We start from the raw sequence: 72,089 nt of genomic DNA, 5'->3' as shown, positions 1-72,089 counted from the left end.
GCAAGAATATCAAGGGGAAAAAAGCCTGTAACTATCTGAATGACGTTAATAGTGAGCAGTAATTAAGAAGTTACTATTTTCATGTCTGTGTCTTTGGGCGTCACAATGAGTTTTCATTTAGATAATGGTTCAAGGTATTAAAGTACTTCCGAAATAGACATACATGTATTTTATCACCATTTTACAGGTTAACTTCAGAGAGTATTTGCTCAAAATTGCATAGCTAGTAAGTATAAGAACCAGTCCTTGAAATCAGTTCTCAGACTTTAATTTTTTCCCCAGTATTATATAATCAGAGGCTCATAATATCATAGATTTAGAGCCGTAAGTAACTTTAAAGAGTATCCAGTTCAACTCCTCATTTTATTTTTAAATTTTAATTTTTAATGAATAAAAATATTTTTCTCTCTCTTATCCCACCCTACCTCCAACACTAGAGAGGATGGGATAAGAAACCCTTGTATCAAATATGCATAATTAAACAAAACAAATTCCTGCATTGCCCATGTCCAAAAAAATATATCTCATTCTGCTCCTGAGTCAGTCATCTCTGCCTGACTGTGCAACCTCCTCATTTTACATCTGCACTTGTGTGTAAGCAAACAAAAAGGCAAAAACAAGGGAGGATTTGCTTCTACAACAATGTGATTTTAAGTCAGGAGTTCGTAATCTTTGGTCCATCTACAAACCCAAGCTGGGGTCTGCGGACAGGTTTCAGTGGGTCCATGAAATTGTATGGGGGAACAATTATATCTTTATTCAAACCTCTAACTGAAATGTAGCATTTCCTTTACTTAAAAACATTCTGATAAAGGGTCCATAGATTTCACTGACTGCCAAAACAGTCCGTGATTTACAACATGTTTGTGAACCCTTGTTTGAAGTTGTCTGCAACCTCACTGTCTACATGTAATCTAGGGATGGCCACAATATTTCTAGCAGTAGAGTGGTGATCATAGATTATTCTGGTGAATAGGACATGAGTTGTGAAGCCAATGCATTTACAGACTGTAACTGGGGCATTCAGGGGAGGGGATTACTCAAATGATGTTTTCCTTACTAACTGGAAACCACTTGCAGAGGGATCTGTGGAGAAGCAATAACTGATACACCAGTGGCTTCACTAGGGTGGCCATGTTAGGACTATGCAAAATCACTTTGCAAGTCAGATGTTACACTTAACTCAAAATAGTATGTGGCCTAAATCCGAGGAAGCCCCAACTCCACATAGTGTTTCTCTCCTTTTGCCTCCCACCTTCTATCTCCTTACCACCTTGTTTGTTTGTTTTTTGCGGGGTCAGGGAAGGAAGGGGAGGTTGTGTGGATGGCAAAGCCAATGATAGTAATTCCAATGAGTCAAGTGAGGTCTCTTGGGAAGATTTTTTTTCTTAACAGCTGTAGAGTTCAACGTTGACCTTTTCTGTGCCAAATCATATTTTACTACCTTATGATCAATCTCACATGGGAAGAGTTCAAAACCAGAGTCAAGATAAGACATGTACATATATATGTATATGTATACACACATATTTATATATGTATATGTATACATACACACACACACACACACACACACACATATATATATATATATATAGCTTCTCCCTTTCAATAAACTAGATTCCTCCAAATCAGAAGAAAAAAAGATATTAGCTTGATCTATTTTTCTTAAATCATATTTATAATGAGGAATTTGAAGTAACATGTTTGGATACAAGTTTTTACTGCACTGTGTGTGTGTGTGGGAGGGGATTATCTCCATGTGAGGAAAGGGAAAAAAGATAACTTGGGCAGTTCAATTGCTGTAGCACTTTTACATTGCGAATATGGATAATAGTTACATTAACAATGAGATCAACTAGTCAGTAGCAAGATATGTTGTGAACCAGCATAGAGTTGTCCCAATTAACTGTAGTTTATAATCTTCCTTTCTTTTTCCTGGGAAGCTCCTGGACAGACTGCTGTCTTCTGAAGAGATAAAATGGGGGAGTGGGGCCAGTAGCATGGGATAAGTGTCTTATGAAGATGAAACTGAATAATGTATACTATTTGGAACCATAAAATGCTACTAGGGTTAACGCTGTCTGTAGGGGACAACCACCTTAGCAGAGAATTGAAAAGCCTTTTTCCTCCCCACGTTCTTATGGCATTACTCTCCCAGACTCCATATTTTCCATACAGCTTCCTAGAGATAAAAATCCTCTAGAATTCTCTTTATATTGATTGTTATCTCCTATGCATAAGAAAAGATGACAAAAGCTAAAGAGTTCTCCTTGTCTCGCTGAGATCACTGTACTCCTTTACTTAACCCCACTCCCTTACTTTTTTTCCTAATCTACCTGTGATCAAGACTTACTCCCTTCAGTTACCTTGGTAACTAGTTCTGATCTTCTCCCTGTCAGTGTGTCAGAAGCCAAGACTTCTGACAGGTGATTTACCTTTCTCTAAAATCAACAAAGGGGGAAGGGAACAAAACAGATCCCAGTTGTGATTGTGTTTCTCAGACCATTCCTAGTCAAAACTGTATAAACTCTACAAATGGGAGAGTACACATGAGTCAAAAGAAATAAAAGGACTCCCCCCAAAATCGAGGCCTCATGAAATTGGCCAATACAAAGTTAGATATATCTTTGTTATACCACATTTGATTATTCTGCTTGAAAATGCTTCTGGCTCTAAGTCCAGACTGCTTTCATAGAAGGGTTAAGATGTCTGAACTTTCCACCAAAAGAAAGTGTCATTTCAATGAAGCATTTTGGGGATTTAGTTTTGAAATTTTGAATGAATTAAGTTGTTTTCCATCTAGCATCCAGAGATTTTGTAAAGATAAGATGCTTTCTGGATAGAGAAAATAATCATGTCATATTTTTGTGGTGTCAGTAATCTGTCATTTCCAGTTAGTCAAGATTATTATTTGTATTGATATTCTAATTCTAATTCCAATGTCACAGTGTGCTCCCCGCTCAGGTTGGAATGTGAGAGAAAGCATTGTTCTTATTCTTAATGAGCTATATTCTTTGTTAAATGTCATAGGTTTCTTTGGCACACTCATTCTAATAATTATCAGCCAACAACTGGAGTCTTTTTCTTTTTTAAAAAAATTATTTTGTTTTCAGTTTTCTACAATCACTTCCATATATCTTAGATTTTTTTTCTCCCTCCCTTCCCCTCCTGAGTCTTTTTCTCTGATTTCCTTTTTTCCCCTCCCTTTTGTGAAAATGGGCATATACCTGGCTTTTCTAATGAGAGCTTCCTTTACTTTTTCTTCTCTTTTTTCCCTCTTCCCCTAAACATATTCTGAAAAATTCACCTTGTCTAAAGTTGTATAAGCATACTAGAAAATAGGATTTCCTGGAGTCATTAATTTTGCTGTCTTATTAAGGATAAGTAGAGCCAAAACTTACTGGCAGCCACTCTTTTGTGATCTTAACCACTCTTGCTCCCAATCCTACACTACTACATTCACTACCTCATTCTACTCCCTTAAGTTCTTATGACCATACTTTTCCTGAGACCGTTCCCTGAGTCATTTCTTCTTTCAGGGAGCCTACTCTAACAATTGCAACCCAAGGCCTGAGGTCCCCCCAGGGAATCTGGGCTCACAGAGACTAGAGCAGGACCGTGAAGGGAGGGTTTTGAATAATCAACTGCCTCCCTTACCAGACCTCTATCTATTCATTGATATTCTGCCAGAACTCATTCCTCAATGGTTAGTATACTCCTACCCTGTCACATTCTCCCCATCCCAATGATTCTGAACTCACAGCTATCATTGTATAAACCTTACTCCTCATCCCCTACTTCCTGCTTTCTCCTCAGTCCTATGTTCCCCAAATATCCCAATCTAAATCTGCTTGCCCCTTCCACTGTATTCTCTGGAATGCCTGGTTCACAGTTAACAAACTTTTTTCACCTTGAAACTTTTCTGTTCCTACTCTCTCCATTTTTCACTGAGACCTAACTTGCTCCTGGTGACATGACATTACTCACTACCCTTTCAAGTACTAGTAGTACTCTCACTCAAATCTCACAATTCATTGGTTATGGTGGAAAAGTCAGAATACTCTTGCTTCCCATTGGCACTTTCAAACTCTCCCTCTCCCATCATCTCTCAGTAATCTCTCTTCCATGTCTGGAAAGTTTTCTTCCCATCTCTATCTACTTCCTGGCTTCTCTGGCATCTTTCAAGACTCAGCTCAGATCCTATCTTAAGGCAAGGCAGGTCGCAGTCCCCCTGACTGTTAGAGCCTTCCCTCTGAAATTATCTCCAATTTTTTCTGTGTATATATTGTATTTCCCCTCTGTCCCCAGTTCTTCTCTTTTCCTAGCTTCCATATTAATACTGAGGACACTGCCATCCTTCTAGGGTGACCTTGGTGTAACCCTTGACTCTTGGTTTTCACTCACTCCTGTTCAAATTGTTGCCAGGTCTTGTTGTTTCTTCCGTTTTATAGATCCCATTCTTTCTACTCTAAGTTTTTGAGCCTGATAATAGGGAGAATGGTAGTATCATTACAAGAAGCAGGAAAAATCACAAGGATAAGTAAGGGGAGAAGAAGTTAGTGAATAAAGGTGAAAGGATGATCAGACAGGAGTATGTAAATTTTCTTGATAATTTTGTGTCAGAAAGCTTCATAACAATTTTAGACTTTGTCATAATAATATAGTACAGGTATACCTCATTTAATATAACAAATCTGTTCCTGAAAGGTTGCATGTAAAGAGGATTTTTGTGAGTTTAATCATTTAAATGCTTTAGAGGAGTTTGCTTCTAGGAAGAATAAGTAAATAAAGTTAATAAGTAAATGTTTTCATAATGACAAGAATCTTTTTTGTAATATAAATAACTGATTCCCCAATCTATTTGTTAAATTTGTATTTTTATGCCTCCAATTTTCCTGAAATGAGACCCTGAGGTTTCTGAGAACGCTGGCTCAACTTTGCTTCTTTCCCAGGTTTATCGTGAGCTGTTTTGAGTGATTAGTTTTCTAATTATATCCTGAGCTTTCACTAGTGCAACACTTTGTTCAAAGACCATACAAGAGCCAAAAATCCAACAGTAAAGCATTTAATTAAGATTTTAACATATAAGTTAATTGGAAGACATAATAGTGCAACAGGGTCAATATGAGCACTCTTGTTGCACAGCCAATAGGCAGGTCTTCCAGTAAGGGCAACTTAATATGCTCAAATTACATGGGTAGTAGCCTATGTAGGGATAGCCATCCACACGTTGTAACCTGTTTCAACAAACACATCATGTCAGGTTGCACAGCATTATAGGGATAAATTAATTTTATAGACAATGTTTATGCACATTCAGTAAGCCGTATGGTATCAATAAGCTTACTGATTCTGAGAGAAATTAATACCACTGGAGTTATAAATTAGCTGAGATTCTCACCAACTATTCTTTTACATCTTGGACAATCTGCTGAGGGACATTAAAGCAGGGTTTCATAATGTTTTGGTTGGATTTAATCATTATGATATTGAGACAGTATGAGATGGGGTGTGCTTATGAAGGATTATTTATCCTTTTGCTCTCAGGAGTGCAGGAGGCCTGTGCAATAATCTGCTGGTGAAAGATGGATGTGACATCACTGACACTACTGCCATTGATTGTTCCCCCATCACCACCACCTCTCTGTGAAGCCAGTGGTCCTTATATAAAGAAATATTGAACTGTGAAGGATTACTGTTTTTAGATACTTATGTTGCAAATTATCTTAAGGCTTACATTAAACTCCTTAGACAGGCATGTCATAAAAGTCTTCCTGTAGGAGTACTTTTGTAAATAAATTCCATATATCAAGAGTAGGTAACTGAGATTTCACTCAGAAATGGAAACTTAAAATGTTGGCATTGGAAGGGACCTTAGAAGTCATCTGGCCATTGAACCCAGATGGCACTGGAGAAGAAAGTGAGGCTAGTGACTTTGCACAGCCCTGCATTACTTCACTGCAAGTCATGGTATCATCTCACCAATGTCATAGTCCTCTGAGAAAGAAGGACACACAAGAAGTCATTTAGTCCAGCTTCTCACCAAGAATCCCCTCCATATGACTTGTAACAGTTACAAAAGCCAAATGGAAAAGTTGAAATGTAAAAGCATAAAGTAGGTGGTTTCAGGCTTTTTCTTAGAGTGAAAGCCTCACAGACAGTGATTTGACTAGCTTGGAGAGAGGTAGAGATAATTCTCTTGGGGAAAATGATTTCATCGGAGGACATTTGAGTCATTGGGGGCTTTTTCTTGGTATTGCAGTGAAAGAAAATTTTTAATTTTTTGTTCATAGAAATATTTACTATAGGGACATAAATTTTTTTCACATTTAGCAAGTCCAAATAATGACTTATATGCTAAATATTCTGAATCACTGCTCAAGCAATTACTTGTTAGTTTGGCCCTTAAATTTGAGCCTGTTAATACTCCTTTATTATCACATTAAGTCTTCCCATAGTACTACTAGAGACAGCTTGTGATCCATTTACATATTTAATAAATGGAAAGTATATTTACATGTATCTCCAGTTTCAGTTATTAGCATGATAAATTCAGACTACCAGAGTTATGCTAGCAAAGCTAAATATAGAATTAAAACAATTATTGAATAATTAACATCTTTGTTAATCTAAAATTTGTAACTAATTGGGACAAACTTTTTTGAATTATCCTAACAGGTGCCCTAATTTTCCCCTTTAGTTTACCAGTGCTGACCTGATCAAGGTTTTGGTATTATACCAATAGAGCAAGAGGATTACTGTAAGTAGGTATTAGAAGAGCTTTAATATCCAAGCTAATAGTATCTAGCATTGAAAGAATATTGGCTAAGGAAAGCTGAATTTCTTCTCTGTACTCTTCAGTTAGGACACTGCATTTCATTTTCAACAAAAAAGGAAGTATTGCTTCCCCAGTGACAATGAGCTGTTCATTTACAAATTCCTTCTGTAGCACTTGCTCTGTGCTTATTCTGTGTCATGGTGGAAGGTTACAGTTTCCCTTCAGAGTTCCAGGGTATCCCTTAGGAGTAGAGGGTGTTTTTCTGTAACACTGTAACACCTAGTCCTCATTCTAGTCTGCCAGCTACTAGATGCTAGTAGTTAATTAACCCTGTAGTTTCATGCAACCTATTAACAATAATTAGCTTTTATAAAGGAATATTTACTTTGAAGATATAACAAGAGCAGAAATTCAGAAAAAATTCACCCGAACATTTCACAAACATTTCACCCAACAGCTACTGGGGCCAGAGGACATTTTCCCCTATAACTCCTCAGTCCCAGGTAGGGAATGAGCTTTGACTTAACAAAGTTTCTATATAACTTGGTTCTACCAAGTCTGAACATATAGTTATGTTCAAATGTGGCATCAATATTGGCTTAACTCAGCTACCAATGCATGGATCTCCAGGCCCCTGTGAGTTTCAGTTTCTTACTTGTTCAATGAGGATAACCTCAGAGGTTGTAGTGAGGCTTAATTTATGTAAAACACTTTGCAAACCTTAATATGTATTATCATATAGTGATGATGGGTATGTTGTTTATGGTTTTATGGTCTGAAGAGCCAGACCTTTCTTAGGCACAATTAATAGAGAGATGTGAGAATGCTTTTCTGCCTAGCCATCCTTATTTTTTTTTAACTGCTTATTAATCCCAAATTTTAAAATAGCTCAGAATAGACATTTACTCACTGTGCTTCATTATGGTGTGAAGGTGATCTTGAGTCTTCAAAAGTTATGACAGCAGAACACAAACTGTGCAAGATTATGCTAGCATGGAGAGATTTTGAGTCCAGTTCTGGGGTAGACTCCGTTTGATTCCTGAGGACCACGTTACTAAATTCAGAGTGACTCACCTGGTGATGAATTCAACGGACATGGTGACCCATGAAAAAAAATTACAGAATAATGCTGTCTTCCATGACTTCTTCCTGTTGTTGCACTATCAGTGAAAGAATGGTAGAAAAAGGAGGCAGAGAGTACTAAAAATAATAGTTTTTAGAATTTCTTATTACCTTAATTATTGATACTCTGAAGGTGCGATTCCTGTCCATTGACTAACAAATGGACATACTCCTGGTGGAAGGAGTCACGCAAATATTGATAAATAAAGATGATATAAGGAACTTGTAGCTAAATGGTAGAGTGGTTTATAGATTCTCCTTAAAGACACAAATAAATGACTAAGGTGTATTAGTTTTATTGTCCGTTCAAAAGCCAAAGGTGACATCATTTTATGAGAGACTTGTTCATCTAATATTGCTGTGTTGGTGTTTATGAGGAGCATTTGTAAAAGGTATACATGATGAAAATAATTACAGCTTATGTGTGAACATTTATTACAGAGGATGAGGAGGTGGGGAAATTCTACATAGAACTTGATTAAGAGCCCCCAATTTTAATCAACATATACTTTAATACTCTATGTGTGTGTGTTCATCCTAGGACATCAGTGAGCATAGGGAGGACCACAGAGAATATGTTGAAAATAATAGTTCAAATTTAAGAGTCTAAAAAAGAGGCTAAAAGCTTGTGTATTACATGAAATCCTTAAACCTATCTACCATGATTCCTTTCTTTAAGAGTAGAGTTGTGAGATATTAGATGTGACAAGCACAAAAAAGGGACAGGGAATAATCCTGTGATTTTGCTGGTATAGAGAGCACTTGGTAAAGAACTTTTTCTGTCAATGTGGGGTGGCACCTTGTTTGCAACTTAAAGAGCTGCCTGGAGTACTAAGAGCTCAAGAGACTCACCTAGAGTAACACATCTGATATGTGTCAGAGATGTGATTTGCATCCAAAGCCTTCCTAGTCTCTAGGCCAGCTTTTGATTCAGTAAGCCACATTGCCTCTCACAAATAACATAAAATGAAATTGACAGTATCTTGAAAAGAAATGCTTGGTTACATAAAATCTTTATTGCATTATTATCTGAGAAGGATGCAATGACTATCTCTGCCTTTCTGCACTGGGTTGCGAGGTTTTCATGGCCTAGTATATGGTCAATTTTTGTGTATGTGTCATGTATCACTGGGAAAAAGGTATATTCCTTTCTATCCCCATTCAGTTTTCTCCAGAGATCTATCATATCTAGCTTATTCAGAGTTTTATCTTAACTTCTTCCTTGTTTATTTTGAGGTTAGATTTGAGGTTATTTGAACTTAGATCAAGTTTGGAGAGGGGGAGGTTGAGGTCCCCCACTAGTATAGTTTTGCTGTCTATTTCTTCCTGTAACTCTCTTAACTTCTCCTCTAAGAATTTGGATGCTATACCACTTGCAGCATGTATGTTTAGTAATGAAATTGCTTCATTTTCTATGGTGCCTTTTAGAAGGATATAGTTTCCTTCCTTATCTCTCTTGATTAGATCTATTTCTGCTTTTGCTTTGTCAGATTAGGATAGCTACCCCTGCTTTTTTTTTTTTTTTACATTAAATGAAGCACAATATAATCTGCTCCAACCTTTTACCTTTGCCCTGTGTATATGGCCCCGTTTTAAATGTTTTTCTTGTAAACAACATATTGTTAGATTATGGTTTTTAATCTATTATGCTATCCATCTCCATTTTACGGGTGAATTCATTCCATTCACATTTACAGTTATGATAACTATCAGTGTCTTTCCCTCCATCCTCTTTCCCCCATTTAAGTTTTTAGTTCTCCTTTCTCCCTTCCCCTCCACAATAGAGTTTTAATTTTTGACCATTGCCTCCCTCAGTCTTCCCTCCCTTCTTTCAGGCCCCCTCACTTTTAATCCCCTTTTCCCTTACTACTTCTTCCCTCCCTTTTAGCCTCTTTTCTTTAGCCTCCCTTTTCTTTCCCTCTTCCCCTCCTACTGCCTATAGGGCTAGTTGTATTTCTATACTTAACTGAGTTTGTTGTTCCCTCCTTGAACCAAATCAGATGAGAGTAAATCTCAAACAATGCTCATCTCCCTCCCCTCTTTCCCTGTAGTGTAATATCTTTCTGTGCCTCTTCCTGTGATGTAACTTATTTTTTTCTGCCTCCTCCTTCCCCCTCCTCCATCCCCATTCAATCCCTTCACACCCTTAAATCACATTTGTTATCATGACATCATTTAATGTATACCCACTTCCTCTATCTATGTATATCCCTTTTATATATCATAATAAATATACAATTCTCAAGATTAACAAGTATCATCTTCCCTTTTAGGGATGTAAACAGTTTTCCCATATTGAATAACAAGTTATTTGGTCCCCCCTGCTCCATCGTTTACCTTTTTATGCCTCTCTTGAAATCTGTGTTTGAAGATCAAATTTTCTATTGAGTTCTGATCTTTTCATCAGGAAGGTCTGGAAATCCTTATTTCACTGAATGTCCATCTCCTTGCCTGAAAATATTACCTTTTTAGTCACATGATTGAAAGGTGTCAGGGAATCAAAATGCCACTGTGATGGCTTTTGCTTTGGTTCTGTTCCTTAAAAAAAATTTGATAGAACAAGATGACACATTAACAGTTCTTCTCAGAGTCTACTCTGCATATATTAAAATTATGCATCACTCCTTGATGGACTCAACCAAAATAAAATTATGCATCAGTCCTTGATGGGTTCAACCAAAATAAACCAAAATAACTTTGATGATCTTGTGGTTATATCAGTTGAATCATAACTAGGAAGATATGTTTCCCAAGGTTTTTGTCACTATCATAGAGGATGTATAGTGGAAAAAGGATACCCTTTAGATGATGAGGCCCTCTAAATGAGAGTGTTCGTGAGTGGCATTTTGCTGATTGCACCAAACTCTAGAACTCTGTGTTCAGAGCTTCCTAAATGAGATCCATGAAAACTCATAAGACTTTCAGCTAATCATCTCCACACAAAAGAATAGGTGGATGAAGAATGTCTATTGTGTAGTGTGTGATGTGTTGTTGACTCAGGATCCCCAAAAGATTTTAACAGATGACATTAGGCTGAATCTAATAAGATGTAATTGTGTAAGAAAAGAATTAAATTTGTATGCAAAAAATTAATTTCACAAGTATGAGGCAGGAAGAAGGCATGGTTAGATATGGTTAGATTCTTGAAAAAGATCCAGGGATTTTAGTGAATTGCAAGATCAGTATGAATCAGGAGTGGGATGTGGCAGCCAAGGCTATATTAACATAGGGATAATTTCTGGGAATAAAGATGTGATAGTCCCACTGTACTCTGCCCTCATCAGACCTTATCTGGAGAAGTGTTCAGTTTTTGGCATCATGTTATTAAAGACTGATAAACTGAAGAGCATACAGAGGAGAGCAACCAGGATGATAAAGAACCTTGAGTTTATGTTATATAACGATCAGTTAGGGGAACTGAGGATGGTTAGTCTGGAGAAGAGAGGAGTCAGCAGGGATGTCTTCAAGTTTCTGAAAGGTTGGCACAGGATTAGATTTGGTCTCTTTGGTCCTGGTAAGCAGAGCTGGAAGCAGTTAGTGGAAGATGCCTCAAGGTAGATGTAAGCTTGATGTCAAGAAAAACTTTCTAACAGTTGTCTCCATCCAGAATCAGAATGGGCTGCCCTGAGGGTCCTTGGAGATCTCAAGCAAAAGGCTAGATACTATTTTGCCACGTATGTTATAGTGAGCATTCCTTTTCAGGCCAAGGTTTGACTATTTTGTGATTCTGTGGCTTCTTTTTATGGAGACTTTCATCAATCATATTCTTCACTGCTACTTGTTATAAAACTTGTAGGTAACTTCTGTCTACTACCGCAATCATAAATGATTTATTTACCCTTCTTGACTGCTGGGGCTAATTAAAGGTTCCCTTACTATTTACTTTCTCTGGCTCTGCTATTCATTGTTCTTCTGTTTTCTATTTTCAGAAACCAACAGAGAGATCAGTCCTTTAGTGGACTCTGTGATCATGATGATAATATAAACCTTTAAGAATGTCCTTTCCCCTTATCAAAAGGTTTGTCAGTCACTTAACTAATTCATTCAAAGAGATTTTCTCTTCTAGTGGGGATTCATCAGCTAAATTTACACCCATTCATTAGTTATTTTCTACAATTTGAACTAAACAAATTGGTTCAGATATAAAGAACTTTCTAAAATGACCTTCTTTCTAAAAGACCAACTCCCTTTTCAAATAAAAGTCTAAATTTGTCACAACTTCTTAAATACAATTAAACAGCATGTAACAGTGTTTTAAAATAGATTTAAAATGGTTTTTACCAAAATCTCAGATAATTATTAAAATAGAATCAGGTGGACTGTTATTTTTTTTCTGAAATGATTTAATTTTCAGTGCATCCCCAGAGTTTAGCACAGTGTCCAGCACATCGCAAGTGCTTATTTTTTACTTTTGTATTTTACTTTTGTATTATTAACTCCTTACTGATTGTGTATCTTACAGAACTGGAAAGCTATTGTATTTGGACATAATTAAGAAGGCAGCACTTCTAGACATTTGTCATGTACCAAGAGATTTATATCTCAAGAGTAGATTATTGAGAGCTAATCATTAAAATTATTCATTCATTGATGCCATATAAATACAATGTTTATATTATTTTGCTTAATCAAACTGAGTACCTGAATATAAATTAGACATTCTGTTTTGCCTTAGTAAACCTTTATAAAGTGCATTGGACCACTTTTTTGCATTCATAAGTGGAATATACTGATCATGGCATTTCCCTTTGATAATTATAAATCTTTCAGAGTCTGTATGATGAAACAAATGTAGATATAGTGGATGTAGGAATTTAGGTTCAATCTGTAGTGACCCTTGAACATCTCATAGGCTTTTTTCTTTTAAAAACTAATATGAGTTTATTTATTATGATTTGTTACTTCTTAAAATCAATTATGAGGAGAGATTTTTGATTGAGGGTTTCACTGAATTAGATTTAATTAATTTAGGTTTTTCTGAAGACATTTTGACTAAATGGCATACATTCAAAAGTTTTGAAAGAACTCAAGGATGAAGTTATGCAACTTTTGGCCAAAATGCATAGTCTGTCCTTACAAACAGGCTTTGTGCAGGGGGTGGGTGGGGTGGGGTGAGGTGCTGGGAATATTGCCAATATGACTATCATTAGTCCTAGAAAATACAAAACTACTGAGTCTTACTCTTCAACTGGCAAACTAGTAGACTGTAATAAACATTTGCATCACAGGGCACTTAAGGAAACATATGATATTGGAAGAAAGGCAGGATCATTTCTGTAAGAGGAAATCTTGCTTGACTAACCTGTAGGGTTAGTTTCCCTGAATTTCTTCAGAGGAAAAAATTAGCATGTAGAAAGGAAGAGCCAGGGGGAAATCTCTATTTAGAATGTCTAAGGTCCTCTGAAATACTCCATGAGAACAACTATTAAAAATTACTATAAACTTAACAACATTGATTAGAAAAGTAACCAATACAATAAAGAGAATGGTACAGAAATCATAATTTTGAATAACTACAAATATTTTTTAATCAATAGGTCCTTTTCCTTTTTAAAAATATTTTTAGGGTAAAGTCCTGACAAAGGATCCACAGGAATGATGTTTTTTACTCTTATTATATATTTCCAGGTTACTCTCCTAAATAATCTGTACCACTGTCCACTCCCATTAACAATGCATTAATATCCTTGTCTCACCCAAGCCTTGTCATCAGTAAGTTTCCTCATTTTTGTTACTCTGGTGGGTTATGATAGCATCTTGATGTTGTCTTGATTTACATCTCTCTTTTTTAAAAATTGAATTTGAGCTGGGCATGGTAGTGAACACGTGGTCGTAGTCCCTGCTGCTAGAGAGGTTGAGGCTGGTAGATCATCTGAGCTCCGGAATTCTGAGCAGCAAAGGAACTAAAGCCTACCAGATGTTCATATCAAGGCTGGCAGTAGTATTGAGATCCCCTGAGAACAAAGAGCCACCAGACTTCCTAAGAAGGGGCTAGTTGCTTCACCTCCACTTAAAGCCATAAAATGCCATGATACTATAATGAGGTGAGAAGTCTCTGACAACCAATCAATCAAAAGGTTAGGTTAAGTTAGAAAAGTCTTTGGATGAACTGGAGTGATGTTGAGAGGAAGTGTTTTCAGATTGATTGAGGAAATAGTCCTACCCTGTGTGTCTTCTTTAAAATAGAAATTCAAAGTTGAGAGAGATTTTGAGCATCTCACAGCAGACTGGAAAAAATGAGTACATCTAGAAATCAGCTGGGAAAAACTGAAAGCCCAGAGGCAACTAGCTAGAGGAGAAAGAAGTGGTAAGATTGAGCTAGGGTAGAGAAGGAGATTTAAAAAAAAAAAAAAAAGGCTATGAGTCCTACAGACACCTTGAAGTAGAAGACACTGGTTGATACCACTAGTTGCATCCATTTTTGTAAGAACCTAAGGAGTTCCAAGAAAAAGTCTACATTTTCCTTAGCTTTTATCCTTTATCAACAGATAAGTTAATATACTGTGCTATTTCTTTATCTAAATGTTTCAGGTAATCTGGATTTTGCTTGAACCACAAAGAAACACGGGGGTTAGAGATAGACATAAACATACATTAAGGCAGAGAGCCAGACTTCTGTTCGGATTAGGTCTTATGTTGGGAGTTTCCATAACTCAGGGCTTTAGAGCAGTTGTGACTGTCCTCTTTTCATCTAACATTAACTCCATACAGCAGCAGAAGAGGGAAGGCAGACCTGCGTGGGAGGAAGCACTATACTGTCTGAGCTAGTTATTATAATGAGATGTTACAAATATCTTTTTAGATTTGCATATTGAGAGTTTATATTTTCTCCCCTCAAACATTTTCTGCTCATGTAAATCTCAGATAAATTCCAGACATCTGCACTAAAATCAGTAGAACACCAAATGTTACTGATAACAAGTAGATATGTTAACTTTAAGAAGATTTAGATATATTAATGAACTAAGATGGGACAGATAAGGCACTAATAATAATTAATTACTCCACCAAAACCCTATAAAATGAGACCTCAAACTCCTGTCTCCCACTCTCCTCCATCTCCATTTGAGTCAATGCTGCTAAGTGTTCCCAATTCTAATTCATAGTTACTTGATACTCTCTACCTCTCACCCTCCTCATTTTCTTTCCTGTGCTGCCTGCCTTTACCATCCTATCTCATCCTTATGTAGTATGCCTTTATACCTCTTTTCACTGATTGTCCCCTTTTTCACCACTTGTCTCTATACTTTTGTGTGTTGTTTTCCTACACCCTTTGTGCCTTATTAAAGTGTGACTACAGCCTCACATCCTTCTGCCGTCATGCTCTTTCTCAGTGAGTATGCAAAGAACTGGGTCTGCCTGCCCCATTTCATAATTTCATAACAATAAATGATTCACTTATAGACAAAGTTTTATTACTTTTTGTTAATAATTAGATATTTTAACTTGGAGTTAGAAATGCCTGCACTTCCATTCCTCTCTTCCATCTGGTTTTACTCACTACAGTCTGGTTTCTAATCTCATTGTTCAACAGAAATTGTTCTCTCCAAAGTTATCAGTCATCTCTTCTAAAAAAAAAAAAATTGTTTTTAGTTTTCAACATTCACTTCTATAAGATTTTGAGTTCTAAATTTTTTCCCCCTGCTTCCACTCCCCCTACCCAAGACAGTGTGCAATTAGGCTATACACGTACAATCATATTAAACATATTTCCACGTTAGTCATGTTGTAAAGAATTAGAACCTATGGGTAGAACCACAAGAAAGAAAAAACAAACAAAAAGAAAGAAAAAAATATGCTTCAATCTGTATTCAGACTCCATAGTTCTTCCTTTGGATGTGGATAGCATTTTCTGTCATGGGTCTTTTGGAATTGTCTGAGATCGTTGTATTGCTGAGAAGAGTTAAGTCTATCAAAGTTGGTCATCACACAATGTTGCTGTTACTGTGTACAATGTTCTTCTGGTTCTTCTCACTTCACTTACCAAAAGTCTTTCCAGGTTTTTCTGAAGTCCATCTACTTATCATTTCTTACAGAACAATAGTATTGCATTACATTCAAATACCACAACTTGTTCAGCCATTCCCCAGTTGATTGGCATCCCCTCAGTTTCCAGTGTTTTGCCACCACAAAAAGAGCTGCTGTAAATATTTTTGTAGGTGTGGGTCCTTTTCCCATTTTTATGATCTCCTTGAGATATAGACCAAGAAGTGATATTGCTGGGAATTCCAAATTGTTCTCTAAAATGGCTGGATCAGTTCACAACTCCAATGCATTAGTGTTCCAATTTTCTCACATCTTCTCCAACATTTTTCATATTTGCCAATCTTATAGGTGTGATGTGGTACCTCAGAGTTATTTTGACTTGCATTTCTCTAATCAATAGTGATTTAGAGCATTTTTTCATATTACCATAGATAGCTTTAATTATCTGAAAACTGCCTGTTCATATCCTTTGACAATTTATCAGTTGGGGGATGACTTGTGTTCTTATAAACTTGACTCACTCAGTTCTCTATGTATTTTAGAAATGAGGCCTTTATCAGAGACATTGGCTGTAAAAATTGTTTCCCAGCTTTCTGCTTTCCTTCTAATCTTGTTTGCATTGACTTTGTGCAAAACTTTTTTTTAAATTATTTTTTAATGTTTAACAATCACTGCCATACAATTGAGATTTTATCCTCCCCACACTTACCCCCCACTACGCCCCTCCCTCCCCACAACTGCATATAATTCTGTATAGGTTCTACATATACTTTCCTATTGAGTACATTTTCACTATAGTCATGCTATGTAGTCGGACTAAAATAAATGGAAGAAATCATATAACAAATCAGAACATGATACACAAAAACATACACATACACAAACATGATCTGCTACATTCTGCGAATGACTTCCATGTTTCTTTCTCTGAGTGTGGAAGGCATTTTGCCTTAGAGAACCACCATTGGGATTTTATTATTTTTTTAAGAAGTTCTTGCGTTATTACAAAATTCCAAGTCTACCAGAAAAAACTCTCGCACACTGTGGTCGTTGCTGTACACGAAGTTCTTCTGGTTCTGCTCCTTTCACTCAGCATCAGGTCATATAAGTCCTTCCAGGCCTCTCTGAAGTCTTCTTGTTCATCATTTCTTATGGCACAATAGTACTCCATTACATTCATATACCATAATTTATTCAGCCATTCCCCAATTGATGGGTATCCCCTTGACTTCCAGTTTTTGGCAACTACAAAGAATGCTGCTATAAATATTTTTGTACATGTGGGACCCTTTCCCATTTTTATGATCTCTTGGGGATACAGTCCTAGTAGTGATATTGCTGGGTCAAAGGGTATGCACAATTTTGTGGCCCTTTGGACATAGTTCCAAATTGCCCTCCAGAATGGTTGGATGCTCTCGCAGCTCCACCAACAATGAATTAGTGTTCCAACTCTCCCACATCCTCTCCAGCATTTATCATTTTCTTGTTCTGTCATGTTTGCCAATCTTATAGGTGTGATGTGGTACCTCAGAGTTGTTTTGATTTGCATCTCTCTAATCAACAGTGATTTAGAGCATTTTTTCATGTGATTATAGATATTTTTAATTTCTTCTTCCAAAAATTGCCTGTTCATATCCTTTGACCATTTATCAATTGGGGAATGACTTGCATTGTTGTACATTTGAGTCAGTTCTCTATATATTCTAGAAATGAGGCCTTTATCCCCGAGCTTAGCTGTAAAAATTCTTTCCCAATTTACTACATCCCTCCGGATTTTGGTTGCATTGGGTTTGGTTGTGCAAAAACTTCTCAGTTTAATGTAATCAAAATTATCCATTTTGTGCAAAACTTTTTAAATTTAATGTAATCAAAATTATCCATGTTGCATTTCATAATGTTTTCTATCTCTTGTTTGGTTGTAAATCCTTCCCTTCTTTGCTCTCCTAATTTGCTTATAGTCTCACCCTTTATCTCTAGATTGTATACCCATTTTGACCTTATTTTGGTATATGGTTTAAGATATGTGCCTTGTTTCTGCCATACTGTTTTCCAGTTTTCCCAAGTTTTTGTTAAATAATGAATTCTTATCCCAGAATTTGGAGCCTTTGGGTTCCAATTAACTCTTAATAGACAAATCCAGTGGCCTTTTCTCAGTCCTCATCCTTGTTGACCTCTCTGCAGCTTTTGCCATTGTCACTTCTTCTGTATACTCTTTTTTCTTTAGATTTTGATAACGCTACTCTCTCCTGGTTCTCTTCCTACATGTCTGACTGTTCCTCAGTCTCCTTTGATGAATCTTTAATCAGGTCACACCTTACTAACCATGGGTATCTCCCAAAGCTATGTCCTGGGTCCTCTTCTCCCTCTATACTTTTTTCCTTTGTGATCTTGTTAGCTGCCTTATTATCAATTTTCATCTCTATGCAGATGATCTTAAAATCTCTTTATCTAGCCTTAACTCCTCTCCTGACCTCCAGTCTTCTATCTCCAATTGCTTATTGGATATCTTTCAAAACTTTCCAGGTAACTCCATTTTCCATCAGCAGCTCAGCTTGGTTTCAACTCCAGGGAACATCATACCTCTCCCAGAATAAATATCACCTAAAATCTTATCATCATGCAGATTGACTGAATTTTTAATACTCAACACCTCAACTCCCTCAGTTGCCTCATCCCTTTGCTTGGAGGGGTGGGGGGTAAAGCAGTAAACTCCCTAAATATTCCTTAATAGAGGACTCTGAACTTTCAGAAATTTCTAGGTAATTCTCCATTTCTCAAAGGAAAATCAGCATGTTTTCCCCTCCATGGATCATCATGCCCAGCTGGGTACCACTTGATGGTCCCATTGTCTTTCAGCTTTCTTTTATGTGTTGTCTTCCCCATTAGATTGTAAGTTCCTTGAGGACAGAGGCTTGGCTTTATCTTATTTGGATCCCACAGTACTTAGCATTGAGTAGTCACTCAAAAATGTTTATTGAATGAAATTGATCTTGAACAAAATTCTTTAACTCAATACTATCTTTACCCCCATGCCCTCCCTTCTTCCTAAATTACTGGCAAGGGTACCAATCTCTCAGTAACTCAGGCTCACAACCTAGGTGGTATCCTTAACACTTTACTCTGATTCATTCCCCATATTCAATCAGTTGCCAAGTCCTGTCAATTCAGTCTTATTAACATCTCCTATATACCCCCTTCTCTCCTCTGACACAGCCACTACCCTGGAACAGGTTTTTAATCACCTTACATCTGTATTGTTCCAAGAGCCTGCTGGTGGGTCTTTCTGCCTCAATTCTCTACCCACTCCAATCCATCCTTCACTTAGCTGTCAAATTGATCCTAAAATGCATATCTGACCATGCCATTCCCCCCATTCAGTAAACTCCAGTGGTTCCCTGTTAGCTCCAGGATCAAACATAAAGTACTCTGACTTCATCACCTAACTCCTTCCTACCTTCCTACCTTTCTAGACTTTTTACACTTTACTGCTGCCCACAAAGTCTGTGATTGCTGTTGCTTTGGAACAACACTCCATCTCCTGCCTCCATGCTTTTTCACTTCCTGTGCCCCCCATGGTTGGAATTCTCTGCTTATCTGGTTTCCCTGGCTTCCTTTAAGTTTCAGTTAAAATTCCACCCAGGGCAACTAGATGGTGCAGTGGATAGAGTACCAGTGCAGGAGTCAGGAGGACCTGAGTTCAAATCTCACTTCAGACACTTGACACTCACTAGCTGTGTGACCTTGGGCAAGTCACTTAACCCCAACTGCCTCATCCTGGGTCATCTCCAGTCATCCTGATGAATATCTGGTCACTGGATTCAGATGGCTCTGGAGGAGAAGTGAGGCTGGTGACCTGCACAGCCCTCCCTCACTCAAAACAAAGTCAAGTGCAAGTCATGTCATTATTTCTCTGATGGCATGGTCTTCTTTGGCAATGAGGGATGAACACACAAAATCCCAGTCATTCCTGATCCACCTTAAAAATAGTGCCTTCCATCTCTGATTGCCTATTTTTCCTGTATATATTTTGTTTGTACATAATTGTTTGCATCTTGTCTCCCTGCTTAGACTGTAAATTGAGAGCAGGGAAGTTCCTTCCCCCTCCTTCCACCCTTCTTTTTTTTTTGTATTTGTAGTGCTTAGCATACAGTTCTTGACACAAAGCAAACACTTAAATGCTTGTTGGCTGTTGATTAAACTTTCACCTTTATTAGAGATAGAAGTTTCTTTTAGGATTACCTTTCTCTGAGGGAGGGAAGGAAAAGGGTGTGTGTGTGTGTGTGTGTGTGTGTGTGTGTGTGTGTGTGTGTGTGTGTGTGTGTGTGTGTGTGTGTGTGTGTGTGTGTGTGTGTGTGTGTGTGTGTGTGTGTGTGTGTGTGTGTGTGTGTGTGTTTACGGTCTTTTGTGTCATGGACCTCTTTGTGGGCCTGCTGAAGACTATAGACTCAGAATAAAGTTTTTAAAAGCATAAAATAAATTCATATGTTTACCAAGGAAACCAATTATATTGAAATATAATTAACACAATATTTTTAACAAATCAATTTCATGAATCTGGTTAAAACCCACTAGTGTAGTTCCCTTCTTTCCTCTTGAGTTTGCCAACCCTCTCCCTACTCCCCACCCCCTTTTTTGAAATTTCTGAAACATTTAGTTAGCCAAGACAATACTCTGAAAGCTCTTGAATCATTTGGTCCTCATTTAAGCAGTGTCAATTTTTTTTTGGCTGAGTGGCTTTATAAGGCTTTCTTGAAATGAATAAATATGATTTTCTACAATATTTTCAGATGATCATTTTTCAGATGTCTGTCTCTTGCCTTGAAACACACTGACTTTTGCTGAATAGATACAGGTTCAAAAAAACCAGACTTCTTAATTTTATATATATCATAATTTGCCCTATTGTTCCTTGTCTTCATTGAGAAGTCTGCTCTGATCCTGTCTGATGTTTTTTTGCAGATAATTTCTTTTTGTAGATGGAAATATTATTCCCCTTTTCATTATAATACTGAGGTTTAACTAAAATAATTGTTTAATTTTTGTTTCTTTCTTGCTTGAGTTTTGCAGATTTTTCTGTTAGAATATTCTAGTTTTGATTTTGATGATTTCCTTGAATGTTTGTTCAATTTTTTTTCTCTCCCTAAATTTTCTTGGATGTCATCAATCCCGAGAATGCTCTAACATGATCTTTTCTCTGGGTTCATCATTTGATTTTGTTACAGCTGTTTGGCTAATTGTTTTCCTGTGCCTATTTCTTTTTATTTTATTTGATGTTGGTTGCAATTCTGTAGAACCACTGTGGTAGATCTTTTGTTGGTTGAGACTGTTGATTGTTTTTGGTTTCTGATGGTTATTTTCAGTTTTTCCTTTTGTTTTTTTTGTCAGCTTTCTATTTTAGCTTGATTTTCTCCTATACATTTTTATTTTCTCCAAGCTCTTTTATTAGGTCTTGTGATTTTTTGTTGGTATTAATTCTTTTGAATTTGTGTTTAAGCCATTCCAGGAGGTCTCTCAGGAGATCTTTCATGATTTGTTTTTCCATCTGTATTGCCTCTGGTACTTTAGCTAGTTCAGTTGTTCAGTGGTATTTTAAAGTGTTATTACTATGCTGGGCATTTAAAAAATTTGGTTGTTTTTAAAAGCAGTTTTCCTTATCATGGCTTTTTTTTTTTTTAGGAGTTTATGAAGAAGTTGACTCCCTTTAAAACCTTTCATGAGTGGAAAGCCAAGTAAAAGCTATTTTTAAAAACTGAGTCACAGTAGAATTATTTTTAAAAAATGCTTTATCATAAGGAAACTAATTTTAAGATGAAAAACAAAAAGTGGGAAACACATATTGGGCACCTTTCTGGATAGGAACAGGAAAACTTTTTTAGGTGTAAGGGTCAAGTTTTCTTTAACATTAATAAATAGTTAGGAAGAAGAAATATACAAGTGAAATCTCTAGTTTGTAAATAAGACTAAGCCATTCTGGGTAATAAGAGGATGGAACTGAGTGGGAAGAAAAGTGGAAGATGATTATTGTGGTCAATGGTGGAATATTTTAGGGGCAAATAGCACAAATTTTGCTTGTAAAGTTGTGAATTCTGAGCTGTCAAGATCTAGGAATAGAATATAGAAGTCATTGTAGACTGTTTCCTGAAGATATCAGTCCAACTTGCTTTTGGAATTAAAAAAAGCTTATAAAATGCTGATTGTCTTTAGGAAGGCATTACCAAACCAAACAAAATACTTTTCTTACCTTTTAACCAGACTCTGCTGTGTAATGCTTTCTGCAGTTCTGAGGATTGCACCTTAAGAAAAGACAAAAAAAATATTTTAAGAGTTGTGGAGAACCTGATTATGCATCAGGGCATAGTTTTTTTAAAAAAAATAAGCATCTTCAGTATGGTAAAAGAATGGCTGAGAAGAAATATAATCAGTCTATTAAATTCAACATTTATTAAATGTAAAACATTCTACTAGGTGCTTAGATAACAAAGACATTTTCATTGTTGCTACTGGTCTTTTCACAAGTAAATGATACTCCAAGCCCCCAAATCCCTATCAGGTGTGGAATTCAATTTAATTCAATAAATATTTATTAAGCACCTATTATAGAGAGTTGCTGGACTCATGGCTCAGTTAGAAAGCAGATGAAATTCAGTTTTATGTTGATAGTAACAATTCAAAGCACTTTTATGATGCCGTGAAGGCTGCTAAAGGTCCAAAGACATATGGTGCAAATCTACCATTCAATGGTGATGGAGCCCCATTGATTAGTGCAAAGGACATGAACTGGAGAGATGAGCTAAACACTTCCATGGTGTTCTCAATAGACCATCATCAATCTGTACTGAAGCCATTGACCTTGTACCTCATGTTGAAAGTTCCTCTTTAACCAAACTTCCAACTGAAGAAGAGGTTTTGAAGGACATTTGATTTCTCTCATGTGGCAAAGCACCTGGTACTGATTTTATTCCAGTTGAGATTTCCAAGGTAGGGGTCCTCTGCTCATGCAAAAGGTGACTGAAATTATCAGGGTTATGTGGCAAGAAAAGGTTTTTGTCTCTCTCTTAGTCCTTGCTGGTAAGATTTTTGTGCCCTCCTTAATGGGCTGATCCTTCACTTGGGAAGATAGTCATCTACCTGAGAGCCAGTGTGGTCAGTTATGGCGTTTGCTACCCACAGCTCTAGAAGAGATACCAGGAGCAGAAGGAAGATCTGTAGACAACATTTGTTCTAAACAAGGCCTTTGATACTGGCAGTCTTGGGGGCATGTGGAAAATTACGACAAAGTGTGTTTGCCCAGAGAAGTTTGTTAGTATTGTACCTCATTTTCATGCCTGCATGGGTTCTGGATAATAGGTAATGATCTGGTACTTTCCCTGTTACCAACAGAGTGAAGCTGGACTATATGCTTGTTCTCATACTTTTTTTAGCATGATGTTTTCAGCCATGTTGTTGGACACCTTCAACAAGGACAAAAATGTCATCATGGTCTGCTACCCTGATGGTAAATGATGTTAAATTATTTAATTTGAAATTTCTAAAGCCAAGACTAAAGTGGAGGGAGAGTTGGTGAATGGTTTTTTTGTTGTTGTTGTTCTTGTTTGTTTGCAGATGGCTGTGCACTCACTGCAGCCTTTGAGGTGGAGATGCATCAAAGTATGCATTGATTTTCTACTGCTTGTACTAATTTTGGCCTAACAATTGACACCAAGAAAATAGAGGTTTTCCACCAGCCAACACTATACCATCCATATATGGAACCATCAGTCATAGCAAGGGGAGCAAATTTGAATGCTGTGGATAAGTTCACTTTCCTTGGCAGTATACTTTGCAGGGATGTACACATGGATGATGAGATTGACATATGCATTGCCAGAGCCAGGTCAGTGTTTGGGAGGCTCTGAAGGAAAGTGGGGGAGAGAAGAGGTATTAGGCTGCCTACCAAAATGAGAGTCTGCACAGCTGATGTACTGTCTTGATTGTTGTATGCTTGTGAAACCTGGACAGTCTACCAGTACTCTGCCAAGTAACTAAAATACTTCCATGTGAATTGTCTTAGGAGGAATCTGAAGATAACCTGGTAAGATAAGATACCAGATACTGAGGTCCTTTGTCAAGTTGAACTACTGTGGAGAACACAGCTCTGATGGGCTGGCCACGTAATGTTTGAATGCCAAATGTATGTTTGCCTAAACAACTATTTTAAGGAGAACTCACACAAGACAAGTGCTCACATGAAGGTCAGAAGGAGCATTATGAGAACACTCTCAAAGTCTCTCTGAAGAACTTTGGAATGGGTTGTGAGTCATGGGAGAGATTGCCTTGCATGACAAACCAGCGTGAAAGAAGGTGCTGTACTCTATGAGCAAAACAGAATGGCAATATCTCAAAAGAAACGTGAAATGCACAAATTTAGAGAACTCTCCCCTCTGAACTAATTGTGTCTAAGCTATAGTTATCCAATCCAACTTTGCATTGTTTTGATCAGCCACATTCAGACACACCACACCTTGACCACAACATGTCATTTTGGTCCTCTTCAAGAACGAAGGACAACTAAATATCAACCAGCTATTTGCCAGGCAGGCAGATGGGTGGTGCGGTGGATTGAGTGCTGACCCTGGAGTCAGGAAAACTGATCCTCCCGAGTTCAAATTTGGCTTCATACACTAACTGTGTGACCCTGAGCAAGTCATTTTGCCCTTTTTGCCTCCATTTCCTCAACTGTAAGATAAACTGGATTAATAAATGGCAAACCACTCCAGTTATCTTTGTCAAGAAAACTCTAAATGGGCTCAGGAAAGGTTAGATATGACTGAAAATGACTCAACAACAATTAGCATATGCCAGGTATGGTGCTAAGCCCTAGGGATACAAATTTTTTTTAAATTCATTTTTATTTGGAAATGAAGAAAAAAGCAAAAAAAAAAAAAGGAAGTACAAAGCATAAGAATAACTGCATTTCAATAATATAGGTTTCTATCTGATATCTACTTCATAAGCTCACCTCTTGAGCTCCACCAAAAGACTTGTATATGGAACTAGAAGAAAAGGAACTTTCTGCTGATGAAGTCTTCTTACAAGCATTTCCTAAGATACAAGGGAGTTTCAGATTTGATGGGGGTCCAACTATCCAGAGTGCCATGGTCAACAGGCAATCACAATTTCACAAAACTTATGTGATAACTAGGTTTACTACAAGAGAAATGAAAATGCATGTAGGACACAGAGAGTTCAGAATCCATACAGAAGTTTGCATATTTTTAACAGTACAACAAAGGAAAAAACAGATACCAGAAACCTCCACCTAAAAGGGCATGGCATGGGAAGGAGAAAGGTACAGTAAAGGTAGGGAAAGGACAAAAACCATCCTGAAGGGGAAGAGCAAAGATGAAGGCAAAAGCAGCATTCTTTTCCTTGGGGAACTGCTGGACCACTAGGGATACAAATTAAGAAAGATGACCCCTGCCATAGAGGATTTTACAATCTAATGGGGGAACACACAAAAGGAGGGAAGAAGTGGGAGGAGGTGACAATGGGAGCTACCTAGTGTGAGGGCATCTTTTTTCTTGGAGAGGAAAGCAGGAAGAGCCACAGATGGAAAATGGAGTTGTCAGTGAAGTTCAATTTCTGTCCTCTATAAAGGAAAGCTTTGGAAGGAATTTAGTACTCTACCATCTAGACTTCCAGTCAAAGGAGAGAGAAGGCTGAGAGAGGTAGCATCCAAGTCTTGAATAAGGAGCATGGTGATGAGATTAGAAGTGATGAGTTTATCCTGGAAAGGAAATCTTATTTCTTGGAGTTGAAACCTGGCAGAGCTGTAGATAAAGAATGGAATGAGTCAATCCCATCTCAGCACATCCGTCCTTTGCCCCTTATAAAGTATACATTTAACTCTCAAAGAGAGTTAAGGAAATTTAGGACAAATCAAAAGAAGTACTACTTTATTCAAAGGGGAATAAATATATAATTGTATCAAGATACAATTACTTAAAAAAATTTGGGGGGATTGTTCTAGACCTGTGATTTTGTCAGCAGAGGGAACTCCAAAATGGAAACTTTCTTTGCTAATACAAATTGAGTACCCCTCTAGAATTTAAGTGTTAGAAAGGTATCTGTGATATTGAAAGGCTAAGTGACCTGTCAGTCACACAACTGGTGTAAGAGATGAGATTTAAGCCTAGGTCTTTCTGACCTTTCCCCTTTCCATTTATACTCACATGCTGCCTCAAAAAAGTTGGTGCTGGCCAAAAATGCTTTCATACTTCCTGGGTCTGTCAACTCATAATTGTGGTACAGATTCCTACCCTTTGGAGTGTAGTTCACATCATATCATAAATACATAAAACATCCCCAGTACTTTTGCTACTTGGTGGCTTCCTTCTTATCATTATCTGTTGTCTACCATACATCTGTTTTAATCATACACCCTCCCAAAGAAACTGCTCATATCATATACACACATCAGATACATTCTTGTGTAGAGTAGCTATATACCAAACAATTTTTGCATGCAGCTAAGAGTTGGTAATGTGCTGCAGTCTATCTATGTCTACCTACTATGAATTTCTCTATTCTTCTGCAAATAAAAAGAAATTTAAATAAATCAATAATAGGTGGTATCTATATAACTTTAAGGCAAAAAACTTTATACTTATCTCATTTGATCATAACTAAAGTCCTGTGAGGCAGGTATACAGTACTACAGGTTATCCTATAGCTGCCATGGTAACCAAGTGGCTCAGTGGATTGACCACTGGACCTGGAGTAAGGAAAACCTGAGCTCAAATCAGATCTCGGACACTTAGTAGCTGTGTCACCCTGTGTCACTTAACCCCGTTGGCTTCAGTTTCCCCATTTGTAAAATGAGCAGGAGAAAGAAATGGTAAACCACTCTTGTATCATTGCCCAGAAAACCCCAAGAAGAGCTCATGAAGAGTCCTACACTACTGAACCACAACAATCCAAAGATCCTTATTTTAAAGATAAGGAATACGAGACTCAGAGAGGCTGTGATTTGACTCACTGGTAGTCGGAGGTGGGATCCAGACTCAACTGATCTGTTGACTCCAAGTCCAGCTGTGCTAGATTTACGGTTGGTCATCAAGGGGAAACTATCCTACATATCCATCCCTAACCCAGATTAGTGAACATTCCAGAGGGTGGGAAGTATTCAACAAGCAGTTAAGCACGGGTTTCACATTAAATTTGTAAGTTCTCTGCATCGTTAAAACTAAGGGGCAGAGAGACAAATTAAAGTGACTTGTCTTAAAGTCTGTCTGTGGGGTGGGGACTCCATAAAGTCTTGTGGAACAAAGAATGAGATCAGTAGCCAAGTGGGTACTAGAACACCCCAGGGTAAAACTCCGGAGTCCTTTAGGCACCTTGTTGGACTACACCAGATGGGAGGGGGGGGCTGTAGGGGAGGTGGGAAGCTGCTCTTTCACAGGATCCCAGTGCCAGTTGTAGTTTTGCTTCTAAGAAAGGGAATTTTACAGTTTTGGAGAATATTTTGAATATTTTTATCCCCCCTTACGCCCTTCCTCCAGCAAAATTACGAGTTTCTACCCGACCCGTTTTTGTTGATTAAAAGAAAAGGCGCTGAAAACATCCCTCTTTTTGAGAAGGCAAACCAACAGCAGCTGCTAGTCTCCAACCGGTACTGGCAGAGTGATAAGGCAGGGGAGTGAGGCTCGTTTTCCTCTGGTCCAATCCAGTGCACAGGAAGGTGGCCCTTCACCAATAGGAGGAAAGTTCGGCATCCGGAGGTGAGGGTGGATGCGAATGATTGTCAGCTCACTGGAGCAATGCCAGAGGAGATTTTCTTGAGTGAAAGCAGCGAGGACCAACCGATGTAAAAGGGAAGGCTGGAGGTAGGTGGACTTCGGAAGGGCGGCTGGACCATCCATTCAGGGGAAACGAATGTTGTTCCTGTTGGAGCGCCCCGCACCAATCAAAAGGGTGCAGAGGGAGAGGATTGAGCCAGTCTTTCCTCCACAGCCAAAAGATCGCCGGGCTTAGTGGGAGAGAAATCGGGGGAAAGCCAGAGTCGGAGCAAGGTTGAGCGACTAAACTGGTTCGGATCGGACGGTTCCTTAAAGGGGAAGCGCCATTGTCAGGAGACCGGCGTCCAGGGCCCGGACGGACTGGCGGCGCCGGGGAGCGAGGGCGCAGCGCTCCTAAGGAGGGGTAGGTGTCGCCGAGGAGAAGGCGCTTCATTTCACTTTCTCTTCTCTCTTCTGCTCGGCTCACTCTCTGGGCTGGCGCCGCTGGGTGCGGGAGGCGCGGCACAAGGATGGATGCCCGACCGCCCTGGCCCCGGCCCCAGCCCTGGGTGTCCTACTGGGGAGGGGGCCGAAGGGAGTTAGCGTCCACCCCCACCCCCACCCCGGCACTGCTACTACTGCTAACGGAAATCGAACCCCGGCGCGGCGCGAGGAGAGCCCCCTCCTCCTCTCCCCTCTCCTCCCTCCGCGCCCGGGCCTTTCCCTTCCCCTCCCCGCCCCCCTCCCTGGGGTCGCGCCGCCGCGGAGCCGGGCCGCGGGTGCCCAGGGAACGGTGGAAGGGGCGGGGGCGGGGCCGGGGGTGGAATCGCTTCGGTCTAGGCAGTGGGGGGCGAGGGGAGGGGGTTCCGGCCTTTGGTGGTGCCAGGTTGCGGCGGCCGGAGGAGGAGGAGGGGGTGAAGTTGGGTAGCAGCCGTGGTCTCCGCCCGCCCGCCTCTCTCCTCCTCCTCGGCCCGGCCAGTCTACAAGCGTTTATTAAGCGCCCCGCTCTGGACCACGCGCTTCTCTCTGCACCGGCCATACAAAGGAAAGGCGCAAGACCATCCCTGCTCTCTCGGGGCTCCCCGTCTAAGGGGAGAGAAAGCGTTCCGCCGCTGGGCACCGCCAGACGGAGCCAGGCTGAATGGAAGCAATGCCGGCCGCCCTCATCCCCGGGTCGGGTTGTCGGGCCCTTCGCGATGGGCACAACTTCACCTCGAATCGCCCCCCCGTCCTCCGTTGTCTCTTGCCCCGCACGCAAAGTCTGTCTGCCCTGGACGAGGCGGCCTCAGCGTCCCGTCGCTAGTGGTCCGAAATTCACGCCGTCGTGGGGTCCCTGAGGCACCCGAGGTTTCTCTTGACAACTTGAATGAGTCTCCTTTGCCCTTGTTTGTTGGTTCCCCGGCTTCTGGGCAGCAGGTTCCCTGGATGCTGTGGGTCTGTAGTGCCGGTGGCTTCAGCGGAATCTAGTTTCTGGGGTGAGAACTTAATCTGTCAGTCTTCAGATGTGAAGAGATGGTATCACTCCTTCCTTGCCACCCTCAGGCCAAAGTGACTATGAGAAGAGGTGAGGAGGGCTCAGCAGAAGGCACAGTGTTTGCCTCTTTTCCAACACTGAACAGAGAAAAGAATTTACAAAATTTATTACTGAGCTCATTCTTTGAAGGATTAAAAACTCACCAGAATGGAACAAGGGCTTTTCGATTTAGAACGAGTTTTGCTGCAGTAAACTAAGTTGGTTTTTTAAAATACCAGAGCCTTCTTTATAGTTTCTACTTGGCAAAATTGTTGTTCGTGGGTATTAGGGCCTATAAAATTCATTACTGATAAAACAGACTTTTTTGGTTGCCCTGTTTCACTTTATAGCTACTGATTTTTTTTATTTGTTCCTAACTCATGGTATATGTTTCACATAAACTTTATTTAGAAATCAATCAACAAGTATCTGTTAGTGTTCAGGTATTATGCTAGGTACTGGGATACAAACACAAAGAATGAAACAGTTCTAACAGGTAAGGAACTTACATTCTAATGGAGGAGGTATAAAATACATATGTGATAAATATATATATAACAAATTTATAAAGTGAATACAAATATATACAAAGTAGCAAAATAGAAGGCAGTGAGGGGGACAAAGTAATGAGGGATAGATGACACTGATAGTTGGAAATCAACGTGATGCTTTCCTATGCACCTCATGATTTTGAACATTTAAATTTCTTGTGAAATATTTAGTACTTAAATGGTATGTGTAAAATAATACTCTTGAAAGTGTCTTTGGCTGTTTTATGTAACACTTTCTAGTTACTTTCATGATCAGAAATAGGATTACATTGTCTCTTCTATTATGTTATTTTGTATCTTACATTTTTGAGGAGCAGAGTTTTTTTTAAAAACTAGAAATATTTTACCCAACAATTTTCCTTTTTTAAAAATAAGTTTAAGAGTAAGTAGGAAGTTATAATACAAGTAGGAAAACCCTGGAGCAGAAAGGCAGCTATAGTCAGGAACCTTGAAAGGCAAGATGATACAGTTATTGGAACCATTACTCTTGTCTTTCTGGACAACAATCAGTGAAATACTAAGTTTAAGACTGATTTATAAGTATGTCACTAAGTATCTTTCATTGTTACACCTAAACGCTTTTTCAAATTTCAGTTTTTTAATCTCTTGAAGAGGCATCATGATATAGTAGGAAAGAATACTAACTAGATTTGGGGTCATAAGATCTGAGTTCAAATTTGTTTTTTTAAAAATCTTTTATTTTCAGTTCCAAGTTCTCTCCTTCCCTCTGGCTCCTCCCCCACCCATTGAGAAGGCAAGAAATACAATACCCATTATGCTTGTGAAGTCATGCAGAACATTTCCACATTAGCCAGGTTGCCAAAAAATAAGCATGAAAAACAAGGGAAAAAAAGCAACGTGCTTCAATCTGCACTCAGAGTTCATCAGTTCTTTATCTGGAAATATGGATAGCATTTTTCATCGTGTTCTTTGGAATTTTCATGGATCATTGTATTGATCAGAATAGGCAAGTCTTTCACAGTTGGTTATCATTAAGATATTGTTTTTACTGTCTACAATATCCTCCTAGTTCTGCTCATTTAACTTTGCATCAGTTCATTTAAGTCTACCCAGGTTTTTCTGGAACCATCTTTTTAATTTTTTCTTAGAGCACAATAGTTTTCCATCATAATTATATAGCATAACTTATTCAGCCATTTCTCAATTGATGGGTGTCCCCTCAGTTTCCACCACAGAAAGAATTGCTTTAAATATTTTTGTATATAGGAGTCTTTTTCCTTTTTCTTTGATCTCTTTGGGATCCAGACCCAACCATGGTATTGTTGGGTCAAAGAGTATGAACAGTTTTATAGTCTTTTGGACAGAGCTCCAAATTGTTCCCCAGAATGGTGGGGCTGTTTCACAGCATTAGTATACTTGTTTTCCTATATCCCGTTCGTTATTATTTTCCTTTTCTGTCCCCTTAGCCAGTACGATTTGTGTGAAGTGTTACCTCAGCATTGTTTTAATTTGCATTTCTCTTTTAGTGATTTAGAGCATTTTTATATGACTATTGATAGCTTTGATTTCTTCTTCCAAATGCTTCCTGTTATATCCTTTCACCATTTATCAATTGGAAAATGATTCTTATTTTAATTAATTTCATTCAGTTTTCTATATATTTGAGAAACCAGGCCTTTATCATAGAAACTTACAGTAAATCCCTCCTCCCACCCTGTTTCCTACTTGTAACTTTGGCTGCATTGGTTTTGTTTTTGCAACCCCTTTTTAATTTAATAAAATTAGCATAATTTTTTCCCTTTCTTATTTTTATTGTGCTTTTTGTGACATGGCTAATATGGAATGTTTTACATGATTTCATGTGCATAATTAATATCACATTTCTTACCTTCTCAATGGGTGGAATAGGAATGGTAATGTAGGGAGGGAGAGAATTTGAAACTCAAAATTTGAAAAAAATCTTAAAAACAAACAAAAAAACTTATTCCAAAAATAATATAATAAAAATTATTTATTTTACCTTCTGTAAACCTCTCCATGTTTGTTTATCCATGAGCTCTTCCTCTTTCCATAGATCTGACAGGAAATTTTTTTCTGTGATCCCCTAATTTGCTTATCATATCACCCTTTTTGTCTGTTATGTCTGTTATGCTTATCTTGGTGATCCCCTGATTTGCTTATCGTATCACTCTTTTTGTCTGTTATGTACCCATTTTGAGCTTATCTTGATATGTGGTGTGAAATGTTGTTTGTCTACTTTCTGCCAGACTGATTTCCAGTTTTCCCAATAGTTTTTGTCAGATAGTGAGTTCTTACCTCAAAAGTCAGATCTTTGGGTTTATCACACACGAGGTTATGTGCTCATTTGCTTCTTTATATTGTATGTCTAATCTATTTCGTTGATCAACCACTCTCATCCACTTCCACATTATTTCTGTAATTACTGCTTTGTAGCATAGTTTGAGATCTGGTATTGCTGGTCCCCTTCATATTTTTTCATTGTATTTCTTGACATTCTTGGTCTTTTGTTCTTCCTTTGGGTGAATTTTGTTATTATTTTTGGCTCTAAAAGTAAAATCTACTTTCTACCTCTGTTACTTTTTACAAATCACTTATCCTTTTAGCTTCATTTTCCTCATGAGTAAAATGGGGGGATTGACTAGATTGTCTCTACAATCCCTTCTAGCTCTGTGCTTTTATAAAATCTTGGTGTGGGCAGTGAGTGATATCAAACAAGTACTGATAGAGGGAGGTAAAACAGGTTTCCAGAATCAACTTTTATTAATGTTAATTGGGAGAAAAAATTCACATTTTAAATTCTATAGGAAGACAGATACTTTTCAAATTTTTTTAGATACTAAAAAAAAAAATCAAATCTACATGCAGTGGGATGACCTGGGTTCAAGTCCTACCTTTGGGACATTACTGGCTCTGACCCTGGGCAAATAACTTAAGCTATCTGTTCTGAAAGCCACTCTAAAAGCTACAAAGAAAGTGACCAGCATTGGTGGAGAAGTAGTTTCCTCACTGGGAGTTCCCTACACAAGTGAAGTCACAACTATAAGCCCCTATCCTTCTCTCTGTCCAGTTCTTTATGAAGCTGTGCAGATTGTTCCTGATCATGTCCTTTCCTTTTACTATCTTTTCAATAATGAATTCTAGAACTTTTCCAACAATTGAAGTCAAACTTAATGGTTTATAATTGGCCCAAGATAATTTTCTCTATTGACCTCTGGTACACCTGAAATTTGGATTTTTCTGAGACTGTGATATTCTGTGATTTGAAACTATATAGTATCAGCAGAGCACTGGTGTTAAAAAAAAAAAAAAAGGTGGGATTTTGTTTCTTGTCTATTGATTGCCCTGCTTATTGTCTCTACATGCCTGTCCAAGATAAACTTATTGCTGGACTAATTTGATGTGCTGGATATCAGTGTCGGCAGTAGGCATTCTTCTTCACCATCCTTTTTTATTTTTTTAAATCTATTTGGACCATTAGTACAACCTCTTTAGACCTTGCTTTTTCTGGGAAGTCTCCTCTTCCAATTTGACTCTGTGCTGACTATCCTGCTCACCACTAGTGAATAACTTTGGTGCACATACATCTATCTTCATGATTTATGCCTTCTCTGTTATTGATAATTAGACGATTTGAATAAAGTTATCTCTAGTGTCATCTGTTAACAGGTTATCTGTTACATAGCAAACCAAGTTGTTGTTTTTTTATAGTCAGCATATAATAAGAACAATAGAATCTTGTATTCTCTTCAATTTTAAGGCATTGTAGAGATGAGAAAATAGACATATGGCTCAATCATATAGATGTCCATCAATAGATGTGTATTGGTATGTGTCTGCTTTCTAGAAATGATCTTTAGAAAATCTGGAAATCATATTAAAATCTTGGTGCTTGGATTATTTCCCTGTTCTTTATTTGGAGATTTTTACAGGGCTTTGACTGTGTTCCTAGGAACCCCTTGTATCTTTAAGAAAGGTCCGCAAATAGTTATGTGTCTGTAGCCTGTCTTAAGCTAGAAAGTTAGAAGTAAGAATTGTTTTGTATTACCAAGTAGCCAAATACATAGAATCAGAACAGTTTTGCATGGTCTTAACTAAATATATTGCAGATGAGGGAAAACAGCCTCAAAGGGGAATATATTGCTTTAGATACTATTTCAAGTTTGACTTCTTAGGGAAAAGACTTATGAAGAAGTAAAGGGCCAGCAATAAGAAATACTTAGAAAAATAAGCAGAGCATGGTGTTTGGTGTCAGAGGACCTGGTTTTCATTCCCAGGCTTGCTACTTTGTGAGCAAATCATCTGTTGTCTTAGGGGTGAAGGGGAGGACTTAGCTTGGCCTTTTCATTTGTAGAGATTGGAATATATGATATCTAAGTTCTTTTCTAGATTCTAAATCTATGATAACCTAATTTCTTCCATACTTATTTTTGTTATTGTGATAGTACTGCATGGCTCCTCTGAGACAAGCATGATCATCACCAGTGGGAGCTTTGTTGCCTTGGGAGTTTGTTGGGCCAATGCTTTAAATTCCTCAGACGTTATCTTCCCAGATTATAACTTTATGCCTTTGGGGCAAAATAGTCCAGATATTCTACAGATACAGTTGAATGTTATTTGATTGAATACTCTAATGAATGAGCTGGAGGAGAAAGTGAGGCTGCTGACCTTGCACAGCCCTCTCTACCTCAAGTCAAAGTCTACTGCAGGTCATGTCATCATCTTGATATCACGGTCCTCTTCGAGAATGAAGGACAAACACAACCTGTGAGTGAGTAGCCTCTCCCCTCCTCTCTTCTCTTTACCTCTCCAGGGGTTCTCTACCCAGGGCAAGGTACACCTCTGTGGCTAAAAGCTGCCTTTTCTCCTTTGGGTTTACTGGCTACATTTCTTGCTTAAAGAACAAGCCTTAAGCCGAATTCACTCTGGAGCTCATAGATTGGACACCAGGTCTCCACCTACCTAGCACAGAGTGAAAGTAATTACTAAATAGTAACTGTTTCTCTTTTACCCAGGAAACGTGAGGGTCTTCCCCTCCCAGTTTGATTTTTGTTGTTGTTTTTTCTTTTCTTAAAAGAGGTCATCCCTTGAGTAACTACCTAAAGAGGCCTATTCATCGAATGGGTGTATTTCGCTCAAAGTGAGAGTCTGATAAGACCTTAGCCTCAAATGGCCAAGGTCCCACATTGCATCCTGGGCCATCTCCAGTCATCCTGATGAATATCAGGCCACTGGACCCAGATGGCTCTGGAGAAGAAAGTAAGATTGGTGGCCTTGCACAGCCCTACCTCGCTCAAAGTCAACTGCAAGTCATGTCATCATCTTGATGTCATGGTCCTCTTTGAGAAAGAAGGACAAACACAACAACCTAATGAATGATGTCTGTTTCTATCTTAATGAGCTATTTCTGTGTCCTAGAAGATAGCTTATGCTATGCTGATGGAAGAACATAATTAAGTGAAAAATTCAAGAATTGAGAAGCCTTCCTCAATTCATCTGTCTAATAAAGATTTATCACAATATCATAACTGCTTGAATGCAATGTGTAAGATATTTAAAATTTGACAGATTTTGGTAACATTTGAGTTGATAGTTCTTTGTATGGTGAAGAGAACAGTGGTGTTAGGGTGCTTCTCATGGGCAGTACTGACAGTTATGGGGTGATTAGTAAAGCCATAGGGAGGAAAGATGGAATTATAGAGCAGGTCTTGAATTGGATTATCAGTAACAAATCACCATTTACATGGTACTGTAATTATGTCTCCATTTAAGTAACAATATAGTGAAGCAAATTTTATCTGACAGGTTTACTTGGAGCTACTGGGTATAAAATATATATTGATAACTCATTGAGAATGCTTTTATATTTTTTTTATCATTTGACCTTCCAAACACCTCTTGTAGGTAATACAAACCTTTCCATTCTAATATCAGGAAACAAAAGCTGAGAAGGTAAGTGACTTACTAGGATTCCTCAATTATTGTGTAGTTAAGTCATGACTTGAACCTAGGTCTTTTGTTTTCAGATTCAGTGTTCTTCCCTTTAGTGAAATGCTTAACATTACTAGTACAAATACTTAAAGAAACCTTGTGCAGTTTTTTGGGGGGGAGCAATATATAGTCTAAGAACCATATTTTTTTCTTTCTGTAAAAATGAGAGGTCTGTCACCTCACCCTTTAATAATTCTTGTGTTGTGCCCCTATGCATTCTTAAGTAACAAATTCTAGAGATCTTAATTAAGCAGAGTATTCTAGTACTAACTAGCATAGTCAGTGTTAAATGTAATTGGAAGATTGCCTATGTGCCATTCTTCTGTTTATTCATTCTCTCTCTACTTTGTTTGCTTTACCAATAATAGTATTGCATTAGTCAGTCCCAGTCAAGCTCTCTTGCCTAGTACATGGTTAGAAACAGAATGCCTTCGTGCTGCAAGACTCTGTGATATTTTTGTATTGGGGGGGGGGGTGTTCCCTCTCAATATAAGAACTTTTCTCTACACCAGGGCTGGAGACCTGTGGAGGCAGATTAAGTTATCAGCTTACTATGGTTATGAGGCATGGAACACTACTGTCTCTATACAAATGGAGTTGAGAGTCACATTTGGAGAGGTTTTATGGTTCATGTAAGTGAGCTGCAACACTAAACAAGGAATTATGGTATAATATCAGATGGATGACTGGAAAAAAAGATTTTGGTAATATAGGAATAGTGAAGGATAGCTAATGGAGAGCTCTCCTGTACCCCTGATGTCTTGTAATAGCAGTAGAATGAGAGGTTTTAATAAGTTGGGTGGGAGCACCTATAGTAGACTTCTGGGAGGATTGGAATTGCATAGGATGGGCAGGCATGGCTGGGTTGCAATGCGCTTTGTTGGAGGGAACATCCCCATCTGAAATCACAGACCTGGGGTGACCTGTTGGAAGTAGTTGTTGTTGGTGCTGATTTCTCCTATTATACCTAAAAAATGGCCTTCGTAGCATCACAGAATTTGAATTTCTCAAGTTCAACCTGGGTGACACAGAAGATAGAGCACTGGAGCTGTAGTTGGGAAGGCCTGAGTTCATATGTGATCTGAGATGTGTCCTAGTGTTGTGACCTTGAGCAAATCACTTAACGGCAGTTTGCCTCAGTTTCCTCATCTGTTAAAAGAGTAAGAGAATAGCATCTATCTCCCACGGTTGCTGTGAGGATGAAATAGGGTAATATCTGTAAAGGACTTTGTAACCTTACAGCACTACATAAATGCTACTACTATTATTATTTTTGTTAAACTCATACCAAAAAGTATCACCATTATAACATATATGACTAATATTTATCTAGCCTCTTTCAAGATCCCTAAGGAGGGGTAACTTAGACCATCTCTTGAAGCAGTCTCATTCCAATTTTGAACAGCTCTAATCATTAGTTTTCCCTTACATCAAGCCAAAATTTGTCTCTTTATAATTTTCACCTATTTCTCTTGCCTGGTGGGGCCACCCAGAAAAGACCAATCTTTTCTTCTGTGCGACAGCTCTTCACATATTCAAACATAATTATCAAACTGTTCCCTCTTCCAAACTTTCCAGTTTATGTCGAAGGTGTCATGATCTTTTTAGTCTCCCAGTTTCATAATCTTGGCATTATTCTCAATATCACACATCATATCCAGTTACTTGCTTGAGCTTACTATTTCTCCTTCCACAAATACTGTTTCTACTTCCACGAAGTTCCTAGGCTCCTCTCAAACAACTACTGTCTTAGTTCAGATCTTCTTTTTCTCTCACCTAGGTTATTGCAAAAAGCCTCCTCATTGGTTCTCCTGCCTCAAGTTTCTCTCAACTCCTATCCAGTCCATATAGTGCTCACAAAGTAATTTACCTTGAGTGCAGATATGAACATGTTACTCCGCTAGTCAATTCCAGTGGCTTCCTATTGTTTTTAAGCAATAATAATACACACACACAGTCTGTTATATATAATGTATTGCACACATATGTATACACAAACATATATCATAACCTAGCCCTACTTAACTTTTTTCTTCTTTAAAAAGAAATTCTAATTTATTAATTTTCAACATTCATTTCCACAACAATTTGAGTTCCAAATTTTCTCCCCATCTCTCCCTTCCATCTAACCCAAGACAGTGTGCATTCTGATGACCCCTTCCCCCAATCTGCCCTCCCTTCTATCACATCCCTCCCTTCTCTTATCTCCAATCCCCTTTATTTTCTTGAAGGAGAAGATAGATTTCTATACCCCATTGCCTGTGTATCTTATTTCCCAGTTGCACGTAAAAACAACTTTTTACATTCATTTTTAAAACTTTGAGTTCCAACTTCTCTCCCTTCCTCTCTCCCCACCCATCCCCACTGAGAAGGCAAGCAATTCGATGTATATTATACATGTATAGTTATGCTAAAGACTTCCATGGTAGTCATGTTGTGAAAGACTACCTATATTTCCCCCCATCCTATCCTGCCCCCATTTATTCTGTTTTCTTTTGACCCTATCCCTCTCCTCAAAGGTATTTACTTCTAATTACTCCCTCCTCCCATTTGCCCTCTCTTCTATCATCCCTCCTTCTCCCCTGCTTTCCTATAGTGTAAGATAAAGTTTCATAGCAAATTGAGTATGCATGTTATTCCCTCCTTAAGCCAAATGTGATGAGAGTAAGGTTCACTTTTTCCTTCTCACCTCCCCTCTCTTCCCTTCCATTGAAAAAGCTTTTTCTTGTCGCTTTTATGAGACAGATAATTTGCTCCACTTTATTTTTCCCTTTCCCAATATATTCCTCTCACCCCTTAATTTTATTTTTTTAGATATCATCCCTTACTATTCAACTTACCCTGTGCCCTCTGTCTATATGTATATAATCCCTCCAACTAGCCTAGTACTGAGAAAAGAGTTATAAATATTATCTTTCCATGTAGGTATATGTAGGAATATAAACAGTTCAACTTTAGTAGGTCCCTTATGATTTCTCTTTCCTGTTTACCTTTTCATGCTTCTCTTGATTGTTGTGTTTGAAAATCAGATTTTCTCTTCAGCTCTGGTCTTTTCATTAAGAATGCTTAAAAGTCCTCTATTTTATTTAATGGACCATTTATTCCCCTGAAGTATTATACTCAGTTTTGCTGGTTTTCTTGGTTTTAATCCTAGTTCCTTTAACTTCTGGAATATCATATTCCAAGTCCTGCAATCCCTTAGTGTAGAAGCTGCTAGATCTTGTGTTATCCTGATTGTATTTCTACAGTAGTTGAATTGTTTCTTTCTGGCTGCTTGCAAAGGTTTCTCCTTGACCTGGGAAGTCTGGAATTTGGCTACAGTATTCCTAGGAGTTTTCCTTTTAGGATCTCTTTCAGGAGGCGATCAGTACATTCTTTCAATATTTATTTTACCCTCTGATTCTAGAATATCAGGGCAGTTTTCTTTGACAATTTCTTGAAAGATGATGTCTCAGCTTTCAGGTAGTCCCATCATTTTTAAATTATCTCTTTTGGATCTATTTTCCAGGTCAGTTGTATTTCCAGTGAGATATTTTACATTGCCTGCTATTTTTTTCATTCCTTTGGTTTTGTTTTATAATTTCTTGATTTTTCATAAAGTCATTATCTTTCATCTGCTCTATTCTAATCTTTAAGGAGTTATTTTCTTCAGTGAGCTTTTGGACCTCCTTTTCCATCTGGCCAATTCTGCTTTCTAGGGCATTCTTCTCTTCATTGGCTTTTTGGATCTCTTTTGCCATTTGGGTTAGTCTGTTTTTTACAGTGTTATTTTATTCAGCATTGTTTTGGGTCTCCTTTAGCAAGCAGTTGGCTCATTTTTCATAATTTTCTTGCATCACTCTCATTTCTCTTCCCAATTTTTGCTCTACTTCTCTTACTTGATTTTCAAAATCCTTTTTGAGCTCTTCCATGGCCTGAGACCAATTCATATTTTTCTTGGAGGCTTTGGATGGAGGAGCTTTGACTTTGTTGTCTTCTGTTTGCATGTTTTGGTCTTGTCATCAAAGTAAGATTCTATAGTCTGATCCTTTTTTCAGTTTTTATTCATTTCCCCAGCCATTTACTTGACTTTTGAGCTCTTTGTCCAGGTAGATCTCTGTTTCCAGTGGAGTTGGGGTGTTTAATGTCAGCTGCTGGATTCCCCTACAATATGTGGAGCCCAGAGCTCCAGAAACAGTCATTGTCTCTGCCTCTGCTACTGCTGTGGCTGTTGTGGGTTCCTTCACCCCCTTCCTCCTCTGCCACCCTGGGGCTGGGGCTGGGCTACTTCACTCTCCCACACTGGTCTCACAGGCTTTTTCCACTGACCTCTAATTTGTCCTCAGCATTTTGGGGTCTTGAAGTCTGGAAACTGCCATAGGTGCTAGAGATTCAGTTTCCCCAAATCCTACTCAGGTCCTCCCTATGCCAGCACAGCCCATGTTGGACTGTGGCCTGCCCCCTGCGTGGTGCGATAGATACTTCCTGGCCACCTTCCAGGCTGTCTTGGGCAGGAGATTTGCTTCACTCTGTCACTCTGTGGGTTCTGCAACTCCAGAATTTGTTTAGAGCCAGGTATTTTGCTGGGCTTGGGGGCAGCGCTCTAGAAAGTCCATGCTGTTACTCCCTATCTTGGCTCCACCCCTACTTAACCTATTTTTCCACCTTTACCGGACAATACCAGCTTATCTGTTTCTTGTACATGCCTCCAGGCCTAGCTCTGGCCATTCCTCATGTCTAGGATGTACTGCTTTCTTATATCAGCTTCGTAAGAGTTTCAGCTTCCTTTAACATGCAGGTCAAATATCATCTTCTATATGAAATCCTTCTTGATTCCTTCCCTCCCCCAGCTGCTAGTGTCCTCTCTAATTACTTCATATATAATTCATATTAACTTCATATATATGCTGTATTTATGTTACACACACATATTTCTTGTCTCTGCTATTGAAATGTAAGCTTCTTGTGAGAAGTGATTATTTCATTTTTAAAATTTGTATTCCCATTAAAAAATATCTGTCACATAGTAGGTGCTTAGTAACTACTTGTTGATAAATTGATTTTGCACATACACCCCCTTTCTTCTCTGGGTTAAGTACTCCCAGTTCCTTCTGTTTATCCTCATATGATGTAGACTTACGTCCCTTCACTATTCAGTTACTCATCTATAGAAAGTCTTGTTTGCAGATACTCTTCAGCTTATCAGTGCCCTTCCAGATGAAGTCTGATGAGGGCAGAAGATAATGGACCAATACCTCCTTGTTTTTGGAAGCTATGCCTCTGTCCAAGATCCCATTAGACTTTTTGGCTGCCACATCATGGGTGCTGACTTATACTGAACTTTCAGGCATGTAAGACCCCTAGATCTTTTTCAAACAAACTACTATTGAACCATACCTTCCTCTGTCATCCATTTGGAAAGAATAGAATGGAAATAGGATTTAAGTGCCCACTATACACAAGGCTCTGTGCTAAGCACTTTATAGATATTATCTTATTTTGTCCTGCACATTTGGTAAAAGTGCCTGGCACATAGGACACTATTAATAAATGCTCAGTGACTTGCTGAGTTAAAATCTGAGGTTCTTACCTGATAGCCATCAATTTTACAATGATGGCAGTAATAAAAATAGCTGTTATTTCTATACTCTTACTGTGTGTCATGCACAATTGTGATCTCATTTTATCCTCACAGCAACCCTGGGAGGTTGGCTGCTATTATGACCCTCATTTTATAGTTGAAGAAACAAAGAGAGTGACTTGCCCAGGGTCAGACAGCTGGAAAGTATCTGAGGCCAGACTGGAACTCATCTTCCTGACCCCAGGCCCAGAATTCTGTACACTTAGTTGTCTGTGTGTGTGTTTGTCCCCACCCAAACTTAAGACATTCCTTTCTGATTTAATTTTATTAGATTCAGGACAGTCTAATTACTAACCAAGACCTTTTTGGATATTGACTGTCATTCAATTTATTGGCAGTCTTGTCCAGCTTTGTGGAACTTGCAGATGCGATGAACATGTTATCTGTGCCTTTATTCAAGTCATTGATAAAAATGTTAATGCAAGGTTCACCACAGATCCCTGGAGCACTCCTTTGGAAACTTCCTGCCAAGTTGGCATTGAACCATGAACTACTCTTTGAGTCTGGCCATCCAATCAAGTCTGAATGCATCTAATTGTATTATTGTGTTGTCTGGAGATATTAAGCACGTGTTACAGCCAGCAACACTTCTGAGTGGGGCCAGAACCAGATTAAAATGTAATTGGGAAATATTTAGCAAAATAAATAAAAAAATACAATAAAACATAGGTTATAGTACATTTTAAAACTAAGTACATACGTGGCCAGCTCGAACCCTTATGTACATTAGGGACCCTGTTTCTGTTGGAGCTTGATACCACTGGTACAGTAGCCCAGATATCTCCATCTTCCTCACAATAATAGCATGAAATACTTCATCAAAAACTTTTCTGCAATCTAGATTAAGTGTATCCACTGCATGGTACATGCTAGCAGTTTTGTAACCCTATCAAATAAATAAAGTTAGTCTGGCATGACTTGTTTTTGGTGGAGCCATGCTGGCTCTTTGCTATTTATCTTTCTAGATTTTTACTATTTCTTGAATTGGACATTCTAGAATTTCCCCCAAAATCAATTTCAAGTTGATTGCCCTATAGTTTTCAAACTATTTTCTTCCCATTTAAGAAAAAATGCTACTTGCCTTTCTCTAATATTGTCCTGTTATTTTTTGTGATATTTCAAATATTACTGTTAGGGCCTCAGTGATCATATCTTTCCATTACTTTCTGTACTTGAGTAAGGATGAATTAGTTCACTCGTCTACCAGCAGTGCATTAGTGTGCTTGTTTTTCTGCATCTCCTTCTATGTTTCTCATTTTTCCTTTTTGTCAGCTTTACAAATCTTATTGGTGTGATGTAGAACCTCAAAGTTATAATCTGCATTTTGCACTAATAATTTACCCTAATAATTGCACTAATTATTGGTGATTTGGAGCATGTTTTCATATGGCTAGTGATAGCTACCTTTCTTTGAAAACTTTTCTTCATATCCTTTGACTATTATTGTCCATTTTAACTGTGTCCCAGATATACATTTTAATGAACGAACACTATAAGTTGCCCATCCAACTATATGTCATGATCTAGCCCAACTAATGAATAAAAAAACTCCACTCATTAAACGTTTACTATGTTCCAGGTAGTTTATTAAGCAATATGAATGCTAAATTGTATGCCTTAAGGGACTTACATTGTTTGGGGGAAGGACGATAGGAAGGAGGGGAGAGACCACACATAAGGGGAGTGGTGATCAGGACTGAAGTTCCAGGGATGGTTAGAGCAGCCATAAGTATTGTGTCAATTTGATCATGATTTCCAAAACAAGAGGTAGATGAGAAATGCATCATAAGCCATACGGCCAGAACGAGTTAAGCATGGAGAGAGTGGATTATGTGAGTTTATGCTGATGGCAAGAGTTCCACACCTGAATGGCTTGTCTGTCATGACGTGTGCTCTCCAGATGTCTGGTGGTCCTAGAGGGTGCTGCACATAGGGTACAATCTGCTTGATTTTTTTTCTGTGGGGGTAATCATGCTAAATGATATCATTTTCATTTGCTGTAGTTTTGTTTTTTTTCTAGCCATTTCCAAGTTGATGCATACTTTGTTTGTTTTGATGCTTTCCTATTATAAGAGTGATGCTATGAAAATTTTGGCCTATATATGGTCTCTTTTCTGTCTTTGACTTCCTTTGGTTACATATACCCACTAGTGAGTTTTCTGGGTCAAAGGCTTTGGAAGTATAGTTGGTTTTTTCTTATATAATTCCAAATTGACATACTGAGCGGCCAGATCACTGAACAGCTTATAAAACAACAGTTTGCCCAGCTTCCCATATCCCCTCCCAATAGTGACCATTCTCATCATTTGTCATATTTGTCAGTTTGCAAAGTGTGAAGTGGGATTTTCAGACATGCTTAAATCTCCAGTTAGCTGCTTATTAGTGATGGGGAGCATGCTTTCATGTTGTCATTTATATATAGACTAGAATTCTTTTGAAAACTGTTTTTTTTTGAAAACTGTTTTGGCTTATATTGTCTGACTGTTTCCCAGGATTGATTTTTAATTCCTGACAGAGTAGAGCAGTTTTGTTGTTTCCTTACATATATGACCTTGAGCGAGTTATTCAACTTCTTTGGGTTTCGGTTTCCTTGTGTGTACAGTGAAGTGGTCAGTGGATGGATGGTCTCTGAGGTGTCTTCCAGCTCCGAATCCAGTGAGCCTTTGAATCAGACATCTAGGAATAATCATTTGTAGGACAGAGTTAAGATCTAATGATGCTAACAACACAATAAAGTAAAACCTTATCTTTATGGAAAGAAGAATTTTGGTTAATAGATTCTTTATTCTTTTAGGCATCGAAATTTAATGTAATCTTAATTATTTTGGATTGATATCTTTCTAAAATTTGCTTTCCTGGTTCACCTCTGTGTAGGACTAAGAAGAGAGATACTTGCAGGTCAGATCTAATGGGAAAGTGTTGCAGCAAGATTCTGTTATGTTCATGTTGAAGTGTACTTTGGCAAACCAGAAGCTGCAGACCTTGGAGATAATTGATGGAGAGATTAGGACTATCCTGAAAAGCACTGGGGTCATTATCTTGGGACTGTCCAAGGAGAAGACAAATAAAAGGTGGCTGGACCAGCAGATGGCAGCCTTTGCTGCCTCTGTATGATATGTGGAAGCTCAGTTGTCTGCCCAGATGGGCATTCTCACCCAGGTGGCAAATGGCCAGCCTTACAAGGGTTCAAGCTATGCATCAAAAAAGGATTGCCAGATGGCACTGAAAAGAGTAGATTATGCTCAGTTGAAACTGAGTAAACTGATGTCAACCTATGAACAGATGTTGGAGACCTAAGACAGAGAAGAAAGACCACTCTTCACAGGCCTGGACAGAAGTGGAACAAGCAATGGAGCTGTGATGGGGGAGAGGGAGGCAGATTGTTAGGAGTTCTGTATTGTTTTGATTTGTATGTTTTGTTCCCTTCAGCTCACTTTTATGTTCCTAAACTTCTGTTGGACTTCTGTTGAGAAAATCCACAGGAAAGATCCCTGACTTGCCCTACCCCACCCCAGATCTCTCCACAGATCATCTTTTTGTACTAGGAGATGATGGTCCAGATGCAAGCCCTTCCCCTTCCCCTCACCATTTTCATCTCCCCACACTACTCTGGATTCTTTTTGTCACCTTGGCTCAGTTCTTCCAAAAGAAAAAAAAAGTGTGTGTTTATAAAATACTTCCTGCCTTCTTAGAGTACATTGAGTGCAATTTATTTAACCTTTTTGTGATCATCTAAATCCTAAACAATTAAGATAATCTTTTGTATAGCAATTGCATGTTTGTTTTTCAATCAGTTAACAGGTATTGAGTGCCTACTATTTGCCAGGCATAGTGGTAGGTCCTGGAGATAAAAAGACAAAACAGGCCCCATTCTCATATGTTTTATTTTTTTTCCAATTATTTGTAAAAAATTTTTAGCATTAGTTTTTTAAAGTTTTGAGATGTATATTCTCTCCCTCCTCCTTCCCTTCTCCCCTCATTGAGAAGGCAAGCAATTTGATACAGGTTGTACAATGGATTCCATTCTCAAGGAGGCTGTATGTATTTCATCAGGAAAAACAGCAGGCACACCAATAAATAGATAAAAAATATACAATGTAATTTCAACAGGACATGCATAGCACTAGCAGCTGGGGTAATTAGGCTTCATGTAGAAGGAGAGGGTTTTTGAGCTAAACATTTGAAAGAAAATTCTAAGGGTCAAAGGAAAGACATTCCAGGCAAGGACATGGAGGGAGAAGTTGGGAGGATGGCAAGCATATTTGGCTAGAGCACAGACTGTAGAAAAATATGAAATCGTTCTGGAAAAGTAAACTGGAGCTAGATTACGTTTACACATAATTATATGTATATTGTATTATAAGACGAATTCCTTCACAGTCTATGAAAGTGTAGCACAGGTAGACCTTTTTCTGCTGCATTAAATGGTTCTAGTTGCTTGTCTTTTTTGGTGATTCTTTTTTAGAACTTTTCTGTTTTCTCTCAGAAGCACAACAGATTAGGACAGATTTAGAAGAATTATTTGGAAAGGTAAAAGGAATTTTTGTAGTCAGGCATAATGAAAAAAGAGCTGATACCATGTGGACATTCTTGCAGGTACAATCTGTTACCATTCATCTGTCTATAGGTTATTGAAGACCTGTAAGTTGCACATAAAAGAGTCATGTTTGAGGTCTCTAGCTTGACTCTTCTTGTTGTACATCATGTAAATAAATATTTTCTGAGCCTAGTCTCAGCCTGGACCTTAATATTAACTGTGCATGCATAATCAGTAATTTGTATCTGTTGTATGTGTTTTTTTTCTATAGGTTTTACACTATCTGGCTTAATGCTGAGTATGCAGTAGGTGCTTAATAAATATTTATTGGATTAATTTTTAAAAATCAGATGTCCTGTTTAGCTTTTTGTTTGTCTTTTCTCTCCAGCTAGATTTTTAAGTTCTTTAAGAACCTATGATTTAAGTTTTTCTTATACACATGTAAAACAGTGCCCAGCTTAATGTAGGAATTCAATAAATTTTATAAATGTTTAGTGATAGGTTTTTAACCTACAAGACACACAGTTGTTGATTGATTAGATAAGAGGCATGAGGTCATATTGAAACATTACTCATGTTTTCAACCTGTCATCTGGGAGAACAATAGAAAGAGAAAAAGCAGAAGGAGAACTGATTTGGGAAGGAAAATGAGCTCGGTGTTAGATGTGTTGAATTTGAAATGACAAAAAAATAGCCACGTAGACGTTCTCATGGATTTTTGAAGGCACAGGATTGAAGCTCAGCTAAAATTTGAGGTTTTAAAATTCTTCAATATAGCTAGTTGGTGCCTTGGAAGTGGAGGAGTTCTTTAAATAATGAATATGGAGACAAGGGTAGAGAATAAGTGGTTGAATTTGGCATTGTTAGTGATGTGAGAAAGAAGAGGAAACCTTAGAAGAAGAATGAGTGAATGGTTAGAAGTGGACAAAGAGGGGTGAGAAGCAACATGATAGTATGAATGATTGAAGGGATAAAAGATATTAGGGGCTTACTATGTGCAAAGCACTCTGCTAAAGCTCTGTGTATACAAATAGAAAAATAAGACAGTCTCTTCTCTCAAGGAGCTTATATTTTCATGGGGAGACAACTCACATGGAAAGTTTCAGTTGTGAATTGGATTGAAAAATCCCATCATCCTTTGGGTAGAGTGGCAAAATAGATGTCAATACCTCTTAGTGACATTTCCACTGAAAATCATAACAGTTTCTGAAGTTGAGACATGTTGCAGTGTGCCAGACTTTGGTGGCAAGAGCTTTTATTTTGAGTGTCCAGTAGCTATGGCTGTAGCACCTGTAGGAGCAATGGCTAGGCTACATCTCCATGATAGGTTGCTTCCCAGGATAATGGCTGTGGGTGCTGGGTGGGAAGCATTTCTGTTCCCAAGGTTCTTGGGTTTGTGGTTGGTAGGGATGAATAGCCTTTTCTCCACAGGAGTTGCCTCCCTGTCTGATGGGAAGTATCCCAGGGAGCAAGAAAGGGTGGAATTTCCTAAAGGAAACCACTGTAAAGAAGTCAAGCCAGAATTAGAACTGAGAAAACTTACTGTATTTTGTGAATAGGAAGTTATTGTTGACCTTCCAGAGTAGTTTCAGTAGAATGGTGAGAATGGAAGTTATACTTCAAGGGGCTATAGGTGATAAGACAGTTTTCTCCTTCCCAGTGCCCAGGATCTACTTTTCCACAGGTGATGTGCTATTTCATTAACTCAGATGAGAAAAGCAACAATTCCTTAGATCTTCATGACTGTGGCATCCCAAAGGTACCCAACCACCAGGCTCCTTGCCTCCAGGACATTGGCTAGAACCAAAACCTTAGGCACCAAGCTTCTTAATTCCAGGTCCCTGACTGGGATCAAAGCTTCATATACTGCCACGTTGTTTAGGAGTAGGGCCTCAGACACCAAGCTCGGAGCTGACTACACTTTTCCACGTGCAGGTAATCTTCTGACTGTGCATTCTTTCTCTGTAGCCTTGGGATGAAACAAACTGGGATGAATATGAGTTGGTGGAGACCCTGCTAATCTTATAACCAGATATTTGTTAGGTCAGGTGTTCCTTTTTCACCTGGTGTTGAGAGAAAACTACTGAATTCTTAAGGGTAGGAGTCCAAGTAAAATGACACTTCCTCTTTTTAGAGCTAGCAAACTCCTCATTCCATTCTGCTTAAGTAAAAACTCTTGTCCAGCTACCATGCCCCTTTTCCTCATTTTTGTGCCTACATCTCCATGTCCTTTGTCCCTTCTAGAACCCCCATTTTTAAGAATAATTTTTGTTTGACATCTTCCCAAACTCATTGTATCTTCTTTCATTAAAGCCTGGTATATCCAGAAGACTGAATCCCTGGCTTTAGTACCTTTAGCACTCTGTGTGCCTTTTTTCATGCCTCCTGACATACTTGGTCACGATGTGAAGTGACTTGCAACAGTAATGGTGTTGCTATGGTTGTGGAGGTTAAAGTTGTCTTTCTGGTACTCTAAGCATTTTCTCCCTCCTTCCTGTTGGATAGGAGCAGAGCTGAATCCCTCCTAAGGTGTTTTCTGTCCCCCTTCTCTCTGGAGATTTAATCAGCTACACCTTGTTACGATAAGTTCCCTTTTCAACAAGGAAGAAATGTAGTGGTCTCTCAGATCCATGTGGCTTCTCTTTTTCACTGTTTTGTGGAGTTTATAAAGCAGGTGAAAAAGTAGAACAATCACAAAAGCTTGGAACCCCTCCTTGAGAAAATTCTTAACAGTCAGGTAAAGACTTGCCTCCCTATCCTTATGTTTAAATTCATGTTTTATCTTTAAAAAAAACCTTGTCATTTTAATGTGGACCATCTCCAGTCATCCTGATGAATGAATCAGAATGTGCCTGGATCCAGATGGTTTAGGAGGAGAAAGTGAGGCTGGTGACCTGCACAGCCTCCCTCCCTCAAATCAAAAGTCAAGTGCAAATCACGTCATTGTTTCTCTGATGTCATGGTCCTCTTCGAAAATGAAGGACACGACCTGTGTCACTTTAAGGCAAAAAGCAATACAGGAAACATTTAGATTAGAAGGTAGAAAAATATATATAATATATAATAGTGCCTTTTGCTGGATCTAGTATGAGGAGAAGGAGTTGGGGAATAAGCAGACCTTTTGTCATTTCTTTATTTCTTGGAGAGGCGGGTGCGACTGCTAGCTTTATCCTGAGTCTTGCCTTTCCAGCTCTCCCTTTGCCTCTTGCCCTGCTCTTGTGCTACTTATTGTTTCTGTCTCATCTCATTAAGTCCTGGGTTGGTCTAAGGATGCTGGGTTCTTAGTGTGAATGCTGTTCAGTTCTAAAAGTCCCCTTCCTCTCAGTTCATGTATCAAAAACTGTTTATTTATACCTTTGAGAACTCCTGAGTGTGTGACTGAAATCTGCCTTCTGGCTCAAAAAGGGGAACATTTGTTCCTCTGAGCTACAAATCCCAGGATGCCAGTCAAATCTCTGACTTCCAATTTGTTCCTTGCTGGGGTATGAAATTTGATAGTCCCTTGCAAAATCAGTCGTGGTACCCTTGATATCTGGAATTATACAGTATAGCATTATATTACCTTAACATTTAACTGAACAAAGATGATTAACCCACTGTCCAGGTAATTGTCTCAGATGTAATTGCTTTTCACAGCAAGCATACGTTAAAAGTACAATACAGTGGGCCTATTGGAATGTACAGCATCACTTGACACGCTGCTTCCTTGACAGGTGTGAATTTCATGCAAGATAAATTTTTTATACCTTCTTCAGAAGTAACTTGTATATGTATGTATTGCACAAATATGAATAACAGTAAACAGTATCATAGTCATAATATAAAATCAGTAGGCTGTACAGAATAAGTTATGTGCAAATAGCTAACAACAAAACTAAACAAAGTTAGCAAACTAATAAATGTATAATGCTAATAGAAAGCAAATAAAAATAACCATGAGAGAAAAATAATAAAACAGGAGCGTATTAAATATATAGTAATGAACATCTGTAATTACAGTAAAGGTGTACTTAAGCATTATTGTTTAACTTTTTACCAGTTTCATCTGGGATATTATGCATTAGTCTCTTCACTTGGTAGCTTTCTGGAAAAAGTTGTCTGTTAATTATTGCCTCTATGTCCTTTCTTAGTTCTTAACTTGGCAGTCTAGCTTTTAATGTCTTACCAATGTCCTGAAGCCCCTTAAATCAAGTCAAGTAGGACCTTTATGGGATAGTTTAGGCTTGGGGAAGGCTAAAGATTTCTTACTGTCCCAGATATGAATGCTGGGATGAATTAATGAATTACTAACACCTCCATAGGCTTGTGATTGATACTAACTTATCAACATCATGTTTCAGAAGCCATACACAAAGTTCCTTTTATAAGGTCTTGTCACACTTCACTTTGTGGCACTAGGGCTTCTTTTTCCAACCATCACCAGAACAGCTATTTGCACCATCACCTATGACTCAGGGATTCTTAAACTGTGGACACTGAAGGGGTCTCTACTGGAAGAAGTTTAAGAACCTTAGAGATGGCCCTTAGTGCTGTCCCACTCACATTTTTACATACCTGCCCATACCTCCATGATGGTGTGACTGGGGAAACCTATAATTAAATCCTTAGGATTTTTTGGGCAGAGCTGTGCCATGAAGTAACATGTACCTCATAACTTTTGGGTAGGATTTAATTGTTCCCAGTGCATGCTGGTCATGGGTTTGGTGGCCATCCTTTGTCTTAGTTTAGGTGGCTAAAAATGGACTGTGTGTAAATTAGGAGCCATTAAGATCCATTTGCAGTTCCCTCAGGGGGGGTCTACCATTGAGGGAGTGAAATTTCTAGAAGAGGTATTTTTCTAAGACTGGATCTATGCTACTCCTACCTCCCTCAGTCCACCACTAAATGATATTATTATTCCCATCTTTTGTCATCTTTGTCTCATTGATGGCTATGAGGTAAGAACCTCAGAATTCTTTTGATTTTAAGTCAACAGGTATTTATTAAATACTTACTGTGTGCCAGAAACTGTACTAAATGCTGGAAATAGTAGTACCAGCTCCTGTCCCCTAGGAGTTTATAAAGTTTACAGCATGTAAAAAGGAACTGAAAATTGGAGGATTTGGAGAAGAAAGGAAAGGTATTCGTGCATAGAGGCATGATATTGAGTAAAGAGAGTCAAAGATAGAGCCAGAAGAGGAGTGAAAGATGACTAGTCTGAGCCTCTTATCAAAATGAAGGCTCTGGAGAACTCACCAATAGGAGTAGGACACTATGGGGTGAAGCATACTTTCAGGTTGAGACAGTAAATGGGACATGGTGATAAAGTCCAGAGTCAGTAGTGAAGGTTGACTGGCCTGGGCCATTTTTCAAAATGGGCATTCCAAGAGGAACTCACCTATGGGAGGATGCAGTTATGGTAGTGGAGGAATCTTTCAGAGTGAGAAGGCAGAAATGGAACTGGATGAGAGGAGTGAAGGTTTCCTTTTTTATTTTTTTATTTATTTTCAGTGTTCTACAATTACTACCATGTAACTTAGATTTTTTACCCCTCCCTATCCCCCCCCGCCCGAGATGGCATGCAATTTTATATAGACTTTACACATCCATCCCTATTAAATACATTTTCACCATAGTCATGTTGTATAGAAGAATTAAAATGAATGGGAGAAATTTTGTAACAATCCAAAATGTAATACAAAGGAAAATTATCTACATTCTGTGATTGAATTCCATAGTTCTTTCTCTGGATGTGGAAGGCATTTTACCCTAAAAGACCATTGGGAATTTTTTAAGTCCTTGCGTTGCAATGGAGTTCTAAGTCTACCAGGAAAAATCCTCACATACTGTGGTTGTTGCTGTGTACAAAGTTCTCCTGGTTCAGCTCCTTTATTTTAGCATCAGATCATATAAGTCTTTCCAGTCATCTCTGAAGTCTTCCTGTTCATCATTTCTTATAGCACAATAGTATTCCATTACATTCATATACCACAATTTATTCAGCCATTCCCCAATTGATGGGCATCCCCTTGATTTCCAGTTTTTGACCACCACAAAGGATACTGCTATAAATATTTTTGTACATGTGGGGCCCTTTCCCATTTTTATGATCTCTTTGGGATACAGTCCTAGAAGGTGTATTGCTGGGTCAAAGGGTATGCACATTTTTGTAGCCCTTTGGGCATAATTCCAAATTGCTCTCTAGAATGGTTGGATCAGCTCACAGCTTCACTAAAAATGAATTAATGTTCCAACTCTCCCACATCTTCTCCAGCATTTATTATCTTCCTGTTTTGTCATGTTAGCCAATCTGATAGGTGTGATGTTGTATCTCAGAGTTGTTTTTATTTGCATCTCTCTAATCAGTAGTGATTTAGAGCATGGAAGGTTTCCTTCTTATTAGAGATTTGGAACATTCATATTGATAATAGTTTGTAATTTTTCTTTTTAAAGACTGTTCATATCTTTTGGGAATGCCTCTTGGTCTTATATATTTCTGTTAATTGCTGGTATGTCTTGGTTATCAGACTCTTCTTGGGGGTTCTTAATGAAAAGATTTCCCTTCTATTTTATGACTTTTCTTCATATTCTAGCCCTGAAATAATTTCTAAAAATTATCCTCCAATGCTTTTAAGAATTAATGGCCTGTGTAGATTTGTCAGTTTTCAACTTCCTTGTATAGCACAGCAGGAATTGAAGCAGTAATGTCTAATTGTGGTGGTTCAGTTTTCATTGATGATGAAAGTAAATCATCAAAAAAATAGTGATAGCTGCTCTCTTTTCAGTCTTTTTGTTGTCCTTCTTCTACTTTTATCATTTAATGCTTTTGGCATGATGTGGTTCATTTGGCCATTATGTAGACTTGTTTTTCCATTCTTCTTTACACAGAAATAGGTGTGAAAATAAGTATATTTGTGTGTTTATATCCATGAATATGTATATATATGTACAGTATATATGCATAAGTATATAAAATATACATAATTATTATAAACATACAAAGTACAAATTACATGTACGTGTATAAAGTGTATGTACACACACACACACACACACATAAAATGAGTATTGGTATTGACTTTCCATGTTATCCGTTGACAAGGGCAGAGAGGTGCTTGTTGGCAGATTCTGGACTTTTATGGCCTTCTTATTACACTGGCTAAACTTTGCAGAAAGTGATAATAGAGTCAATATCTTTTTTCTTTTTTCTGTTCTTATTTTTCTGTGTGAATAAATAGCTTGTTGGATCAGGTAAACTTAAAAAGTTATCGCAACCATACCTTATGTCTTATGTTTATACTTTCAACCTTTGCTGTAACGTATAACTAGTCAGTGGTTTGAGTGTGTACTCTCTTAATAGCTGATCTGATGTGGCTTCCACCTCAGTTGCCAATTGTTTCCTGTCAGTTTCATTTTTGGTGTTTTTTTGCAGCTTTTGCCTTGTACAGATCTTTCTGATTCTCCTATAGAAGAAAGTATTGATAATACATAGATGTGAGGTTGCTGAATAGTCTCCCTCTTTCATTTTTAAAATCTGAGCCCTAGTTTTCTTTTTGTTCCCTTTCCATTTCTATCTTTCCATTGAAGCCACTTAGTGACCGAGTATGTGCAGAATCTTGTCAAGTTCTTCATAGAATTTATTCACCTTTTCATATTTTGCAATGAATGTTATTAGTTCACAAGGTGCAGTTGTCTTTATGGTGGTCTTTTTGCTTGTACCAGTTGAATAGTGCCAGACAAGATGGCCCAATGCCCTGTGAAATGATGCCTGTGATGAAACTGACTTCAGCTTTTTGGTTGGACTCTCCAAGGAGAACTGGGTTCCGCTGTTAGTTTGCTGTAGTTTCCTTTTTTCTTTCGGTTTCATTTATTAGGAGAGTACCAATATTGATGTGGTTAGTTTTTCCCGTAGTTTGTTAACTCTCTCTTCATTGGGCAAAGGTCCTACATCTGTTCTACTCAATTATTTATAGATAGCCTCCAAACAGTGATTCTTAGGATCCATATACCCCTTTTTTTCTACCTCTCTACAAATATAGTTGGGAAGAATTGAGAGAAAAGTTTTTTTCTTTGCTTTTTAATTTATTCATGGCCAAAGAATTCCTCACCTGGTTGCTAACCTCCTGGTAGCTTTTCCATTCATAGTTAGTACATGATCGTTTACATGTTGTTTCCCCATTAGAATGTGAGTTTGTTGAAGGTAGGGCCTGTTTTTACCATTGTTTATAGCCCCAGTGCTTAGCCCAGTGCCTGGTACATAGTGGTATGTACTAAGTGCTTGTTCACTGACAGTCTTTTGTTGGGGGATACTTGAAACTTTTCTGAGAAAGTGTAGTAGACTTTGAAAGAACTTACATTCTTACGTCATAGCTTTTGAGAAAGTGGGGCCACCTCTACCCTATGATGAGGTATAGGGCTTTGTGGAGGCAGACTTTAGTATGGCATAAAAAAAGATTTGTGAGTAACATTCATTGAGGATATACTTCTGAATGCTTTGAGAGTTCATGTAGGCTTTTTGGCTTAGAGATTTACTTGGAAGGGGAAGAAAGTATAGAAAAAATATGTGTACAATTAAAAAAGCCATAAGTAGCAACTGTGAAATAAATGTATTCAAACAGCTACTGCTGTTTGAGAGGCAGAATAATTACCAAAGATGGGAAAAATCCAAGAAAGATGGTATTTCTTAGAGTTACTAAGAAAGTCAGGGCTAGATTAGCAGCCTTTAGCATAGCCATTAATTGGGTGAGAGAGAGTCTGTGACCTAGTGCTCAAATAAGTGATCAAGGGGAGAAACAGTCCAGTCCAGCTGAGATCGCTAAACAGGTAGATCTAGCTTAGCAGCTTACAGGAAAGAGCTCTGGTGCCCTAGAATGGAGTTTTGAAGATGACTCTCTGGGAGCATGTGTAAGGTGAAATGTTTGACTTGGATTTTATTTTTAATGACTTTAACTGAATTGGGTTAGAATATTTCTTTTAAAGTATAGTTCCTTGTTTTTAAAAGTAGCTTTGAAAACACTCCATGAATGAATAACCAAAGAATAATTGTGAAGTGTAGTGGAAATAAATAGACATAGAGTGAGAAGAACTTGGTGGAAAATATTATCTTTTCCAGTTACTACCTGTATGAACTTGAGTAACTTACTTAAGAAACTCAGTTTATTCATCATAAAGTCAGGTTAGAATACATGCATTTTAAAGTCCCTTCTGACTGTAAAGCTGACAGTCTAATCAATAATATATATTATTATATATTATACATATTCATACATATGCGCACATGCACATATATACATTATGTATAATGTATATATGTGTGTGTGTGTATATATATATATATTTAAAATGAACTGCCTATGTTTCAGGCACCATGCTAAATGCTGGTGATAGAAATACAAAAAAGAAAAATAATTCCTGCTCTCAATGAAGTTACACCCTAAGGGAGAAGATAACACACAAAAGGAAGGTGATAAACCAAAAAATTTATGGTTTAGGATCATGAATTTTTTTTTGTTTAGAATCAGATGAGGTAACTGAGTCTGAGAGAGGTGAAATGACTTACTTGTTCAGGGTCATAGGTTAAAAGTCAGAGCCAGAATCTTGATTTCTCTTCTCCTCTTGCCTGATATCCATAGTATGGGAGAGGAAGAGCTAGTAAGAAAAAAAAAATCACTGCTTAGAGAAAATTTTAGGTTCTTGGTTTTTAAAAAATGTTTTTATTTTGGACCAGACTTGTGATTTTACTGATTTTACTGATTTAGGGCAGTAAAGTCAAGCTCAAAGAGAAACAGAATCATTAAATCATAATTAAGGATCCCTTTGGGTCTCATATTTACTTAGAAAATCACCTGTGTATGTATTTCTTTTTTTATTAATGCATCAGCATGGTAGTCTTAGAAAGGAACTACATTTTAACCTGATTTGGGCCCCATTTGGGAGTGGTATAGGACTGCCTGTTTGATACTTGTCTTGTGGGAAATTACCCTGATTAATGCATATAATGCAGCTGCTCAGCAACTTAGTCTTGGGGAGATGCCAGGGTTACACAGCAAGTGCTTTTTAAAACTAGGACTTTTGAACCTAGGTTTTCTTGACTCCAAGACCAACTCAGTGCTCTGTGTCCTGGCTATTTCTTTCTTAAAATTTCTATAACAAAATTAATTGAAAATAGGTATGGTTTAACTATAATAAAAATAGACGATAAGAAAGTTAACATGAAATTCTGTGACCTGCCAATTATTTCTAACCTCTTTTTGGCCTTTAGTACCCACAAATAGAGGACTGAAGCTATGCATAAGCTTGTTTTAACGGGTGTTATTTAAAAAGAGAGGAAATTATTTTCTGGAAATATGTCTTTCAGAAGAAAAACTCATATAAAAATTTAGTTTATAATGACTGAAGAAATTTTCATCTCCAAGAGTTTCAATATTCTGGCATTTCCATATTGAAGGAGCCTCAAGTTTCCAAGATTACTTCAGCTCATTTATCCCATTTATCTTGTTTGGGAAGGTGAAAAACAAAACAAAATTGAAACTGATAGTTTTTCTTTAAGAAAAAGTTTGGAAGCAGAGTCTGTACTGGTTACTTTAGTTCCATTTTTAGTAATATTATTATTTGATCCACAAGGTGCTAACCTTGGCACGGTAGCAAAAAAAGCATGACTTCTGAACTTGTGGGACTAATAGTCTCAAAAGTTTAAAAGGAATTTGGAAGATAGTTTATGTCAAATCTGTGGAAACATTTTCCCTTCCTTACTTGGACTTTTCAGGGAAACTTGGAATTTGCTTCAGTTGTTTTGCATGTGGTTTGTTCGATTTCATTGTGAAGTTCTTGATAGATTTTTATCTCTTATGCTTCTTGTAAGCTTTGATAATTAGGAAGTAGACCCAATTGTGTATAAAAACAGTAGATATTTTACAAGGAGTGTGTTTCTCATGATTTGCTAGTTCCCATTGTTTACCACAGAAAGGAAACCTGTGACTTCTTGTTCCAACAGAACAGATAAAATTGTTCTGTAAGCATGAGGCTTTTTTTTAATGGCTAAAGTTTTTCACACTGGGCTTAAAAGAAATTCTTCATAGATAAACATGAAGTATATAGAAGATGTGGACTCTTATTGTATGTTGGAACTTGACTTAATAAAGATAAAATATTCTTCTCTAATATCAAAACTTTAATTCTTTTAAATATTTCCATGTTTACCTTAACTTAAATGGAAAAAATATAGGCTTAGGATTATTTTCAGATATTTTCTTTGAAACTAATTTTTTAAAAACTGAGTTAAGGGGGAAGAAAGTCCAGTAAAGCTCCAACAACAGGTAGCAAAGTATCCTCACTGTGTATGTCAAGATCAGAAGAGATCATTCCATATTTCTGAGGTGACTGATAAATTCAGTAATGATATATTTTTGAGAGAAGAGTCATGATAGTGAATAGACACAAACTGGCCCATGGAGTTAGGAAGATATGGGAAATCTGGTTTTCAGTGATTATATTTTTGGAATTCATAGGATTCCATTTGCTCTTGGGTTTCTGGCTGACTTTTTGCCCAGCTCTTGAGTGGAAGAAGTTATTAACTGTAGTTTCATTTTGAGTTTCTTAGTCATTATTCAGTCTGATTTGAACTTCCAGGATTTTACTGGAGTTGGTATGTGGGAATTAGGTGGCATATAGTTTAATTAATGTTAATTTTGGACTTTAATTTGATGCTATATTTACCTCATGAAAGTTACTAGGTAATGTAGCTTTGTCTTATATTTAATCTATGTAATTTAGGATTTGATCTTGGAAATTTTAGAAGAATTCTGCTTTGAAGCTGTCTGGACCACATTTTTTTTATACGGTATTGGTCCCATCACTTCCTAGCAAATGGAGGGAGAAGAAATGGAAGCAGTGTCAGATTTTACGTTCTTGGGCTCAAAGATCACTGCAGATAGTGACTACAGCCATGAAATTAAAAGATGCTTGTTCCTTGGAAGGAAAGTCATGACAAATCTGGACAGTGTACTAAAAAGCAGAGGCATCATCCTGCTGACAAAGGCCTATGTAGTCAAAGCTGTGGTTTTTCCAGTAGCAATGTATGGCTGTCAGAGTTGGACTATAAGGAAAGCTGAGAGCCACAGAATTGATGCTTTGGAATTGTGGTGCTGGAGAAGACTTTTGAGAATACCTTGGACAGCAAGGAGATCAAATCAGTCAATACGTAAAGAAATTAATTCAGACTGTTCATTGGAAGGACAAAGACTGAAGCTGAAGTTTAAATACTTTAGCCACATAATGAGAAAATGGAACTCACTGAAAAAGACCTTGATGTTGGGAAATATTGAAGTCAAAAGGAGAAGGGGCTGGCAGAAGATGAGATGAATAGATAGTGTTATGGAAACAACAAACGTGAATTTGGACAGGCTTTGAGAGATAGTGGATGGTAGAAGGGCCTGGTGTGCTATGGTCCAGGAGGTCACGAAGCAGTTAAACAACATTTCTTTTACTTGTCATTTCTTTGTATAAGAGTCATCTATTTACATTATTATTTTTGTGTTGTGTTCATTTTGACTGTTTATATTTTTGTACACAAGCATCTGTTTTCTTATTCAGATATTCAAATGGATCTATGATTCCTTTGATTTGAGGGATTCCCTTCAGCTGTAATGATGACAAATATTTTCTGAGTATTCTTGGGGCTTTGTTGCCCTGGTTGTTTTGAGGGTAGATATAGGTGAAGTTAGTTGACTGAGTTTTCCTTCATTCATTGTTGAGAAACCAGACTCTGCAGTCACTAAAAAGCAATACATTTTAATGTGCAGTAAAGTTTATTGAACCATATATATTTTCAGATGTGTGACTTTGGCATTTCAAACTAAGATATGGCATTATAAGGAGTTAAAAACAATCACATCATTGAACTGCATAGTAACTTTTTTGCCTTTTCAGTTTACTCCTTTAATGGTTTTGTAGCACTAATAAAATCTATCTAGTTTGATGATGCTTATTAGCTTATTTGACATGTTAACTAACAACCAAATCCTTTCAGTCTAAGCAGAATATTTGATTGACCATTCTTTCATATTTTAATGCTGTAGGCCAGAAGTATCAAACATAGCTATCACTGTGGGGGCAGCCCAAACCAGATTAAAGTGTAATTGGAAAACATATTTAGCAAAATAAATAAAAATATAATAGAATATAAATAATATTAATATATGTGATTTTCTAAGTCAGTACACATCTTGAGTGGGAACCTTTTGTGCACCTCTTTCTAGTTGAGTTTGACATGACTGTTGTATTCTTCCATAAAGTAAAATCTTTGAGTAGGAAGTTTTGTCATTGATCCAGAACTTTCAAAGGTATCACAGTACATAGCCACTTAAGTTTCTGTAATCTGTTTCTAAATTGCCTGAGACGTAATCTCTAGTTTATATGAGAGTAGCAAAGTTACAACTGTATGATATAGTAAAAAGAAGTTGGGATTTAAGCATGAAGAGACCTCGGTTCAGAACCTGCCCCTGACATTTATTAGTTGTGTTACCATGAGCATCACTGACTCTCTCCAAGCCCCAGGTTCCTCCGTTAGTGATGAAGGCACTTATGCTGCTTGTCTCTCAGGGTTGTTGTCAGGAAAGTCCTTTAGAAGTGCTATTGAAATGTGAGTTGTTACTATTGCTGGTCAGTTGTAGCTCTCACCTTGAGCTCTCAGGGAATATTTTTATCATCTCGCTCTACAGTGTTATTTCATTGATTATGACCATGGATCACATTGGTGTCCAGATGAAATGATTATTCCAGAAAACATCCTTATTTATTTATTTATTTAACTTTTAACATTCATTTTCACAAAATTTTGGGTTCCAAATTTTCTCCCCTTTTGTCCCCTCCACCCACCCCAAAACACCGAGCGTTCTAATTGACCCTGTCTGCCAATCTGCCCTCCCTCCCTCCCCACCCCTTCCCTTTGGAAGGCAAGCAATTCAATATAGGCCAAATCTGCGTAGTTTTGCAACTGACTTCCATAATAGTAGTGTTGTGTAAGAACTAATTATATTTCCCTCCATCCTATCCTGTCCCCCGTTACTTCTGTTCTCTCTTTTGATCCTGTCCCTCCCAATGAGTGTTGACCTCAAATTGCTCCCTCCTCCCCATGCTCTCCCTTCCATCATCCCCTCCCTCCCCCCCGCTTATCCCCTTATCCCCCACTTTCCTGTATTGTAAGATAGGTTTTCCTACCAAAATGAGTGTGCATTTTATTCCTTTCTTTAGTGGAATGTGATGAGAGTAAACTTCATGTTTTTCTCTCACCTCCCCTCTTTATCCCTCCACTAATAAGTCTTTTGCTTGCCTCTTTTATGAGAGATATTTTGCCCCATTCCATTTCTCCCTTTCTCCTCCCAATACATTTCTCTCTCACTGCTTGATTTCATTTTTTTAAGATATGATCCCATCCTCTTCAATTCACTCTGTGCACTCTGTCTCTATGTGTGCGTGCGTGTGCGTGTGCATGTGTGTGTGTGTGTGTGTAATCCCACCCAGTACCCAGATACTGAATAGTTTCAAGAGTTACAAATATTGTCTTTCCATGTAGGAATGTAAACAGTTCAACTTTAGTAAAGTCCCTTATGACTTCTCTTTGCTATTTACTTTTTCATGCTTCTCTTCATTCTTGTGTTTGAAAGTCAAATTTTCTTTTCAGCTCTGGTGTTTTCATCAAGAATGCTTGAAAGTCCTCTATTTCATTGAAAGACCAATTTTTCCCCTGAAGTATTATACTCAGTTTTGCTGGGTAGGTGATTCTTGGTTTTAGTCCTAGTTCCTTTGACTTCTGGAATATCCTATTCCATGCCTTTCGATCCCTTAATGTAGAAGCTGCTAGATCTTGTGTTATCCTGATTGTATTTCCACAATACTTGAATTGTTTCTTTCTAGCTGCTTGCAATATTTTCTCCTTGACCTGGGAACTCTGGAATTTGGCCACAATATTCCTAGGAGTTTCTCTTTTTGGATCTCTTTCAGGTGGTGATCTGTGGATTCCTTGAATACTTATTTTGCCCTCTGGTTCTAGAATCTCAGGGTAGTTTTCCTTGATAATTTCATGAAAGATGATGTCTAGGCTCTTTTTTTGGTCATGGCTTTCAGGTAGTCCCATAATTTTTAAATTGTCTCTCCTGGATCTGTTCTCCAGGTCAGTTGTTTTTCCAATGAGATATTTCACATTATCTTCCATTTTTTCATTCTTTTGGTTTTGTTTTGTGATTTCTTGGTTTCTCATAAAGTCATTAGCCTCCATCTGTTCCATTCTAATTTTGAAAGAACTATTTTCTTCAGTGAGCTTTTGCATCTCCTTTTCCATTTGGCTAATTCTGCTTTTGAAAGCATTCTTTTCCTCATTAGCTTTTTGAACCTCTTTTGCCAATTGAGTTAGCCTATTTTTCAAGGTGTTATTTTCTTCAGCATTTTTTTGGGTCTCCTTTAGCAGGGTGTTTACTTGTTTTTCATGCTTTGCTTGCATGTCACTCAATTCTCTTCCCAGTTTTTCCTTCACCTCTCTAACTTGATTTTCAAAATCCTTTTTGAGCTCTTCCATGGCCTGAGCCCGTTGGGTGGGCTGGGATACAGAAGCCTTGACTTCTGCGTTTTTTCCTGATGGTAAGCATTGTTCTTCCTCATCAGAAAGGAAGGGAGGAAATGCCTGTTCACCAAGAAAGTAACCTTCTATAGTCTTATTTTTTTTCCCTTTTCTGGGCATTTTCCCAGCCAGTGACTTGACTTCTGAGTGTCCTCTCCACCCCCATCTCACCTCCAGATCCACCGAGCCAGCACTTGGGGTCTGAGAATCAAATGCTGCTTCCCAGCCTGAGGGCTTTGGGCGGGGGCAGGGCTGCTGTTCAGTGTGAGATTAAGTTCAGGTGCTCAAGTCAGGGCAGGGCAGGCTCATGGGCTCCGTTCCCTCAGGGGGCTTATGCAGAGACCTTCAACAATGGATCCAGGGTCCTGCCTGCTTGGGGAGCCCTGGTCTGCTCCCGCCTCCTCTGTTGCCTCCCGAGGGGGCCTGAGCTATGGGGGCACCCCACTCCCCTCTCGACCCGCCAAAGAGACCCCCTCACCGACCCTTGTCACCTGTGGGTGGAGGGAGCCGCGCGGCTGCTGGAGATTCCATCCCTGAAGCCTGCTCGGATCTGCTCCTTTCGGCGCTGCGCCACCGAGGCAGGGCTGGACTCTGCTCCGGGTTCGGGGCGCAAGGGACCTTTTGCGAGAGGTTTTCAGGCTCTCTGGAGCAGATATCTCGTCCGCTCTGTTCTGTGGCTTCTGTTGCTCCAGAATTCGCCAGTGGTTCTTTTCTCTACAGGTATTTTATGGGCAGTGGGTTCGGAGGTAGCGTATGTGCGTCTTTCTACTCCGCCATCTTGGCTCCGCCCCTCTCCAGAAAACATTTTTGAGAAAGTGGTTCCATCATGCTTGCATTATTCTGGATTTTAACTCTTGTTATAACATGAAAGATGCAATGTTTAATAGTGTTTACCTGGAGTACAATTTGGAGACAATCTATTGTCATATCTAACAAGGAAGAATTTGTAGGTTTTGGAAAAAACCATAACCCAAACACCATGGCCCAAATTCTTGACGTGGTGAAAGATAGTGTACAGTCAAAACAAATACATACCAAATGGAACAGTGGATTTAGGGTGACAAAGATGTGCTTGTGGCCCATTGTGTGATAGATGCCGAACTCAGAGATAATATTTCCTGAGTGATATTAATTACTGGAAGTGTACTGTTAAGCACCACTAAAGAAGAAAATTATTATCTGAAGGGTGAAAGACTCTAACACCTCAGTTTTTCTTTGCTAATTAATTTAACAGAAACACAGTCAAGTTCCACAACTTAACAGGTTATGCAGATAACATGTATTGTATTTCACCTTTTTGGAGCAAGGCAGAGGAACACAAGCAAGTTGACTTCAAGGAATTACTTCTGGAAAACAAGTTTCAGGAGCTACATTGGGGTATGCAGTCAAACCTGTGCCCTATACTTTCTGGAACTGTGACTTGGATAGCTGTATTTTCCTCATGATGTAGATACAGTGCTAGACCTAGCATAAGGAAAACTTTAACTAACAGCCTACAAATGATGGCGTATGTGTTACCATGGACACAGTCATTTAATCTCCCTGAGCCTCAGTGTCCTCGTCTGTAAAATGGAAATAACATAGCATGTATTACTTTCCTCCCAGGGGTGTCATGAGGCTTAAAAACGGGAAACGATGTAAGGGATTTCACAACATTTAAAATGCTTATGTCTCTTCATTACTCCTTCACAATAATTGATCTTCATAAAGGTGATCCTGAGCCAACAAGAAAAGGTTAAATATCGTGTTTTAGAAACATTTCCATTGAAAGTGTTTTACATGTTCTGGAATTTATTTTATTCATTTTTTTTGTCAACCATTTAAAGGCAATATTTAATCAAATAATTGTAATTAAGCTGTTTATACAGGAGAAGCTAGGGAATTTAAATTGGAAATGCATGGGGTTAGTTTTGATGAAGTTGACCTTGCCATTTGGACAAGTTGGGGCAAAACTTTTTCCAGAAGATAACCCCACCCCCACCCTCACCCTCACCCCAAACATTTTAGGTAAAAGTCTTATGAATTTCAGATAGGTTTTCCCCATTGATTAGTAAAAGAAGCCAGAACTTTCCAAGACAGAGGTGGAGCATGTTACCTTTGATTTAAAAAAAAAAGTCCCTAATCAGATCTTTTGAGAGAAACAGAAAAGTGTGATAGCTTGGTTGTGGCTGTAATTATAACCATTCCTTTATTAGGACTGTGGAACAAAAGTTTTTGAACAGCCATTCATGATCAGAATTCTCTGGTTGATGAAAACAATTTAAATAGGGTTATTATGATATATGTAAAAAAGAAAAGCAATCTCATGAGAGACATCTCCTTTTCGTAATAAATAAGGCAGCAGACTCACTGTTACTCGTTGGTGGCCTTTTTAAGGTACACTATCAAGTCTGCCCTTTCCTCCTCCTTCTTAATGCCTGTGAAGATCATTTCTTTTCCAGGAATATATTTCCTGGGGTTTTCCAAGTATTTCATCAATGTGTCGTCTCCGCAGGTGATAACCTTTGTTTTTGTTGGCATCTGTGTAAGAGAATCCCAGGGACTAGCCAGTCTTTTGGCCAAAGAGCCTGTTCAGATTGGGGCTGGTCTTGTGCTTACCCCCTTCTCGACGATGTGGCACTGGGCACGCTTCTGGAAAAAGATCTTCTTGCCCTTCTCCACGTCATCCATTGTGAATTCCGCTTGGCCCGCAGCCCTCGATCACCTGCTCTCTCTCCACAGTCGCTCAGACTCCCATTTCCTCTCAGTTGTTCTGAAATTTAATGGGTTAAATCATAACTTCATTAGACAGGCAGTCAGCTTGCAGTATCTACTGCAAAAACAGAAAAAACAGAAAAAAAACCCCCAAAACAGAAACAAGAATTAGGAAATCTGCTGCTTAATAGCCATAGCTCTTAACTGCTTTGAGCCCCATTTTCCTTGTATCAAAAACTGGAGGTAAAAATACCAATTTTGCCAACTTCATAGGATTATTAATAAACTTTAAGTTAGTATATGTTGTTTTAATCCGTGTGTGGAAGACTTCCCTATTACCTGAGTGTCCTGGAAAACAGGAATTTTACTATAATAAACTTTTTTGATTAAATTCTTCATTATAAAAACTAAAATGAATGCTGATCTCTTAATCTGTGTGAGAATTGTTTATCCTATGTAAAAAAGCCATGTGAGTCATTAATAACCATTGTCAGTGATTTACTGCTATGTCATTGGTAATTGTCGCTTCTAAGAAACCAGCCTACTTATTTCATACTTTTCTTTCTTCTTCCTGTTCCAGAATATTCCATATTCTTCTGAATATAAGGTGAATCTGTGCTGTTGACAGCTTTACATCACCGTGCCTACTTGTACGTCCACAAATTATGCTAGAGACTGAAAATAAACTTCTACATGGATCCTCTCCAACTTTCGTGTTTTTTCAACATATACTGTGCCTCGACTACCATTTCTAAGTGGTAAGGATTTTTTTTTAAGAAAGCTTTACTTTTTCACTGCACTTGTCATCTATATGTAATTTGTTTTTTCATGTCTTTGTCTTTTTACCAATTGCTGCCAGTGTTGAATGTTCAGATTTGCCTGAACATTAGCCAAAAAGCCCTCCTGGAAGGTCTTCGAAGCTTACAAACCTTCTTTACATTTTGCATCTTAAGTATTATTAGCAACATCCATAGAAAAAATTCTAGCACCTGGCTTATGTTCAGCATCCTTTATGATGAAACTGAGCAAATATTATTTTTTCCTTCTTTTTAGGCATTTATAAATCTTATTCTGTTATTTGTGTGTTGGAGTCCTAGGCTCATAGTCTCAGAGTTTAGAGCTCAAAAACACTATAGAAATCACCTAATCCAACCCATTTATTGCATTTTAGTTTTTACTATTTTCGAATTCAGCAAATACCAAAAGTATTTCCATATGTAAATTAGAGTAGATACTAAGGATTATGATTAGGTATAAAGGTAATGTAGCTTTGTCAACAGAGATTGGCCTTGAAGCCAAGAAGACTTGATCAATAATTCCCTATATGTTCCCCTTGTGCTTAAAAAGAAAAAAAAAGGAAAAAAAAATGTACATAGTAATGAAATAAACTCACATAATTGAATATTTGAAAAATTCCCTGTGAGATTATTACCTCTGTCAGGACTTGGAGAATAGTGCTTTCTCATAAACTTTTAAAATTTTTCTTTACAAGACTGTTGTTATTGAATAGATTTCCTTGCTACTTACTCCCCTGTACAACTTCACTGGACTTCTTGCACGTGCCACCCTGCTGTAGAACACATTGGTCAATCTTGCATTAGATGCAGATTTCCAATCTAAAAAAAAAGTTAACCTGGCTTCCTTCAGGTTTTAGCTTAAGTCCTACCTTCTCCAGGAGGCCATTCCTGGTCCCTCCAACTTCCTTTTCAGATTATCTAGTTATTGCTGTATTGGTTCCTTCATTGAAATGTCCACTCCTTGAAATCAGGGACTGGTTTTTGCCTTTATTTGTATACTCAGTGCTTACCTGGGATATTTCGTGGTTGTTGAGTTGTTTCAGTTGTCTCTGATTCTTTGTCACCCTGTGGACCTCTGGGGGTTCTTGGGGGCAATGATACTGTAGTGGTTTGCCATTTCCTTCTCTAGTGGCAAATGGAGGTTAAGTATCTTGCCCAGGGTCACACAACTAGGAAGTATCTGGGTTTGAACTCAGATCTTCCTGACTCAGAGCCCAGCTTTATCCACTGCATCACCTAGCTCTTTCTTTGGGAACATTTTGTTAATTTTTTCAGTGGTGTCTGATTGTTCATGATCCCATTTGGGATTTTCTTGGCAAAGATGCCATTTCCTTTTCCGCTCACTTTTACAGATGAGGAACTGAAGCAAACAGGATTAAGTGACTTTCCCAGGGTCATACAGCTAGTAAGTGTCTGAGGCTGGATCTGAACTCAGGAATATAGGTCTTCCTGACTCCAGGCCTTGAACTCTTATCTACTGTGTCACCTAGCTGCTCTCTACTGGAACATAGTAAGCACTTAATAAATGCTTGTTGACTGACTGCTTCTTTCTGCATCAGTTCACCCAAGTCTTCCTAGGTTTCCCTGAAACCATCCCTTTCATCATTTCATCTCATTTCATCTTTTTGAGGCATCAAAATAGGATTTTTGTAGAGGGCTTTATGTTTATACATTTAAAAGATGCTATACGGTAATTACTTTGTTCATTACTGACAAATTACATAAGCACACATTGTATTCTCTGTAGAGAAATGGAAGAAATTTATGCAAAAATATGTAAAACACTGGCACTCATCTCACAGATATTTTTGGTTTCAAAAATACTTTTCATAAAATGTGTTATTTTTGTTAATACATAATGGTTTTGTTTTAAGTGAATTGATAATAAGTATTTTAAAAATTTTATCAGTTTTAATTTCTAATATGGTAAATATCAACAGATATAACCCACGTAAACAAAAGCTTTGTGGGATCCTTGATTTTTAAGAGTGTAAAGGGATCCTGAGACCAAAAAGTTTAGGAATTGCTGCTTTAACTACTTTAATACAGTTCCAAATTGCTTATCGGAATAGCTAGACCAATTTGCTCTACCAGCTGTACATTAATGTATTTCTTCCTATATCTGATACTTTCAACAGTGGTCATTTTTTCTTTTTTTGGTCAACTTTACCAATCTGATAGGTGAGGCAGAACATCAGAGTTGCTTTTATTTATTGATCCCTGCATTTCATATCTATAGATCTAAAAGGAAATTTATTCCTCTTTCCTCTTAATTTGTTCATGATGTGTATAAGCTTTCATGTCTTTAGTCATATATTCGTTTGGAGTTAATCTTGGTATATAGAATGAGGTACTGGTCTTCTAAGCATAATTTCTGCCAGACTGCATTACAGTTTTCCTAGGAGTTTTTGTTGGATAATGAGTCCTTACCCCAGTGCCTGGGGTTTTAAGGTTTATCAGACACTAAGCTACTGTGTTTGTTTCTGTTTCACTGGCTGACTTCTTTTTCAACCAGTAATAAATCATTTTGATGATTACTACTTTGTAGTATAGTTTGAGATCTAAAACTGTTGGTCTACTTTCTTTTTCATTTTTCCCTTCAATTTTTTTTTAACTTTTTTTAAACTTTTATTCTTCCAGATGAATTTCATTATTATTTTTCTAGCTCTATAAAATACTTCTTTGGTAGTTTGATTTGATTGGCAGTTGAATAAAAAATTAATATAGGTGGCATTCTCATTTTATTATATAATCTCAACAATTGATATTCCTTCAATTATTTAGGGATTTTTAAATTTTTGTAGAGTGTTTTTAGTTGTACTCATAAAGTTCCCATGTGTGTCTTAGTAGATGGACTCCCAATGTTTTATACGTTCTGTAGTTACTTTAAATTGGATTTTTCTTTCAATCTTTTCCTTTTGGCATTGTAGGCATTATATTCTATAACTTTGCAGGTTATTGTTACAGGAAATTTTAATTGATTCTACAGTACCTCCCCACTCCCTTCATGCTTAAATTTTTTGTTGAGTAAATTTTATTAAACTAGGATTCAGGGGTGGGGAACCTGTGGCCTCAAGGCCCTGAATCCAAATTTTGCAGAACAAATCCCTTTAATGAAAAGATTTATTCTTGAAAACTTGGACTCAGTCAAAAGATGGCACCCAAGGACCTAAAAGATCATATGTGGCCTCCAGGCTACATGTTCCCCACCCATGTAAGTCATTGGGATTATGTAAGATAAAGGAATATATGTTATAGACACACTGAAAGTTATAATCTTATTTATGACACTTGTCTCCTATAAATTTTATTTTTGCATAGATAATACACACAGGAGGCACTGGAGATTTCGCACTCCAGTCTCTAACAGTTTCACTCTTGATCTCATCAGATAGGCAGACAGCTTTGGAGAGGTTAATAATCAGATTTATTCTAGTCTAGTCTCCTCAAAGAGTTGTGGGAGAACCAGCCCCTACCACATTCCCTAACCACCCTTCTCAGAGGGGCCAGCGATAATGGGGGGGCAGCTACCCCTACCTCTCGAAGGCGTTAATTGAGAGAGGCACACTTATGTACTCACCTAAATCTCCTCAAGCCTCAGTGTGGTCTGGTTGAGGCACACGGAGATTCCCCTGTGGGTTCCCAGTGGCTTTCCTCCATATAGGTTCTTCTCCATGGATTTTCTCCCATATGGCTTCTTCTCCATTCACTGACCAACGCCCACTTACTTTTATGGGTAATCAAACAAAGAAAGCATCGTGAGTAAATATCAGTGATGTCACTCCCATATCTCATGGCCCAACCTCAGTGGGATTGTCTGTCACTATGATTCTAACAACTACTATCTAGGATCCTTGGGGCTTTTCTGGAAATTATTATCTAACACTTGGAAACTAGACATTCTCATGGTCCTAGATCCTGAGAAACTAAACTCTAAAAGGAAAATCCTCCTTTCTACATCTGTTTACATGCTCTATGAAATAATGAAATGAAAATCTGTATGGTTAGTGTGATTATATTTCTTTCTGTGCCTAAATGTTAAGTGGCTTATTCAGGTACTCAGAGTGAGGTAATGCCCATTCAGTGAACAGTCTTCTTGGAGAAGTAAACAGGGAATGACTCCTTTAATGAGCAAAAGAAAGTAAAAAAATAAATAAATGGAGTTGAGAGGCAAAGAGCATCCCTTACTAGTGATAATCATTCTGAAGCCAGGAGTGTCCCGAAGGGAGCCCTCAAGTGCAGTTTGTGCAGGGACCTATTGTTGTACAATGTATAGGCTTCAGAGTGCACTGGGTTTACGGTTTTGGCGAAGACAAAGAGCGAGGGAAGGAGGGAGGGAGGGAGGGAATTTGGCCCCTAAACCCCAAGTTAACTGGGTGTCATTTCTCTGATGTCATGGTCTTATTCGAAAATGAAGGACAAACACAAGTGTTAAGTGAGTTGCTTAATTCTTTCAGGTCTCTGCTGTGTGTGTCTGTATAAAACAGACATTTAATTAGTACACAGTTTTCCTACATTCCTAATTTACTCTCAGGAATGACAACCACTTAGAAGTAAAGAGCTCATTTTAAAAATCTGTGTGCTGGCCTTTGTGTATGCAAGTTGCTTTTTAAAAAAGAGCAAGTGGAATGTGAAGCACTGAATCTTGTGCTATGTTCTATATAGTCATTCATAGTGATCAGGCTGATTTGGAATGTTGTTTTGTAGCTGTTGGCAATCAAAATTCATTATTTTCCATCTAGATGATGATAATGTGAATAAAAGCTGTTTTTAACCCAGCAGACTGTGTCAATCAGCGTTTTGCCCATGACAGTAAGTTCTTTCAAACATTTGAGTAGGAGTAGAAGTCAGGATAACTACTATTGGGCTATAGCCAGAGAGTTGTTGTGTGGCTGAAGCTTGTAGAACCCAACACAGGAAAACTGTCAGACTCCAAAATAGTGGTCTGCAGACTTTGCAGTGAAACTGTCATCTTGATCAAACCTTTTGAGTATTCATTCAAGTGGCTGAGGTATGATTGAAAGATAATTTATCTGGCAAGCTTCTTCTATTTCTTAACTTTAGCTGGGATTTTTGACTACATCTTAAAGATAGATAAGGAGTTTTTAATCTTAGGGGCCATGAACTTAAAATATGTATATGTATATGTATATATATATATGTATGTATATATATATATACATACATATATACACACATATATACACATATATACACACACATATAAACAGTGTTTCAATATATATGGCTTCCTTTATAACCCTGTGTATTTTATGCAGTATGAAAAGAGATTCATAACTTTTACTAGATTACCAAATGGGTCCATGACACAAAAAATGGTTAAGAGCGCCTGTCCCAAAGTCTTCACGTTAGGGCATATGGACATGCTGAGAGCTCTGTAATTATTAATACTTATATCTCCTTTACTGGGAAACTCAATTTTGGTGCCCTATTTCTGCATATTCAACTTGGACTATGTCTCAACCTAATAAACTTCAGTGACTCCCTGTTACCTCGAGAATCAAATATAAAACTCTCTGATTGGCTTCTTCCTGTCTTTTCAGTCTTAAACCTTGTTCCTTCCACATAATCAGATTCAGTGATACTGACCTCCTTGAAAGACAGTTCAATTCCTGACTCCATGCATTTTCACTGACTGCCCTTCTCACACCCGCATGCCTGGAATGCTCTGCCTACTCACCCCTGTATCCTGGCTTTCCTGGCTTCCTTCAAGTCTGACCTGGCATGCCACCTTTTCTGAGAAACCTTTTCTGATCCTCCTTAATGTCCTTTTCTTTCCCTCTGAGATTATCTCCAATTTATCCTGTGCACGTATATATCTTATTTATATGTGTATATATATATATATATGTATATATATCTTGTTGAATATTGAATATAAATATACATGTATATACCTTGTATGTGTATAGTTGTTTACATGCTGTCTCCCTCGTTAGGGGCTGTGCTAAGACAGTGCCTGGCACTTGGGAGACATTGAATCATTGCTTCTTGACTTGATTTGAACCTCACAAATGACAGGCAAAATAGTTTAGGTGGTAGATTTTCTTTGAACAGTGGATGTTAGTAAGTAACCCACACATCTTCTATTATGGCCAGACATTTAACTGATTTCTTCTGGTCTACTACTTCCTTTCTTTTGCTCCTTTACTTTTGTTATTTTACTAGCTTATCAAACACTTCTTTCAGATTTTTTTACTCATGTAAATCTTATTCATTCTTCCAGTCTCAACCATTTTTCATTATTGTACTCTGCCCAAAGGAATGTAAATTTTGACCAGTGAACTCTCTTAAGATACCTTGGAGACTTGAAGCTAGATTTATTTCTTAAAGACTATTCCTTAAACCCAATTCACTCTGGCTCACTCTGGCCAAAGGTAGGGCCCAGTTCAGTTCCCGCTTAGTGTTCTAGTTTGGGCCCCGATTGACTGAGTAAATTTAAATAGCAATAGTTTCTGTTTTGGCCAGAAACCCTGAGGGTCTTCCCCTTCCAGATTGATTTCTTTTTTTTTTGAGTAGGTAAAAGAGGCCATTCTTTGTCTCATTTCTTATCTAGCCTTTAATCACTGAATGTTTGCCTCTGTCAAACTGAGCCCTGGGAAAGACCTTAGCTTAAAAAAATCAAGGTCTCCCACTGCATCCAGGGCCATCTTCAGTTGTCTTGATCTGCACCTGGTCGCTGGACCCAGATGGCACTGGAGGAGAAAGTGACGCTAGTGACTTTCAATAGCCCTTTCTCACTTAAATCCAATTCACTTGCAAGTTATGCACCTGCCCGATGCCATGGTCTTCTTTGAGAAGGAAGAACAGACAATAACAATTTTCATTATTAGTAGGTATCTGTTAAAGACCATCTTGATCTGAGGTGATGTAATAGAAATAATAGTCCTCCAGCAGTTTACAAGCTAGCTAATACACACAGAAATCAGTTAATTAATAGTGCAAGCCAATATTCATGGCTTTTCCCCACTACTTCTAGATCTTCAGTGCTGAAGCTAACTCTACAGGTGTGATCTTGATCTCATGACTTTTATGGGATTTTACTTAATTGATTTTCCTTCCACCTCTTTAATCTCTTCCTCTCTATTGTGTCCTTCCCTACTACCTACAAGCATTTCACATCTCTTGGTGTGAGAGAGGGAGAAAGAA

At 38.1% G+C, this 72,089-nt stretch overlaps 1 protein-coding gene and 1 pseudogene across 1 annotated transcript; one reads left to right on the top strand and one right to left on the bottom strand.

Moving 5' to 3' along the window:
* The first annotated feature begins 28,175 nt into the window (after positions 1 to 28,175).
* Positions 28,176 to 64,880, top strand: LOC140511578 (uncharacterized). Its single transcript, XM_072620728.1, has 2 exons — positions 28,176 to 29,209; positions 64,703 to 64,880. Exon 1 carries the CDS (start codon positions 28,176 to 28,178, stop codon positions 28,980 to 28,982), a length of 807 nt encoding a protein of 268 aa, XP_072476829.1. The 3' UTR covers positions 28,983 to 29,209; positions 64,703 to 64,880.
* LOC140511581 (cytochrome c-like) lies at positions 63,781 to 64,098 on the bottom strand (annotated as a pseudogene).
* Positions 64,881 to 72,089: the final 7,209 nt, after the last annotated feature.

The sequence above is a fragment of the Notamacropus eugenii genome, chromosome 6, assembly GCF_028372415.1.
Source record: "Notamacropus eugenii isolate mMacEug1 chromosome 6, mMacEug1.pri_v2, whole genome shotgun sequence".
Taxonomy (NCBI): Eukaryota; Metazoa; Chordata; class Mammalia; order Diprotodontia; family Macropodidae; genus Notamacropus; species Notamacropus eugenii.
This window is presented reverse-complemented; position numbering and strand designations above follow the sequence as displayed.

What these genes read in the sequence shown, in the direction of transcription:
- LOC140511578 (XM_072620728.1), top strand. Translation starts at nt 28,176, where the DNA reads ATGGATGCCCGACCGCCCTGGCCCCGGCCCCAGCCCTGGGTGTCCTAC.